Source organism: Neofelis nebulosa, chromosome 5 (genome assembly GCF_028018385.1).
Source record: "Neofelis nebulosa isolate mNeoNeb1 chromosome 5, mNeoNeb1.pri, whole genome shotgun sequence".
Lineage (NCBI taxonomy): Eukaryota > Metazoa > Chordata > Mammalia > Carnivora > Felidae > Neofelis > Neofelis nebulosa.
In genome coordinates, this window is record NC_080786.1 from 100,387,487 (window position 1) to 100,459,575 (window position 72,089).

Consider the following 72,089-nt stretch of genomic DNA (forward strand, 5'->3'; position numbering starts at 1 on the left):
AGAGAATCCCAAGCAGCCTCCACGCTGCCAGCACAAAGCCCGACTCAGGGCTCAAACTCATCAAACTGTGAGATCATGACCTGAGATGAAACCAAGAGGGGGACATTTAACCAAATGAGCCGCCCAGGCACCCCTAAGTTTGTTTTTTTTTAAATGTAAAAGTAATTACTAGTGATGAAATAGATTAGAAAGGTGAGTGGAATAAATTTCAAATATTACAAGAAACTTTTGAACTGGTTCAAAATATCAAACCAATACCAACTTTCTCAAAAAAGTTATTGCATACTAAAGGAGCAGCCAAAATATACTTAATAATACAATAAAAAATATACATTTAACAATGGAGAGAATACTATTCTCACTTTCTAACCAAGTATATGAAAACTAGAAAGTAACAAAAATACAAAAAAAATCCCTCAATCCCACAGCCCTTGGCTCAAAACAGATTAGTTAGAAAATAATCATAGTACCATATTTTAAAGTCTTTGGGGATTAGCCTAATATGTACTCATTCCAAGAAATGTTTCTACTAGTTATAAAAGTGTTCATTAATGAACAAGAAAGAATGAATGTATTTCAAATACATAAGATGGAAAAAGAACATAAAACAAATCTTAGAAAAGTGGAACATAAAATAAACTTCAATAAAATGGAAATTAGAAACTGCTGGTTGACTTATTTAAAAAGACTATAGAGAAACCATTCACACACACAATTAAGGAGGAAAACAACTACAGTAACAGAGGAAATTAAAAGAATTCTGAGAATAATTCATAGATTCCTATGCAAGTAAATTTAAAAACCTGGATGAATGACTTTTTAGCAAAACATAAGTGACAGAGAGTAGACCCAGAAGGAGGACAAGGAATAAATAGAGAATGTTGTAGGGGAAAAAAGTGCTCCTCAAAAAGTGCCAAGCCTGGGCAATTCTGTGGGTGAGTTCTTTCAAAACTTTAGGGAACACATAAAGCTGACGTTTTAAATATCTTTCCAGGGCACTGAGGCCAATGGGAGTTGGCAGCTTGACCCACACCACATCCGTATGGGATTGTCAGGGACGTGGGCTGATAAATCCCGGCAGGATTAAGTGCATTACTAGCAATGTCAGCAGGCTTCAGTTATCTTGGCAAAGACGGGATGGAGCTTGAAGCAAATAAAATAGCAAGGGAGGGCAAAAGTTCTGCAGGTCTGGTAGGGGGGGTTATTGTGATTTTATTTGAGCAGAGCAACACCTTCTCACTAAATTCATATTTGCATTGCAAGTCGGTTGGTTTTCTAGCTACATTTCTATTTTAATTTATAAATTTGTTTTGGTTTTCATATAAAAACCATAAGCAAGTAAGTTTATACTTCATATTATGTCTGTATGAATTTAAATAACAGCAAAGTAGAAAAAAGCCAATGCTGATCTCTGTGAGAATTTTTTTTCCTTTTAAAAGAGGATGTATTACCTAATTTCAGAAAGTCAGCTCTAGGTGTTAGAAGGAGGAAAGCCAGTGTCTTTCCTTTGAGTCTGGCTTTCTCTGCCTCTTCTCCACGCTGGAGCAGTAAGAGTTGGTGGGAAAAATCAGCACAAACACAAAAAAGAACTGAGGAGGACCTGGGCTGTGTTTGGTCGAGCCTGTTGGGCCCGTTCAGAAAAGTGAAGGGATTCCCTCTAGCTCCACATAGTCTAGTCCAGCTCATGCAACAGGGCTTCCACATGGGGATTTAGAGGCAAGCCTTGGAGTTATAAACAAAGTCGTTTAGTCCTGAGTCCCCTCTGCATGTGGACCATGAAAACCTACAGCAGCGGGACACAGCTGGCCACAGATCTGGGATCCTGGCTTTAGGCCATCTTTCCCTCTACTACCGGCATCCACATCCTGCTTCCCCTCAGGACTCGGGTCCTAGGGCCAGTGACAGAGCTGGAACTAGGTCACTGCAAGCCACACTTGTGGTCCAACCAAAGGCTATTCAGAAACTACGAAGAAAGCAGATTCAGCATATTAGCTGTAGGTCATAACTGCTTAGCAGAGAATCTAAAAATAAGAAGGGACTTCAGAAATCACTTAGGCCAACTTCTCTACCAATGACCGAACCTCTTCTAAAGCATCCTGATGGTACGATCTCTCCTGAAAACTTCAGAGATGGAGAATTTACTAGTACTCTCTACCACTCTTCAGGAGGGACTTTTGTACTGTTGTAAAGAGTCATTTGTTAGGAAAGTCTTCATATAAGGAAAGAATAGCTGTCAACCTATAATTTTCACTATAGTTTGGTTCTTTAGACTAGGAAAGACTACTTTTTCCACGTGACAACTGTTCTTCTCCCCAGGTCATACACTTGACTCCAATAGCACCTGAGATGAAAGGATGTGGTTTCTGGACCTCTCACCTTCCAGTTATTCTCCTTTTAAAGCAGTAGTGCCCACAAAGTAGTACAGTGCATCCACACCAGAACCTCACATTTTAGTTCCAGCTCTTTCTCTCTCATTAACTGGTCAGTTAACACAAGTAAACCTATAATTACAGATAAAGTACTTGTAAATAAGAAAATCAAGCTCTGTGGACCAGTGACATCTACTTAATGTATTTAATGTAGGCAATAACTCTGCGAATAATGTTCGCAAATCTCCTTCTTTGACACCATGGAGGGGTATACTTATGATTATTCTCAGAGGTCAAGATTGACTAAAAAAGAAAGTCTTAAAAGTTGTTTGAATTTCTTGCCTCAGTACATTTTTTGTAATGAAAAGTATTCCATGTCCCATGTCCCATGACAGAGTGATGACTCAAGATATAGGTTTAATAATTATTTTATTTATAAATCTCCACCAACTCTTGCCTGTCATATTATTCCAGGTATCACAGATGGATTATATAACAGTATTTTCACATGTTCATCTGCATGAAAATTAGGGGAAAGAAGAGATGTACAGACTGCATGAAAATGACACCTTAAAGTTCACATCTATAGTGTAGTGTTCTGTAAACATAGGCCTGTGAGCCAGCTCTGTCCAATTGCCATCCAGCTGCATGATCATGGGCAAGTCACTTCTGTTTTCTCACTTTTAAATGATCTATCATCTGGATTCTCTATCTCATACTCAATTGACTGCATGCAAAAATACCATGAAAATACCATGCACTTGAAGTATGAATATTACCGTAAAGTACTTTACGTATTACTAGGCTTCCTCATTTTAGAGTAATACTATTCATAATCAGTGAAAGTCATTTGTTTGCAAGGTGATCGTTTTAAAAGGAATTCTTAGGCATTAGTCTTACTGACAATCTGTTATGATTCCGAAGCCAATGGCTTGATTCTTAGGGATAGGATATGATAGTAAGATATATAACAAACATGAGTTCTAATTGACAACTGATACAATGAAATGGCTCATTAGTTCTCTGAAATCTAATAATCTATGAGAAATGAGGTCAAATTGAGGGGAAAAAGTCCACCATGGCTTAAGTGACTTAAAATCCAAGTGAGAATTGTGGTAATTGGGAACAAACATTCACCTAAATTGAAGCTTATTTGTATAGAAAAATATATCAAAAAATAATCACTGAAAATCAAATTCCCTGTGAATTTTTAAAAATTAAAATTCTAACCTTTCAGCTCTGAAAAACTGCTTCTTCAGCAAAACATTCAGCATAGACTATATTGCCCTCAAATCAATGTTGTAGCCAGATAGATGGTAAGGTCCTTCCACCAAATTTTTTTGGAAAGAGTCACATTACTTTTTAATAGCAAAATGAGCTTCTCTTGGGCTTCAAAATTCAAGGGACAACCTAGGAGATATTTATAATGATAAATAAGGGAAGACTTTGCCATGCAGAGTAGAACTACATCATTATGAATATCTGGCAAGCTGATCTCTATTTGTACATGTCTAGGGTACAGCTAACGTGATTATTACAGGTTTTTTTGGAACCCTGGAGGACAAGGAAAATAACCTGGGAGATAACTTGTAACTTATCAAGTACCATTAATGCAGTCTCCATACTATTTATTACTCTCGTGTCAGTTCCTTAGAACTTTTTAGCCTTTGGGTCCTCTAAGCCATGGATGGAACTGTTTAGGGAGTGGTTACACATATGCAAAGAATTTTCTACTTCAGAAATATTCGTGTTTATCAAAGTGAAAAGATAAATATGACACATGCTGAAAGTGTGCAAAAAAGTTTCTGTGAGCAGCCAATTATTTGGGTACTAATTAGAAAGTATCTTCATCTGAGTCAATATCACTTTTTGGTTTCGTAAGCCTTTCCAGTTCTTCTCCATCCTAAAAAGAAATATGAAATCAGTAATTAATTAAAACAAAACTAGAAATGTAGCATTTGTAATGATTACTAAGGAGAAACCTTACTGGCAAATGTATTTCATTAAACTACAAATATAATCTAGTCAAATGAAATTCAATAAATACTTATGTTCTTAGAAAGTTCATTTTTGACACATAAGGAGATTCACAAAACATGGACAAGCAAGCATCTCAGGACTTGAATTTCAAAGTTGACAACAGGAACACAGTAAGGAGCGCCCTCTGCTGGTCTTCAAGGGAAATAACTAGTGGTTAAAGAAATAGGTACAGTATAAATAAGCTAGGCTACTATCTAAATTGTTACTTTTTTTTACCTATAAAGTAGGGCAAGCAGTGTTATCAGACCACTGGAAAAGAATGCAGGACTTTTGAAACTATACTCTGGCTGAGGTAAGGGCATTTGGGACCCACGCTTCTAATTTATTTTTTAAAGCACATTTATTTATTTTGAGAGAGTCAGCATGAAATGGGGAGGGGCAGAGAAAGAGGGAGAGAGAATCTCAAGCAAGGCTCCATGCTGTCAGCACAGACCCTGAAGTGGGGCTCTAACCCATGAATCGTGAGATCATGACCTGAGCTGAAACCAGGAGTGGGACGCATAACCGACTGAGCCACCCACGCGCTGCTGATTTTTTCACCTTAGGGATCTGTTGTGCCACCACCTCAGTGACACTGCTGATGGAAGCTCTGCCATGAACTCTAATGGGCAAGAGATCGTTTTCCCAAAGAGTGAAATGTTCATTTTGTGAAGTGCTTGGTATTTTGGGTGTACAGGAAAATTGTAAATTTAAAGCTAGAGGAGTTGGTTTCATCTTTTAAATATATATCTAACTCCTTACTTCAGTCTCCAAAAGATCACTGTTCATCTGTCAACACCATGCTGACAGACCTTCCTAAAACAATTATAAGCAACTGGAAGAATAATGCTTATTCAGAATAACGACATAAGTAGGTTTCTAGAAAATATTTTTCTCTTACTTATGAAGATAGTTTTGAAAATCACCTTCATAGTGAGTTGAGGCCTACCCTTCTGGCACCGTGTGGTTTACAAGCAACTACAGATGGAAAATCAAGGAGCTTACATCTAACAAGACCTACTAATGTCGAAGATGATCAACTTTTCTTGCCAATGAGGCATATTTCTCTGACTATGGCAGAGTGGAAAGAGTAATGGACTAGGAGTGAGACCTCATGGGTTGATCATAGTTTTTTTACATACTATCTATAACCCAGTTAGCCTGTCCAAATCTGTTTATTCACTCCGCAAACCAGAAAGACTGGACAAGATAACCTGTGTGCTGTCTCCCAGCTCTGTGGCTCTATAATATTCTAAGATACAACTAATGGATAAGGTCCTCAAGGCTCTGATTCACACTCTTTCTCGACCACTGATGGCATTATCACGAGCCCTTGCACATGTAAGTCCAGTGAATGTTTGCTGAATAATTTTTAAAAGTCACAGAAATCCAATACACCCTTTGATAAATAAGCACTGATCGATTTCTTTTCTATGAGCATGCACTGAATCTGGGAAGAGCAGGAGAAAGGCAGCATCTCCATAGACTTACCCCACTGGAGCGCTCCCAAAGGCTGCCACTTAGATCTCGGATCCTTTCTTGCCTAGGTGCATATTCCAGACCTTGAGGCTTGCTGGCTTTGTAAATAAATATGGAGAGAAGAACCGACGGTGCTTCTAAGAAAAACTCCAGGGAGGGCCTGAAGTCAAAGACCAGGACAGACACTGCTGTGATGATGACAGTGGTGACCTGGGCCATCAAGACGTGGAACATGTTATCTAGGAACTTCAGAATAAAAGCCACTGAGAGGCCCTGGAATGCAGTCACAAAAATAAGGGTGACTGAAAACACATTGTGGCCATAGAAAACCCCACAGTTCTTAATCTGTTCACTGTTACTGCTCTGAAGGACCAGTGTCAGTCCATTAAAAAGAATGCCAAAGAAATAGAGTTTGCTATTCTGTATGAAGATGCTTTCAGTGAGCTGGTTCCCTTCCTTCAATATCTTTTCATTATAGACATTGGCCATTGAGGAAATAAAACACTGGACTATAATAAGCACATGGCCCAAGCCGAGACGGATGTGACTGAAAATCATAGCTGTGGTGTTCCACTTAGTTTCAGGAAAAGTCCATGCCTTTGCTGTGCAATTGACTTTTCCAGGGCATTCGCTTCGGAAGAGAAGGCAGGAATTGGATGGGCTGAAGAAGGCATCATGATGAAATCCATGTCCTGCCAGGTTATGCTGTGAAGTTTCAGTCCCAGCAGTGAGAGCCACAATAGACAAGAACAGAATCAGAAGGGAAGCCCACTGTATCCAGTTCAGGTGCCTCCTGTTCAGAGAGGAAAAACAGGATATTACTACTTTTTCCCCTCCCTTCCCATATTGACTGTTTCTACTGAAAACTCTGACACTTAACTACTTGGCTGAATAAACTGTACCCAATTTTTGCTAGCATTCCCAATTCAAGTTCAAAGGAGACCTTTTGGTGTCTCTGCTTCTTAAACTTGGTATTTTTATTCTTCTTTACAATAACTGTCCCTTAATACCATTGCAAGTTTCCTTTTAACCTACAGGTTTAACTAAGTCTCTTTTCTACCTCCAGAGCTGATCTTAGAGCTTTGTAAAATAACTTTTTATCTTGCTATAAAGTAAGTGATGGCAGGGATTCTCAACCTGGTTTCCCTGAACCTGAATGTGATGAGCTTCAGAAATCTGTGAGTCCTTGCAGTGGGTGCCACATCTATACAGTTGAGTTCCTGTCTCTGCCCCTACCAATCCCACGAGACCCTTCAAAGCTCTGTCATATTTCAAAGGTGTTCATGAACCAAAAAAGATTTAAGGAGGGAGCTAGCTCCTAGATCCGTGGCCTAATCATAAAGCATTTTATAGCAAACTCCTGTTTGGGAAGGCAAGGAAAAAATATTTTTAGTGTTTCAGTTTACAAAGTCTTAACAATGCTTTATTTCTTTATTTTGTCTAACCACAAGCTTGTGTAATATAAATGACACACATTATTGTCAATCTATTTTGTGGGTTTATTTAGTTCAACAGACATTTAGTAAGCAGCTGCTGTGTGCCTGGGGAGATAAAGAAGACTTGACCTCCATTCCCAAGGAATTTTAATAGAAGAGCCATGAAACTAAGTAATGACAACATAATGTGTGACAAGTGATACACAGAACAACTGGGGTACAACGGGGGAGGGAACACTTAAGTATGCAAATAGAGTCAGGTATTGTTTCCAAGACAAAAGGACACTTGAGTTGACACATGAAAAATAAACTGAAATTTGCCACATGAAAAGGGAGTTGGTGATATATTCAGGCAAAGGGAAGAGTCCATAAAAAGGCAACAAGAATGTACAATGTTAACTAAGAAAAGAGGAGTAGCTGACTCAGATTGGGGTAGTCAAGGAATAAAATCTTCAAGTTTAAAGATCTATCAGGTGAAGGAGAGGGCGCTCGTGCGCGCGTGCGCACGTGCACACGTGCACGCGAGCATACACACACACACACACACACACACACACAGAATACCAGAAGCAAAGGCAGAAGTGTAAAGCAACAGGTAAAAAATAGAAGTTACAAGATTTTGGAGCATTTACTGAGCGCCTACCATGGATCAGCAATTTCTGTTCCAAGGAAGGAAACAGTACTTTAAGACTGACTTCCCTAAGGTCATGTACTTACAAAAGAGCAAAGAAGGGATCTGAGCGACGGTCTGCATGTTTCCTCCTGGACCAATGACCCTCTTACGTATAATGAGTTTTCAAGGTTCATATACAGGCAGATGTGTCTGATTTCGCTAATGCTTCCATAGAGCTTCATGAGTGGAGACTGATAAATGCATAGACCAGCCTAGATAGCAGCACCATGTGCACAGGATCACGCCTTCTCATGTATACACTTTCAAAAAGCCAGATCTAGCATTTAGTGATGGGCTAGCATAGCCCGGAAGGTCCACAATTGTGAACTAGTCACATAAATTTCTAAAGGTGTAGCTGGTACACATTAAGTGGTAGAAACCAAATTGATTGAAGACAGGAAAGACAGATGAAAAGTATACGCCCAATTTATAAATATCATCATGAAACTAGTTATTGGACATCCAGAAAAATGAGGCAATAACAATCTATAATTCCTATAGAAGTTTTCAATTCTGATAGCTGTAGACTTTCCACTAACATGGACATTGAGAAAAAAATAATCTAATTAAACAGTCTTAAACAAGTTAATCAGTACCACTGCAAACATTCATTCAAGGTAATGTTCTAGAAGGTAAAAATTATTAAGGGTTAGGCTGAAAATGGTAGATTTTCAGCAAAGAAAATAAAGCTTAATAAATTATCCTATGAAGTCAGCTGAGGATAGGTGCTCTTACAAATGACAGTGCGTGACAGTTTGCTCCTCAGTTTAGTGGATGAGACAGTAAAAAACTCACCTGATCCCTCCACTGCCCCAGTAAACCACCTGTAAACCATTTGGATTGCTGCTCAGAGTGGAACATGTACAGCCAGAAGGCTCCTCTACCTGAGGGCCTCGACTCCCAAATGAACTGCTTGCCCACAGAGAGACCTGGTTCCTATGTTTTTGCCAGTGACCTCATTATTGTAATTAGATATTTTAATGATTACATAAATGACAAATTATGAGTGAAGGAAAAGGACTGCTGTTTTTATGAAAAGTTGAATGCTCTGGGAAAATTAATTAAAGGCACACTACTCACAAGATAATCTGCCTTCAAACTGGGTACAGGTGAGCTAATTTTAAGATTAGGAAATAAAAATCTACAACAATCTACTTTAAAAGTATTTTTAAGAGCTTGCTCAATTTTTTTTTTTTTTTTTAGTTTATTTATTCATTTTGAGAGAGACAGAGAGAGTGAGCAGGGGAGGGGCAGAGAGAGAGGGAGAGAGAGAATCCCAAGCAGGCTTCACACTGTCAGCATGGAGACCAATGTGGGGCTCAAACTCACAAGACATGAGATCATGGCCTGAGCTGAAGCCAAGAGTCGGACACTTAACCGACTGAGCCACCCAGGCGCCCCAAGAGCTTGCTCTATTTTAAAGAAACTAGAACCAGGAAGCATGTATGATGTAGATTGAATGTAGCTTCAAGAAAGAAGCCAGAGCACTTGGGTGGCTCAGTAAGTTAAGCATCCAACTCTTGATTTTGGCTCAGGTCACGATCTCAGGGTTGTGAGACAGAACCCCCTTCCCCCAGCCTGCTTGGGATTCTCCCTCTCTTCCTATTGCCCTTCCCATGCTTGCACGTGCACATGCTCGCTCTTTCTCTCTCTCTCTCAAAATAAATAAATAAACATTTAAAAAGAAAGAAGCTAAAACACTCCAACCAGCAAATCCCACACATTCTCAAAGGCCTGAGCTCTTCAGAAGAATGATGAATGGACATTTACATATCTTAAACTGTTTAAAGTATGTATTTTTTAAACATGATTCAGCATTTTGAGTACTCTTAGTAACTCAACAATTAAGTCCAAATTGTATCAGATAAGAGCATCCCTACCAAATTTGGTGATAGTAAAACAGGGCACAACATGAAAATAATTAAATGGAAAGACTCAGATGACTTTTTAAAACAAAATTGTACACATTTCTTAGTAGCACAGAGTGACCAGTAGCAGATTTATAATGAGAAATTATAAAAAAGAATTATCAAATGATTTTGGAGAAATGCTTGTACTACCGAGTGGCACTGTTATTTCTCTGCTGATTTTGAAGAGTAAATGTTACCATAACTTCTAAGACACCCATCATCTGTGCCAAAATGTTCTTCATTGATTTTTCCCCCCAACAGCTTTCCTTTGAAGATATCAGAGAAACGTATATACATTTTTTTAGACAAAAATGGTTACCTTTTGCCCCCAGTTCTCAATGTTCAGGTTGATACTACCATTTCCTAAAGACTAATTAAGCAATATTATACAACTTCACCAAGCCTTAAACAGCAAGCCAGCAAGGCTTTGAGGGATGACACCTGCAACCAGTCTCCACTGCGGACCAGTGGCTATTCCTCAAAGAGCAAATGCACACATTCACATGGGGTTTCTCTAGAACATATGGTAAGACATTTGGACGGTGATCTTTTGTGTACCGCTTCCAAATTCTTGCAGGTAGTTCTTGCATTAGTCACTGGGCTTCTTTTTCCCTACCTTGTAGCCTTATACTATTTGTCTGCATGGGAAAGGTATTTGGTGGCTCCGCTAGAGTCAAGTATAAGACAATGGCTTTCATATTCATATTCACCATGAAAAATGAGTTACTTATGGCAAACACATTAAGAATATGACAGAAGTCAAGTTTCTACTCCTGGGTCAAAATTTTATTGCTAAGGGCAAAAGAAGAGTAGACTGAATAACAAAAACCAAACAAACAATATATACCACCACCAATAAAAAGATCAAAATAGAACAAAGTGATTTTAAAATATAATAATAGGGGCGCTTGGGTGATTCAGTCGGTTGAGTGTCCGACTCGCGGGATCAAGCCCTGCATCAGGCTCCCTGCTGAGTGTGAAACCCCCTTAAGATTCTCTCTCTCTCTCACTCTCACTGCCCCTCTGCCCTGCTCGTACATTCACTCTCTCTCTCTCTAAAAATAAAAAAGAAATTTTAATTAAATAATAAAATAAAATAAACTGTAATAATAGATAATACAGTACTTGGAAGACATTCTCATAAAAGACAGTATTAGATTAATTATATTATTTTAGCACTATTAAGAGTAGCTTCGGTGCTAATTTGTGACTCAAATTAAGACTCCCTTTGGGAGCTAAGTTAGTGCTTGTAAAAATAATAAAAAAAATAAATGATTTTATTGTTTGTTTAATATAAATAACTTCAAAGGATTCAAAACATATTAACAACAAAGCAAACACATGTCTAAGAATATTACTGTTCTATTAAGAGGTAAAATATGTGAAAAAGCTTTTTGGAACTTTAGTTCATAACATTAATTATTATTAAAACTAGCAATAATATAATATTTATTATAACTAATAGTATTATAAAAGCAAACATTTAAAGTTTAAGTATAACTAGATTTAGATTACACTAGGAATTAACTTCCTTTTCCCCTTTCCTTCCTTCCTTCCATCCATCCATCCATCCATCCATCCATCCATCCATCCTTTAGAGAGAGACAGAGAGAAAGAGAGAATCCCAAGCAGGCTCCATGCTATCAGCACACGGTCCAAAGCAGGGCTCATCCCATGAACTGTGAGATCACAACATGAGCTGAAATCGAGTCAGACACTTAACTGATTGAGCCACAGGCACCCTTAACTTTCCTAATACAAATAGTTAAATGCTTAAAAATTTAATGGGCCATCTCTGCCCATATATTAGCTCTCTCAGCCTGACAGGGGCAGTTCTAGTTGGTCTCTGCCTCTAACCCTGCCACCTCACATACTCCCTTCTCCATGGTCAAAACCACCTATAAATGCTGCAAAATACCCAGTGGTTCTGCGCACAGACACCGCTTGGAACAAATCTACTTATGAATGGGGACAATAACTCCTACCTCCTGGGGTTGTTGTGGGGGTTAAGTCTAGATAGGCGAAAGGCCCTCGGATCAGCCCTTGGCTCTGAGGAGTCTTTCGTGTGATTATCTTGTCTCTGTCAGCTGAAAGCCTGCTCGCACTGTTGTCTACCAACCAGTAAGACCAGCCCTGGATAAGGCCTGAGAGGCCCTTCACCTCAACCTCAGAGCCACAGCTCAGGCTCTGGAGTAAACTTATAAATAACAAAAACAAATAAAAAAAAAAAAAAACAATAAAAAATATTATATACAACTACAGGCACAGCTAGAGCTATGGGTTAATTCCAAACCTAGCAATACATACTTTGTATTTTTGCTTTGGAAAATTTCAATTTTAAATTGATACAATTTTGATCTAATACTTACGTCTTGTGTAACATAAGTACACCACTACGTGTACCCATAAACTGTCATTTCAAAGGAAAAAAATTTAAAAACCCAACATGTTTTTGAGACCCCTTTATGAGATGCCCTTATTAAATAATGAGCCTTTCATTATATGTCAGAGCCCATTTTTTTTCTTCCATGGACATGCATCTTTATCACAGGAATAAATATAAAGATATTACTATATATATATATATATATATATATATATATATACACACACACACACACATATGTATATATATCTACTTATGAATGTATATATATATATATATACACCTACTTATATTACTACATATATATATATATATATATATATATATATATATATATACATTTTTTTCCCTCAGAAATCAACTCTTTGTCCTATAAAGTGGCTTTTATGTTGATTTTAAAGACTTCAAAACATTTTTGGAATAGCATTCTTTCACTTGCTAGTTGAATTATTTTCACAATTCATAAATTAAATAAAGAACCTGATGCAGAAACAAATTTCAGGGCCACCTCAGTTGGTTAAGCGTCCAACTTCAGTTCAGGGCATGATCTCATGGTCCGTGGGTGGGTTGGAGCCCTGTACTGGGCTCTCTGCTGTCAGCTTTCAGAGCCTACTCCGAATCCTCTGTACCCCCATTTTCTCTGCCCCTCCCCAACTTGTGCTTTTTCTCTCAAAAAAAAAAAAAAATTCAGTGCACTCTAATATTTAACCTGGATGAAATATAATGTTCATTTTTTTCCCATCTCTCACATCAAGCATTAAATTGAATACTTCCTCAGGGTAAAAGAAAGTCTTTCAAGAACTCCATATAGTTAATGTACTGAATGCATCACGTATTCAACAAATATTTATTGAGTGCCTACGTGCCAAGCCATTCACCCTTACATACACATAAATTATGAAAGCACATAGTATGACATGGCACATTGAGAATAAGAAATTAAAAGGGCAAAGTGAACGTAAAATTAAAAAAAAAAAACAAAAAACAATCACAACAAATATAACAAGAAGTTAATTTTATTTTTATCATCAAGTAACAACTTAAACTGGAGTTAAGTGCCCAGATCCCATTACACCTTAGAATAGTCTGGCCTTTACATGGTGGCAGAGACTATTTACTTAAAAATGTTTACTCTATTCAAAGGTCCTCCTGGTGACAGGAAATACTGGTGACAGCATTTTTAAAAGCAAAAATCTATCATTCTTATTTATTGTAATTCTGACTAGATTTCTCATGTAAATCTTCTGCCAATTAGAGCTTAGATCATGTACTCAAGTAGTTTGATAAAGAATTTGCCACTCTTTACATCTCCAAACTACAAGTAACAAATGTACTAACAATATTTAGGAATTTCTTGGTTCCCTACTAAAGTATAGAGATTCTGAAAAAGATAAAAAAGAAAAGAAAAAAAAAAACACCTCATGAATTTGTTGAAAAGTTGGCACTGAAAATTAAAGTAAGCTGGACAATTATTTATTTATTTATTTATTTTTGAGATACTAAGAAAAAACTTTTCATACATCTAGTTGCAATGATTTAGATAGGCCAGCACTGGAGCTGCTTTCCAGATGGGTTAAACAAGTTGCCCAAAGCCAATTAGGAATAAAATCCTGGCCTTGGGATTCAGAGGGTTCAGTGCTCCGGGTATATGATCTGAAACAAGGCTGTGCCGTTTTAAAGTATGATATATGCTTTCAGAGCAAGTTACTTACTTCAGCACTATCCTGAATAGAAGAGCTGTTGTTATAATGCTAAAATTTGAGAAGATAACAGCCATGGCCTAGAAAGAAGGAGAAGATAGAATTACAATCCAAACAAAGTAGTGACCTCAGAAATCTCCCAGCCTGCTGGTTCACCTGACAAAAAAAGCTTTTTGGTCAAAAACCTGAGGGGTTATTAGGGCAGCTACTTCACTAGAGGATGAAATTCCATTTTTATTGCTTGTTAAATTTATACAGATATGATCAAATTATTGGACAGACTTTGAAAACTTGTTTAAATTCAGCAAATGCCTGTGTAAATAATCTGTATGTGCAGATCAGGGAATACTTATCAACTCTAAATGTTTAGGTCTAAAAATAATAGTGACCTTACTTATGAAGCATACTTTTTCAGGCTCTTAAAGTGCTTTATAGACTTTTAACACCGTTTCCAGAGGTAGAGAGAAGGCAAGTACTATTAGGCCCATTTATACGTTAAGACAATAGAGGTAGAGGTTTTTAAGCATCTTTACTGTTACAGGAATTGGACCGGTTCTCCTGGTTGAACTGCAGTGATTCAATACCAGTGATTCAGTCCCAAACTCATACCTGACAGTCCTTGGACTTATTCACATTGCTCTACACACTTAGAAATGTGGTAGCCAGATTTCATAAAGATGGGTTTTTATGAAGTCAGTCATATTTCACATGAGAGTATTAATCTGAACATGTATATAATTTGGCTCAAAAAGTACGAAATTTCATCAGTGCTCCTCCATATTTGGATCTGACATTAAAAAAAATTAAAAACAAATCCTACTCATTTACTTCACTCTACCTTCTTCCTTGCTGTCAGTTTAAGTTCACTAAACTCCAAAGAGTATTTTTCACTAGTCTTATATAACCAGCAAGCATGGCTACCATGCAGGTAAATTAAAGAAATAAGAGTGAATCCAATAAAAACCAGCAAAAATTCCAAGAATACAACATTGTTGTTTTTCTACTGAATTTTTTATGAGAAGCACTGTTTTAGGAATTTCACTGTGTCCTCTGGAGACAAATGTTTGTGAACCCCTTGGTAAAAGCAGAGAAAAACCTAAGGAGGAAAGTAAGTGGCTGGTAAGAAGAGGGAGGACACAGTAGCTCTGATCAACCACAATAATGGAGCGGATGCACCTAACCAAGCAGTCTGGCTGACCTGATGATGAATTTAGAACCTACTTTCCATGCAAGTGCACAGAATAAACAAAACACCAGAGCTCTTTGCCCCAAAATTTCTGTGCATCTCTATTTAATTCTTTCCAACTAGACTGGGCACAGCTATACACAGAAAATGCCATGTGATTTCTTTTGTAATATCTGTGGTTGTGCACAATCGGGAAGGAAGAGCAAAGTAATAAGGTGGAAGAACAAGGAAGCTGCAATCTTGCTTTCATGATGGGGATATAGGAAAGGGATATAAATTTAGAGCTAATCTAAATAAAGTACAACAAATATGTACTCATTGATACAAATAATTATGTTGTTGGGTACAGGAATTCTCAGATCTGAAAAACAAAGTGGAAGTAAGAATTTAAGAGAGAACACATTCTAACATTCAAAACACTTACTAATAACATGGATCACATAGCTGAAAGGAACTTCAGGCGATCGATCACCTGGCCCCAGTCCCTGCCTTTGCGTTAGTATGGTAATGTTATTCTATTTTACAGATGGTCATCTTAGAGTAGTTGGGCTTGCCTAGTTACACAGCTTCTAAACTGTGTAAAATAATCAAATACCTGTTGTCTAGTTAGTGCTCTACTGATCCTTTTCTTCTCGTCCCACTCTCAAACTGACTTTGCTATATGTAAAAGGCTTCACATGGAGAACTAGGACCAATAAAAATCCTATTTATTATCAAAATGCCTGAATTTATTCTTGAAAGAAACTTAAAATACATTTTGGCAACAATGGCAACAGAAATCTTCATTTTATAAATTAAGGGAAATAAATACACAAATTCCCCCAAACTGAGTAACAGGTAAAAGCAAAAGCCCAAATTTTAATTCTGATTACTAATGGATTCCTAAATTGGCATGGAGAACACCAAGAGAGATGAGAAACATCCCTAGTATTATCAGTCATAGATAGCATTTATCGTTGGGAGAATGTATTTTCTACCCTTAAAGAACTCGTTGGTTAAATGATAGGACTGACAGAAAAAGAAAATCATACAAACAGAATACATTTACTACATTAAAGCAGGTGCAGGAAAAAGTAGGGCACTGAGTATACAATTTTCTGAGAATGTGGGGCACCTGGGTGGCTCAGTTGGTTAAATATCCAACTTTTGACTTCTGCTTAGGTCATGATCTCATGATTTGTGGGATTAAGCCCTGCATCGGGCTCTGTGCTGGAAGCACGGAGCCTGCTTGGGATTCTATCTGTCCCTTTCTCTTTGTCCCTCCCCCATCCCACTCACCTGTGCACTCTCTCTCAAAATAAATAAATAAACATTTTTGAAAAAACACAGTGAGCAGCAGATTGGTAACTCAGTATTCAGATGATTCTGGTGAAACCTCAGGGAGACCACTGAGAGTAATGAAAAACTAACACTGATAAGGAAATGATAAAAACATTAGTTCTGGGATTCATTTCTCTGTGTTTTTCTAATGCTATTTTCTATCATATTTACTTACAGGCTGAAGGTAGGAAATGACATAGAAGACAATTAAATTATCCAGGAAATAAAGAAAGGCAGGAATGGACCACTTCATGAAATTAGAGAATTCTTTCCAGGAAGCACATCTCAAGTTTCTACTTTGATGATCTTCTAAAGAAAGAAAGACAGCAATAAACAAAGAATATTGATGAGAATGCCCATATTTTTAGACAAAGCAAGTTGTATTTGATTACTGATACAATTCTTTGAAAGAGGTTTTATGAACTTACTTTTATCAGTGACTATTAGCCTTAAGAAATTAAACACAATATAAGATTTCATTTATGGTCTCTCTTTCTTCAACTCCCCACCAGACCTCATCACTGACAATCAGCAACACCCTGAGGAATACTGATTCTCCTAATTCCTGTTAACTTGAGATAGAAACACCACTTAGAACAACTCAGGATACTATGGTTTTATTTACTACTATGAGAGCCTAAAGCAAAGAAAGAAGTTAGAATCCAGAGAAAATAAATCAAGTATTTATGTTGGGATTTTTCCCCCCAGGGGGAATCAGGAAAAGGAGTACCAGGTGAAGATTTATACATACAGGAGCAAATTAAATTTTGCTAATCCTGGTATGAGTTATGATCCCATCTCCAGAGTTCCAAGAACTCAGGAAGGTACTGTAACCAGAGAATATAAAATAACATGCAAAAATAGAAAACAATTTAAGTCCTGCAAATTCATGAGATTAAGAAATATATTCCACCAACTAGAATCTTTGCACAAACTGACACTTTTAAGAATAAAACAGAAATCTTCTTGGAAAAGACTTTTAATACTTTGAATTCTGTTTACTTCATATGTGAAGGCAGATCACAGAACAGAGAAAGGTAAGGCTCAATAAATGGGGAACTAAGATGAAGAATTAATACACAGGAAGAGCCACAAAAGGCTAGATGCTTTAGATTTGAGGAAGGGATGAGTATCCCTGCTTGATAATTGATGAGACTGGAACTCAGAGAAGTTAAAATAATCCCACCCTAGAATATAGTCTCCAATCCACTCTGCTACCTCCCTTGCAGGAAATGGGGACTGTTTTTGCAATGTGCTACATATCAAATCAGACAGCAGTGATTTAGAAAATCCTGAATTTGAGTAAAAATGAACTTGCTGTGTGCTCCAACAAAGGAACAAGTAACAAGGTAGAGTGATGGCCAAGACATGAGGAAAACATGGGCTGGAGTCCTGGCTCTGCCCCCTCCTACCTACCACTGCATAACATCTGTTCTTTTGAGCCTGTCCTTGCTTTTGCAAAACATGGGTAACTGTACGTATGTTTGTATCTTAGTGTCCTCATATATAAAATTACTGGGCTAGACTAAATGACATAAAATCTTCCTTTTAGTTTTCCTAAAATGTTTTGATTCTGTGATTTTTAACAAGTATAGGGGCGCCTGGGTGGCTCAGTCGGTTAAGCGTCCGACTTCAGCTCAGGTCATGATCTCACAGTCCATGAGTTCGAGCCCCGCATCGGGCTCTGTACTGACAGCTCGGAGCCTGGTGTCTGCTTCAGATTCTGTGTCTCCCTCTCTCTGACCCTCCTCCGTTCATGTTCTCTGTCTCAAAAATAAAAAAAAATAAAAAAAATAAAAATTAACAAGTATAGAGTTCAAGACTTCAAGACTCACCTTTCTTTAAAATCCATAATGACACAAGCACACAGAAAACCAGTTTCACCAATTCTGAGCACACGTTCACAGTAGTTGGAAGATAATCATACTTGTTCTCTGAAATGTAACAGGCATTTTTTAACTATAAATTTTGTGCTATATAATGCTTGTATACAGGTAATAATTTATATCTGTTTTTAAACTTAAAAGCTGGATTTTAATACTGGTTATATTAAACTTCATCCAATTGGCTTTCTTCTCTTGGATTTTTTTAATCAATTCACCTAATGTATTAGCTATTTTAGTTTTAAAACACATTCAGTGTTTTATTATTCTTGAGTTTCTCATCTTTTCACCCAAGTTGCTGATAAATATGTTGAGGAGGATAAGGCTATGGGCACAGAAGGCTTTGTGGTATGGCATTAGACATGACCGTTATTTAGCACTGAGAGCCTGACTCATCAAAAAGCTATGAATTTAACTGGCGGAATTATGACCCAGCCTATGGTTCCTCTTGTGTCATTTGTTTGCCTTGCTACAATCAAAGTAAATGGTCTGTGATAGTCCCTTAACTTGGAATCTTCCTATCTGTTTTGCATCACAGCACATACAGAAAACAGTATTGGTCTGGCACTCTGGAATAAATGGTACGTTGGGGTAAAAGGAGCCAAGAGGCAACTGTCCAGAGCTCTGGCTACCTCTAGGGCTGAGAGGAAATACTCTGATATATCAAAACCCACTGATGAGTTGGAAAGATCACTTATAAGTCAATCTAATCAGAAAATGAGGTTAGGTTTGTATGCCTTGGTCTTAGCTGTTACGTCTGTTCCAAATGCTTACAAACAACTTGCTGTAAAATTTTGCCAAGGACAAACATAAACTTTAGTAGGTCCTATTTTAAGGAGTGCATTTTTCCTATCATTTGAAACATTTCCTTATTTTCCTTGGCCATGATATGAAAAACCAAAACTGGCCAAGTACAGGGGGACAATGCCAACTCAACACTCTTTCTATCCAGAACACCTTTTTTCTTTTTTTTCCTGTGGTTTCCCTTGACCTTCTCAACCTAAACACAGTCGATTCTTTATTCATCTCTAATCCTTTTGTGCTACCTATAAACCTTTATAACAGTACCTGTCACATTATATTATAGTTACTTCTTCTGTGTATGTCTTACCCTTGGAATGTAAGCTCCTTATGAGAAAGGGCCCATGTCAGTCATCTTGATAAAACTGGCAGTTAATGGTATTCTGCACTTGGTAGGCACTTGATAAATGTTCTCCTGAATTTAATATTTGCCTGTTAAACTTTCTCCATCATTCAAAGCCTAATTAAAACATCTCCTCCTCCCTTCTCTGAGCTTAAACCTAGACTGAAATCACACTCTACTATCTTCCACTAATACTTTGCATTGATCTCTATGATACACACATGAGGGAACATGCACACACAAGAATGGAGGCAGAGGTCTTCAGATTAGAAGTCTCAAACTCGTACCACTGCTCCAGAACTCACTTTGACTTTTATTTACTTTTAAATCATATTTCTCTCATAGTAGATCCCAAACTATGATTCAGCATCATGTGGTACCTCCTTCCACTTAACCTTCTGCTGACACTCATACACCGAATCGACACTGCATTCATCCTTACTGATCTCCCATTAGTCCAAAGAAACAGGCCATAGCCCCAGGATGACCCCTTCTCCCCTTTAAAACTTTCCTTTCTCTTCAGGAACTTTGCTTCAGTGAGTATTTCTTCTTCTGGCTTCAGTGTATCTCTTTTATCTTTCTATTAACTGGCTTGCTCCCCTTGGCCTTTAAGGATGCTCAAACTGTCCCATCCGAAAAACAAAATATACGATCCCACCCCTGCCCCAGCTACCATACTTTCTCCTTCTTTCCCTAAAACAGCATCAACATTCATTATCTCCATTGTACCCACTTTCCATTCAGGTCTTCTTCCCAAGCAATCAGGTTTCTGATCCCATCACTTTATTCAAACTACCTGGTCTCTGAGATTACCAAACATCTTTTAATTTCTAATTCCAAAGGGCATGCTTGAACCCCTATCTACTATGATGTTGCAATTTCCTCTGTCTTCAAACTTATTTCCTTCCCTTCTATGAATCATGTGCATTTAGTTCTCTTATTTCTTTGATGATTCTTTCCTAACATCTGAGTGTCAGCATGCCTCTTAAATGTTGGCTTCCTTGGAGTTGTATCCTTGGCTCTCATTTTCTCATTCTGTGTGCTTACCCTGAAAAAGCCCTCTGGCTCCTACGGTTTTAAATAGCAATTTAATATTCATGTCTCCAAATCTGTATTCTGGAACATTAACGCTCACTAAACATATCCACATGAAGTACTTCTTCCTATTTATAGATTTAATTCGTATTTCCTTCATATATGTGATGTGCTAGATAGTGCAGAATATGGCAACGAACAAGGACATAGCTCCTGACTTCACAGAAGGTACCTAACTAAAACTGTTCAATCTTTCTGAATTCTGTCCTATCTGCTTATTCCTACTAATAGCTTCCATCTTAGCTGAGAGCATCATCAATCCACTTAGCACCCAAACAGGAAACCTCTGAGCTGTCCAATATTTCACGTCCTTTAGTCTCTACATTCAATATTCTCTGAGTCCTGTCTTTTCTCATGTTTAGTATATTTCTTGAATCTATCCTCTCTTCTCTATTCCTACCTCCAAAGCCATGGTTAGTCTTCTTAATCTGTGGCTTGTATTTGCAGTAACCCCAACTGGCTACTCTGCATCCAGTCTCTTCCCAAGTCCGTCCTCTATTCAGCTAGTGTAACAGTCTCTCTCATTCTGTTTATAATCCTTCAAGCATTCCTTATTCCCCAGACTCTAGAGCCTAGAAAATAAAGTCCCAGTTCCCTAGCGTGGCATATGAAGTCCCTTAGTAATCTGAACATTACTTCCTCTCTGGTCATATGCATGCGTTCCTTCCTCCTCTCCTTCAAGTCCTTAAACTTTTTGCTCAGTCATTCTGAAGTACATGTTCTTACAATCCATCCTGCTTTTCTTTTTTTTTTAAACATATCTATTTGATTCTATGGATTGTTGCTTCTGTTTTGAATACCACTGCCCACCTGTCCTCTTGTGGATCAACTTCACCTTCTCAGGGAAGTATTCCCTAATCCCTTTGTACTCCACATCCTCCCGTCCCAGAGAGAACATAGCACTTTCTACATAAAACTATCTCCACACCTTTGGTATAGGGCTGCATTTATTATACTGTAATTTCATGACGTTTCAAATGTACAGCTCTCCTCTAATAAACTGAATTCTTGAGAACTACGACTATGTCTTACACGCTTTGAATTTTGTTACTAATATTTAGCCTACTGCCCAAGACAGAAATGTTAACCGAAGTAGAGACTTATATACACATCTGACTCCCCAAGCAGACCATTAAGGGTCATGATGTCATACTTCTATGTGTCCTGAATAACTAGTGAGAGGCTCTCAATACAGCTTTGTAGAATTAAACTGTTTGTCTAAATCCAAATTCCTACATTAAAAAAACAAAACAAAACACAGAAGACTTCTTAGCTAATAATTTCAAAGATTTCAAAGCAAATAATCTGTACTGCCTCAATGATATAGTAATTAAGTCTAACTCACAAATGCCAAGTGACCAAATATATCCTCCTATTTCAAAGTAAGTTATAATTACACATATTGCTATAGGTCCAGAAATACCTGTTGATTAAAATAATAGTCAGATGTTATGATCTGTTCTGTAAAGGGTGTGACACTGTATTTAACCCAAATTTCACTCAGCAGGAAAAATTTTTCTTGCTAAGGAATAAAAGGTTAAAGAATCAAACTTAAACACGCTTTGCCCTTCACATGAAGCAGAATACTTGCCAGGGTATTTTCTCTATTTTACATACAAGGAGACCAGCAACAGGAGACGTAACGTGTGATTAGATGCAAGTGTTCCATATATTCCAAGTCTTCACTTACCTTCATTGGCTGAGTATTTTACCAGTAGGATTCGACTTGAGCTCAAAGCAATGAATATGGTGCCTAGTAGGAATGTATACATCGCTGGCAAGGAGCACAATATGGGATGATCACAGCACTTGCTTTCCATTCCACTGGTTTTTAATGGTCTTAAAGAGAACATATTTGTGAGCAACACTGTTGGTAGATAAAGCATAGTACAAATACCACTGATTAGTGAGGAACAGAAAAGCAATTTTTTAGATGTTTGGCTACAGTTGTATCCAAACCAAGAAAATTGAGGAGAACCAGAGAAAAGGGAAAGAAAATGAAAGTGTCAAAAGTTGTTGTTGTTGGGGGGGGGGGGGGACTCCAAAGTCAGAAAGGCAGCGCCAGACTGGAAGTGCTGCTAAAAGTAGCAAGTGAGCAATTGACACCTGGGGACTGCAGAATTTTGCAGAAAGCCAATTTTAGCTTCCATTCCTATTAGCAACTTTGCCCTAGAGGAGAATTTCAGATTTCCCTTCACCTCAGTAGCAGCTCTTCCCTAGAAAGAGGGACAATTCATTACAATAATGACCGAAAGGGGAATATCTGAAACAGTGTTGTGAATCTGCACCTAACTAGTGTTAAAAGTACAAGAGAGCTTAGAAATCAATGACTCTAGAGTCCTCTTCTGACATGTTGAGGGCACTAAACTCTAGGCTGAGTAACTTGTCCAAAGCCTGCCTGCCTGTGTAAGGGATAGCGCATAGGGCCGGGAGGACCGGTGAGAGATGGGCTTGAAACGTCAACACCGACAGCCCACCAGCGCGCAAACGTAGAGGTAAAAAAGACGCCTCCCCTACCGAAGGAAGGCAGGTTTCCCTCCAGGCACGGCGTGGGGGGAGAGAGAGAGACAGAGAGAGAGAGAGAGAGAGAGAGAGAGAGAGAGAGAGAGAGAGAGCGAGCGAGCGAGCGAGCGAGAGAGAGAGCCTTCTTGTCACACATGCGCAGTAGGGATCTCGAGCGGCGCGCCCTCCCCTCATACGCACGCGCATTTCTTTGCCAGCCGGGCGAGGTTACCTCTGTCCGTCCAAAGGGTTTTTGGTGGAAGAGCGCACATCCTACAGATGAAACAGTAACTGTGTAGCTCTGCAGAGGCAGCAATAGCTTTTAGGGTCCATGGTCGGGGAAACTACGGGAGGGAAAGAAAGGCGAAAACCCCAGCCCCTGAACCTCCTATTCCGGAACAAAAAAGCACAACTACGTCCAGACTAGGAAAGAGCGGACCTGGCACCCATTGCGCAGGCGCGCTCAGTGTTACGCTTCCGGAGGGAGGGGAGAAGAGGACTGAGCCCGCCCCAGTGAGCCCTCTCTCGCGTCACGTGGCGGGAGAGTCCTGTGTCACGTGAGGCCCAGGTAGCGGCGGAGCTACGGCAAGAGAGAGAAGGGGAAGCCGGAAGGGGCGCGAGTGAAGCGAGGGGGAGAAGACAGCTCCCGAGGAGGCGAGGGGTGCGCGTGCGCCCGCCTCTCCCCCCAACTCTCCCCTCGTCCCCGCCGCCCTCCCTTGCGGCTGGGGAGACACCTAGGCCCGGTCCTCTGCGCGCTGCCTGGGTTGTGAGCAGCGTGCGCCCTGCCCTCGCGATTGGCGCAGCCGCCCCTCCCCCTCGTCCCGTCCGTCCCGTCGCGTCCCGTCCCCTCTGGTGCCGCCGGCTGGGTGCCGATGCGCGTCGGGGACAGCGGGGATTTTTTCTGACTCCCGGTCCCTGCCCCCGCTGCCTTTCCCACCCCATCGCGGGGCCGGCCGCTTCTCCGGCCCCAGGATGCAGAATGTGATTAACACGGTGAAGGGAAAGGCACTGGAAGTGGCTGAGTACCTGACCCCGGTCCTCAAGGTAAGCCAGGCCGGGCTTGCCCAGGGCTGTCAGGTACACGCTCAACTCCGCAGGGACTGAGGACCCGGCGCCGGGAGGGACACCGTGTTTTCCGGAGGGGGAAAGTGTAGGAAGGTGGTAAGGGTGGGATGGGACACAGGCAAAGGCGCAGCCCCACCGGAGGTGTTATCCAGCTGCTCTGTAGGGCTTTCGGGCTCTTCAGGTAAACTTGGAGCACTGCTGTCGCCACCCGTCAGAGCTCAGCGCGTCTGGGTACGTCAAGTTGGAAGGTGGTCCGCAGCTGAGTAGATTTGAGAATGTTAAATCTTAACATCGGAAGTCTTTTGAACTTTTTAAACGAGCGTATTGCTTATCTTTTTAAAAACGAAATCAGTATTTGGTATTAAAATGACATGTCACTATTCCTCAAATTTCATAGAAAGTCTCTTATGATTAGGAGTTTGAAATAGTAAATTGTGACTGAGGTCTCATCTTGTTAGATTTCAGAGAACACTGTGAAGTGCAACATTATCTCCAACAGTACCATTGAACCTACCAGGCAAAACCTCCCTTTCCTGAGTTTTTTAAATAGCCGAAAAACTATTTGTAAATCTTGGATTTAAGTGATAATAAGGAGCAGCTTGACGCTCCTAGATATACTTATTTTTTTGCATTGTCAGTACGGCGTTTTTAAAGTAAAATTTGTAGCATACTGGTTTTAAAGCAGTGACTTTATTTTCAAAGATAAATTTCTACAAGTGCGTTCAAGTTTTGATTAGTCTTAAAATTTAAGTTTGTTGTCATTGTTTTTCCTTTCTGAAAACTGAGCAATGAGAATAAATGAATAGGGAGTTCTTAAGTGCTTTTATTATTTTTTTAAGCTTTCAGTAAAAATTTTACAAATCTTACGGTAGGGATGAAATACCCATGGAAATGGTTGGTCCTCTTTATTCAAGAAGTTATTCTGGTATGCTAGGAATAGTGGGTAGCTTTATTTTGCTCCCTTTCCATGACAAAGGGAAATGTTAGCCCTGTACTTACTTTTTTAATATTTATTTCCAAGACGGATTTTAAAATGATACCTTGTTGGCCAAGTAAAAAAAAAGGGGGGGGGGGGATAAGTTTATAAATGAGAATTCCAACTCTTGCTATGCTTTTATATATGTTATATGATATATATATATATATTTTTTTACAGTGAAATCCCTTGTAATTAAAATAACTCATTCAACTCTGAAATTGAAAATAATTTTGACATTTAAATCAAATGAGTCTTTTGCATATTATGTCATTTTTCAGAAATATGTCTACCAAGGTATGTAGCATTGAAATAATACATATTCTTAAACTTTTTTTTTCCCAAGGAAAAGAAAAAGTTCCCAAATTAAATATAAAACTGTTTTATTGGCCAGTTGTATTTTATTGAACTTAGAATTATATTTTGAAGAATCATTTTACTTATTCTCCAAACTGAAAAGTGTTAACTTGTCAGAATGTACTTGTTAGTGTGTATTTTTAGTAATAAGGAAAGCAGAATTATTGATCCTTTCCTTGCCTGTCCCTGTTTACAGAGAGAATCCTGTAGTTTCCTACTAGACATAAGATGGCAAGGAAGAAAAACCAAATCCCTTGAAAGAAACAGTGACTTATCCTAGCAAGTAGAAATTAAGAAAAGTCATGGCACAGTAAAGGCCACAGTCCTTTCAATGATCTTCAAGCCTCTACTTGATTGGGAGAGACCCTTATCTCAACTGCTACTTTATTCCTTGCTCACTTTGGCTTAAGCCATCTAGTCTGTCCTGTTTGTTTCTCCGTTTAATGCTCTCTTGCCTTGTGTTTTTGTATTTGCCACTCCATCTGCCTAAAATGCTCTTTTACAGCTGTGTGGCTTGTTCATTTTTTTTAAGGTCTCTGCTCAGTAGTCACCTATCAGGGAAGTCTTTGTTTTCTCACCATCCTATTTTAAATAGCCATCTCTTTTCCTCCACCCCTGACCAGTTTCCTCTCTGCCTCATTTTTCTTCGTGGTTTTCATTACCATTTGGCTTTTCTCCTTCTACTAGAGTTTAAATTCCTTATGAGGACAAGGATCAGTTTGGTCTATTTTATTCACTCCTGTAGCCCCATTACTTCAAATAGTGCCTGGCACATATTGGTCATTCTAAATACGTGTTGAATGAATAATGTTCATAAATGAATTCTTTCATTTTTGTAGACTGTACTACAAAATCTTACATTTAACTTAAAATTTAGAAACATTTGGTAAATAGCATCTTTGCTTTGGAGGAGAAAATATTGTATCAATATCTTGGTGATACAATAATGGGAAAGGACTAAATAATTTATGACCTCTAGATTTGGGTTCTAATATTACTCCATTGAAATGAGATGTTGGAGATGTTGACTAAATAGTAAAAAGTCTAAACATTTTTAAGACATCTTTATCGTTCTGTAAAATAAAGATGTGTACAAAATCATTGTGAGACTTAATGTATAAACCTTTGGATGCTTTTCCAAAGAGCTTTGCTCTATTATAGCACTGATCAAATTGTAATTATTTCATGTCAGTTTCCTTCATTAGACTTGTATATTCCTCTAGGTACCAGTGATACATTCTTTTTTGTATGTGCTCCTTTGCCTAGAAGGGTACCAGGCAGATACTTGCCCACAAACATCTTTAATTTGAAAGCGAAAGTGTAATATGTTAATTCTTTTTGCTCTTTTTAGGAATCAAAATTTAAGGAAACAGGTGTAATCACACCAGAAGAGGTGAGTGTTAAAGATATTCTGAAACTGTTATGTCTTACAATTATATTAAACTGTGTGGCTTTTTTGTTTTATAAGAAAATATCTTAAAGTTTAATTTTGATTTGATTAAGATTAGATTCTTTTGACTATATTAGCAGTTTTATAGGGACTTCTACTTCCTATGTGAGAAGAAGATGTAACTTCCCTCTCAGTTTGCCACTTCTCATATTTCTCTGTAGTTCCTCTTGATTTAGAAATGGTGGGAGAGGGAATGGAAAATATTCCTGGTCACTTACCCCTCACTTATATTTGTGTTATATTGAAGCTGTGCAGGGAGCTCTTGTGGTGTTTGCTGTGTCTTGCCTTTGTCTGCATCAAACATGAGATTTCATGGCTCTTCATTTGGAAACTTTGGCTTACTGCTTGTATGTTTTCTTTCGGTATTTAGCTTAAATATTTTATTGCTACATACTTAAGGCTGACTTTTTTCTCACAATTCTTTAACTTTTTCTACTAACCAAGTAATGTTGAGTCTACCTAATGCTGAAACTGATGGCTATTTTATAGGCCAGTTGTGTTTTATTGAACTTTTAATATAGAATTAGGTTTTGAGGAATCATTTTACTTGTTCACCAAATCTATATAATAAAAATGTTCTCTTTTTTTAGGTAGTTTGTTTTGTTATCCTTTGAGAAATAAATACTGTCCTAAAAATCCTTTTACATTCCAGTTTCATGAATAGTTACAGTTGCATCAGACTTACTTTCTTGTCTTAATAAATGGCGAAAATTTTAAGCTTCACCTTTAACTTTCATTAAAAATACCACTGGTTGGCAATAGAACTTTACTTACTGTTTTGAAAAAAACATTTTGAATTGGGCCATGCTTTGTGATCTGGCTGTTGCTAGAAATTCTAAGACCCCGCCTAAGAATTTATTGATCTTTCAGTTTTCAATTGTGATGGAATCTCTTGGGTTCCAAATCCTTGTGAGTTCTGAGAATGGTGTGCTGAACTGATCTTTTTATCTGAAATTGTCTTTATTTTTAGTGAAGACAGATGGCGGTATAGAAAGAACCTGGGAGATCGACCTTCTAGACCCATTTCTCTTAATTTCTCCTTTTCTGACTTGGGCAAATCAGTTAAGCTACTAGACACAGGCCTCATGTTTTCTCGTTTATAAAATGAGGGGTTTTGGCTAGACACTCTCTAAAGGATCGATTCTACCTTAGGCACCAAGAGTTTAATATTTTGAATACCACATAAAATTAAGTTTTGATATTCTTAACTTTCTTGCCAGACAAATGTATAATTTAGACGTAGCTCTTAAAACTATCTGAAATCAAGAGCAGGAATGAAAGTATGCTATTCTTCTTCCACTCTTTGGCTTTATATATGGGAAGATGACTAATTGGTAAATAGACAGTTGGAGTGAGAGATGCAAGTCTGTGGTCATTGGATAGACTTAAGCTAACTGTTTTAAAACAGCTACTCACCATAGAATGAATAACTAACAGTTATACTCCAACAGAGTTGTATCATTAAGTGGTTTATAAATTTCCTCCTTTAAAAAAAAAAATGCAAGGCAAAACTAGCTCAGCTGGGTACCAACCACATAATGCTGGATTGAGATAGAACACAGTTACAGAGTTCAGTTTGATTAGAATGAGTCTCCAGGAGGAAAATAAGACATAATTTACTTTGGATAAATGATATACTGAGTTGATCTATGTATTTGTTTTCTCTTACTGTTTCTGGGCTTCTGGCTGTTAGTCTCCAGCTCTCTTTTGTTTTCATTGAGAGGTATTGGAAGTACTGTGTTTAAAAAGAGAGGTAGACATTAATACAGAATTGTCTGACTAAAATTAATATATATATGTGTGGGGGGGGGGGGGGCTGGATTATCAGTAATACAATAGCTTGAAGGATAAAGTTGCTGACTAAAATGTTAATATTGGTTCTGTCTTGTTGGAATTACTCAGTACAGTGCAATATTTAATCACTGAGACAAACTACAGCTTGAGAAACTTGAGTCTGCCTTGCATTTGTTTCATTTGAGCATATAAAGCATGCAATAAAGGCCATTGCTAATGAGGATAAATGTGTACATATATTAACTATCTGTACAATTCTTTGTTCCTTTATAATTTTTCTTACCTTCTAGTGTTTTTTAGTTTTTTTAATTTTTAAAAAATTTTTTAATCTCTACACCCAATGTGGGGCTCGAACTCACAAACCCAAGATCAAAAGTTGCATGCTCTACCAACTAAGCCAGCTAGGTGCCCCTGTTGTTTTTCAATAGATGCTGCTGGAGGTGCCATGGAATAAAATACTAGAGTCAAGGCAATATCATTAAAGAATTAAGTTTTTGACTGTTTTTGTATTGTATTTTGTTGAGTTAATACTTTTTCAGTAATAAATTAGTTCCTGATAACCACAGAGTTAATGGTAGCATTGGTTACAGTGAACTAAAATGCTTAAAACTTTGGGGAGAGAGTATTGTTTTCATTTGGGTTTTTTGTCTTTACCTAACTAGTTTAAATAATAAAAAGATTCTTTGAAATGAAAGAACAGAAACATTTGAAAAGGGAATATGCTGCTAAATCTTATCTTGTTAATGTATCTTCTCTAAAGAAATTACTCTTAGAATTCTTGTTTTATAAAATTTTACTTTCTTAAACGAAGATAGAGTATTAATGTAGACATTGTTTTCTCAGAAAAGCATTGGAAGATTAAAGGTAACTTTTTTTTTTTTTGGCGTGTAATAACCCATGAACAATGATTTTAAGTTAGAGCTGTTGTGAAACAGAAGTAATTGGGAAAATATGTGCATGTGTATTGCTTGAGTTGGGACACTGCGGTTACGCTTAACAGACTTTCATTTTCTGCTCTCAAGAATAAGCCTGATTCCTGTCTTATAGTAAGATCAGTTCGTGCTCATGTATAATGGAAATTCTCAAAAGCTTAAACTCTTTTCTTTCTCAGTTTTTTATTTCTGAAGAAAAACAAAAACTTGTGCAGTGTTCAACCTGCCCAGAAAGTCCAAGGTGTTAGAGGATTTAATTTCTTAACTGTGTTGGTGTTTTCTGAGTCAATCCAAAAGCTTCTAACCTCTTCTCCATTGTTTGGCACTGCGTTTCTCACTCTTGTTAATATGAAAAAGCTTTCAAAATGGGCTGTTATCTGAATTTAAAAAAAGAACCAAAAAAGAGAAGTGTACACTGTGATGTAGTAAACTATTCTTACATTGTAGGCCTGTGTCTATTTAGTAATTTTTCACAAAGATCTTCTTTGAGTTTTCAACCACTAGCAAGAATCTCTCTTCATCTTACTTATCCATAAAATGGTTTTGACATTTTAAATCCTGCAGTGTTACCTTTGTTCATTTCATGATACAGTATCCTTTTGGCATTATTTAATCCGAAGATAAAAATTGAATTTAAAATAAATAAAGAATAAAAAATAACACTCAATACTTTTTTTCTTCCAAAATTTAAACTTTATGGATGTAAAAAATTTTGCAGTTTTAGTAATAATAAAAAATAAATCACCAGACTGGTAGAGCAGGTTTGGTGTTGTTTGCATTTATGTGATTATTGTGTAACAAGATTACACAGATGGTCACTTTGGTATTTTACCATCTAACATTCAGTGATGTTCAATTTTTCTTTTTCCTTTTTCTTTATATTCCTTCTAAATCCTAAATAGTTTGTGGCAGCTGGAGATCACTTAGTCCACCACTGTCCAACATGGCAATGGTAAGTAATCTTGAGTGAGAAATCGAAAATTAGTAAAAGGTATGACTTCATAATCACGGCAATTTGCAAAATAAATTAGGGCATGAACTTTAGAATGACCAGTTTAACCCTCTTCTAGTAGATTTCTTTGTTAAGCAGTGTGCCCATGATACTTAAAGTAAAATAAAGGCTGACAAATTGGGTGTTATACCTATTTTGTTTTGCTCCATTAGAATAAAAGATATTTTTGAGATAAATGTCTTCCTTTATTAGTATTCACTTTCTTTGTAGTGTCTAGGTCTGATCTTACGGTGGATCTTTAAAAATTAATGTTCAAGAGTTCAATAAATTTGACCAGCTCACTTTTTTTTTTTAACTAAAATGTTTATTGAATATTTTTATAACATTAATAAACACAGACATTTTACAGTCTTATGTTTTTTAATCATAAAACTTTGTATTCACGTTCAAAAGTATGTTCCCATTTTAGGAATTAGCCGAAAAGAAGGTTCATGATACTCATTAAGGTCTTAACTGGAAATTTGCTGGTAATAGGCTTTTTACATTTTAATTTTTTTATTAACACTTTTAATTATAAAATTAATTTAAGCAACTTAGCAGATCTCATAACATATTTTAAATATTCTGAATAATAACAATGTTTTAAAACAAATGCTGTTTCAGTACTTTCAAGTACTTACAGTAAAACTACCTGTGGCTGAAAAAGTGATCCCAATACTGACAGAGCTGTTTTAATTTAAAGGCTAGAATTGTTTTGGAATTACCATCTTGTTTGGATATAAGTGGCTCAACTCCTTCTCCCCCCGCCCCTTTTTTTTTTTAAATTCCCCCAATGACACTTTTACAATTGTTGTTGAAAGGCGTAGTTTTGATTTGGGAGCAGGGGTTCTAAAATTAATAAAGTTAGAACTGATACTGTTTTCCTTCATATCTAAAGAGCTTTAACAGTTAAAACTGTTTTAAGCCAAAGTTGAAACTCTCTTTTATCTGTGGCCTATTCTCTTCTTAATTTTTATATTTGACACATACCCAAAATAGTTGTTACTGCTCTTTGTCAATTGCTCTTTTAGAACGCTGTTTCTTAATGTACAAAAAAAGGCCAAAATGTCAGGTTTATTTTTATGTCCTTGTCTTCCTTACGTGTATTTCTGTTTTGTATTTAGAATTGAGTTAATATGATAGCAGTTGTCTGATGTAGTAAGGGTGATTGATTTTTTTAGATTACAAATTGTTAAAACTATATTTAGCTTGGTTCTAGCCTACAATTTTTTATATTTCAAGTCAAATAGGTATATAAAATTTAAAATAATATACATTTTATAAAAGGAAGTAATTTAGGATTTTCTTTAATAGGTATACATTTTCTTTAGGTTTCTTAGTCATAGTCTTTATTTGTCTAATTAGTTCAAACATATGATTAATAGTAGTATTATGGAGGTTTGGTATATGGTCAGGCTCTTCCTTTAGCAGGTAGTTTATAGTTTCACTTTATGAAATGTGATAGTTGAAATAGTTTTATTGTAACTTAGAAGTTAGTTACTCCAGTGTCCATACTGGCCGAACAGCTGGAGCCAAAGGAGCAATTCATTTTAAACCTGTGCTAGAAAAAGGTAATTTGTATGTTACAGTTTTGTGTCTGCAGGCACCATCATGACCTTGTTGTATATTCTTCACTCAGAACTTAAGGCATTGCCATTTCATTGTTGAATTTGACAGTTGAGAATGGTCTAAAGAAGCCTAGGAGGCTACTAAAAGGTAGTAGGTCATTTCCTGGCTTTATTTTGTGCTCAAATGTATTAAACTTTAGACTGAAGCTCTGATAAGGCAGCAGACTCTCAGTTTTTGCAATAAACCACATGCCGCTCCAGCTCTGGCCAATTCCATTATGAGACCCACAGAAGAATCTTTGAACCAATTCTTGATAGTCCAAAGTAGCTATGAAAAATCAGAAATGGTTATAGCTGGCTCTGACCCACAGAGGGAATAGTGTTGAAGAGCAGGAGCCCTGCTGTTCTGTGTTTTGGTTTTATGACTGTGAGCCATCTGACTTCTTTAAGCTAAAATGGAGATGTTAATATTACCTCTTTGAGTTCTGAGGAGTAAATAAAAGTTAGAGTTTTAAGTCTTACACTTAATAAATACTTGATAAAAGGATTTTTTCTGTTTTCACTCATTATTTTTAACATTATCATCTTGTGACTCAAAGCATCTCTTTTCTCTTAGTTCCAATTTTAATAGAGTGGAAGAAACAAGGATCTTGCCAACCACCTACTTTGTTATGTAATGTCGTGCAACTATTTTTCTGGCCTCCTCTTGGTCTGAAGATGTCTGAAGTAACAATACTTTAGAACTCAAAGTCTGAGATTATACTCACTAAGGAACAACATTTTCTTTTTGTTTGAGGCAAACATAATAGTTGTTTAGTAATTCTGTATTGTTGTCTTTTTTGTCTCATGTGTAATATAAATTCTGTTAGGTCTGTCTGTGTCTCTTAGTACATTTTACTTAGAATGCTGTGTCTTTCCATGCCCTAACATACATCACTTAACAGCATCCTGCCCAAACCAGTCTTGAGACCGTTTTCTCAAGAGTGTGGATTGTGTAGTTTTGGTATTTAGATGTGATAGCTTCTGTTCTGTCTTTGCCTGTTAAAATAGTTCTCATATTTGGTCCTTTTTACTCTTTAAAGGGCTACAGGGGAAGAATTGAAAGTGAAGGCATATCTACCAACAGGCAAACAATTTTTGGTCACCAAAAATGGTAAGAATTACATTGTGTATATCAGTAAATCTTGCACAAAGAGTTATATTTAAAAAAATAAAACTTAATTTATGCTTGAAGCCATACTTACAGCTTCTCTCAGACAGAAACTTAAAAATTTGATGAAGTGCTGTGTTTTCTGTTGCTAGAGTATTTTTTCCTTATTTGGTTTTTACCCTCTTCCTTTTTGTTACTTCTTTTTGCCAAAAAGATCCACTTGTAAGGTGTGGAGGAAAAGGACCCGAGCAGAGTTGGAATTTAATGGCCTTTTTTAAAAGTTGACTTCATAGTCATAATTTTTTTAGCTGTTTGATTCTGATCTCCTTTAGACTTAAACATTTGTCATGAAAAATGAAATTGATACTACCTTTGACATCTAAAAGCTCCAAGCTAAAGATTTTATTATCCATTGTGTCTTTTAAAGATTGCCTTTAGGAACAAAATTGTTTTTTGAAACAAGTGGTTTCTTATTTATGAAAACAGCCTCAGAAGGTTGTTATAGTCCCTATCTAATCACAAAACAGCACATTGATTTTTGTTCTGGTTTATCTATTACAGCAAAGGAAAACATGTATAACATACCAGGTTTTTTTTTCTTTCCTACAGCATATGTTTTATTAGAGTTGATCATTTATATCCTGCTTGTTTTTTAAAGAAATCAGGAGATGAATAGCAATTTCTCAACTCTACATCATGTTTTTACCTTATAATTGTTCAGTTCTAGGTTTATGTGAATAAAAATAACTGTTCACACATATGCTATGTGAAAAACTTGGCTCCAATATTATAGAAGATAGTAAAATTTAGCAGTTACTGACTTTTACATTAGCTTATCCTTTATGAATAGCTGGAACTTAGGTATGAATTATGAAATACATATTGAAAGTTACTGCAGCATTACAAACTGAAGGTCACCTCTACCACCTCTGAGAATGCCAGGTGGTGCCTTCATGTTTTGAGAGTAAAGCCATTAAAATAAGGTATTATTATGCATTAGCCTGAAATTGTACAGTGTCATCTCTGGCTTTAGCCTGCTGTTCTTCACAGACCATCAGGGTAAAGAATACACAGAAACTTTCAAGTAGAGAGGCACTTGGATGGCTCAGTGAGTTAAGCATTGGACTCTTGATATTGGCTTAGGTCATGATCTCATAGTTTGTGGGATTGAGCCCCATGTCAGGTTCTGTGCTGACCATGTGGATCCTGCCTGGGATTCTCTCTCTCCCTCTCTCTCTGCCCCTCCACCTCTTGTGCTCTCGCTCTCTCTCTCTCTCCCCCTCTCCCCCTCTCCCCCTCTCCCTCTCCCCCTCTCCCTCTTCCCCTCTCCCCCTCCCCCTCTCCCTCTCCCCCTCTCCCTCTTCCCCTCTCCCCCTCCCCCTCTCCCTCTCCCCCTCTCCCTCTTCCCCTCTCCCCCTCCCCCTCTCCCCCTCTCCCCCTCTCCCCCTCTCCTTCTCTCCCCCTCCCTCTCCCCCTCTCCCCCTCTCCTTCTCTTCCCCTCCCTCTCTCCCTCTCCCCCTCTCCCTCTCCCCCTCCCCCTCTTCCCCTCTCCCCCTCCCCCTCTCCCCCTCTCCCCCTCTCCTTCTCTTCCCCCCCTCCCCCTCTCCCCCTCTCCCTCTCCCTCTCCCTCTCCCTCTCCCTCTCCCCCTCCCCCTCTCTCCCTCTCCACCTCCCCCTCTCCCTCTGTCAAAATAAGTAAATAAACAAAAAAATTTTTCAGTAGAACTTTTCTACCTGTGTTCTGACAGAGGTATTTAGGGAAAGATAAGTGTGATCATTATGTATTTGTGAGCTGAATATAACTCTTTAAACACTTACTTAAGCACTTACTAGAAATGAAATACAGTATTTCCTTAAAATGGAATAAATTTTCTCTTTTTTTCTAATGGATTCATAGGAAGCAGATTATGTGCTAGTAACTGTATTTGCCACTTGTTTAATAGTGCCATGCTACAAGCGGTGCAAACAGATGGAATATTCAGATGAATTGGAAGCTATCATTGAAGAAGATGATGGTGATGGGGGATGGGTAGATACTTACCATAACACAGGTAAGAGGAGAATAAAACACTGTATTTTAGTCTAAATTGTTTTAAACTCTTTTACAATCTTTTATAACAGCATTGATTTTAAAAAACAACAACAACAAAGGATACATAAGGCACAGTTGTCCCAATACACTTTTACCTGAAAAATAGCAGGAAGACAAATTGGAAAAAAAAAGAAAAAGTGCCTTTGGAGAATACCAAATTTCTATAGTACTGCTACTTCAGTAGCAATTTGAAAATATCCATATCATTTTCTTTATTTCTAAAGAAAGAAAGACAATTAGTATTGCTGAGTATGCATACTGCTTTGCTTTAGAGTTCCTTATTTACATGTCATTCCATTGCTGTGTGATGAACTTTAGGACAGGAACTACGCTTGTATTTATTGTACTCAGAGACCCACATTTAAAATTATTTAATAATTATTTGTTCAGTGACAAACACTGTATACTCTGTGGAGGTAGAGATTCATTGCTGAATCCTCAGTATCTAACATAGTATCTGATACACAAGTTGATCAATAGATTTTTGTTAAAGAAATTGACTAAATTTAAGCCTTTCATAAGTGTGTTTGCAGAAGTTGTAAATCTGAATATGATTTTTTATTCCAAGTCCTAAACACCGATTTTGCTACTGTATTTAACTGTGTAAACATAGATTAGTATATGCTGCTATAGCTAACTACCATTTATGACAGGGACAGCAGCATATACTAATGTGCGTTTATGTAGTTGTATGTAGTTACATAATATATAGTTACATGAATTAATTAATGTTAGTTAATAGTTAACAATAGTTAATTTACACAGTTATATAAGTGCCATTTTTGGCTTAGTTTTAATGGAGAAAATGTGTTCTGAGTTTAAATCTAGGTACTAAAAATAAATTTTCTAAGTCCTAGAGAGTAGCAGCTGTATCAAAAGTAGTACTAGCACAGAGTTTCTCAGTCTTAGCAGTACTAACATTTTGGGCTGCGTGATTCTTTGTTGTAGCATTTCCTGTACATTGCAGAATGTTTAGCAGTATCTCTGGTACTAGATGCCCACTAGATGCCAGTAGTACTTACCCAATTGTGGTAATTAAGAATGCCTCCAGACAGTACCAAGTGTTCTGTGAAGGACATATTGCTGCCATCTGTTGAGACCCATACAGTAGTCAGAGGGCTAAGTAATCTGCACAGGAAAAAGTACCTTGTTAGGTCAGTTTTTCTCTACCCTTAAAAAGGGACACTGCCATGCGTTTCTCCATGGTGATAGAAGCATAGATTCAGTGCTTGGGCTTCTTCATTTGAAACCTGTTTCTTTTTCTCTCTTCCAGGATTTTATTTAAATTCAAGTTAGTCAACATATGGTGCAGTATTGGTTTCAGGAGTAGAATTTAATGATTCATCACTTAAAAAAAAAAAAAAAGAGGTTAGAGTGGGAGAGAGCCAAAGCATAAGAGACTCTTAAAAACTGAGAACAAACTGAGGGTTGATGGGGGTGGGAGGGAGGGGAGGGTGGGTGATGGGTATTGAGGAGGGCACCTTTTGGGATGAGCACTGGGTGTTGTATGGAAACCAATTTGGCGATAAATTTCATATATTGAAAAAAAAAATATATATATATATATAAAACAAAAATAATGATTCATCACTTAATATATAACACACAGTGCTCATCCCAAGTGCTCTCCTTAGTGCCCATCACCCATCTAGTCCATCCCCTAACCCACCTCCCCTCCAGCAGCCCTCAGTTCTCTATAGTTAAGAGTCTCTTATGGTTTGCCTCCCTCTCTGTTTTTATCTTATTTTGCCTTGCCTTCCCCTGTGTTCATCTGTTTTATTTCTTAAATTCTACATAGGAGTGAAATCATATATTTGTCTTTCTCTGACTGACTTATTTCACTTAGCATAATACACTCTAGTTCCATCCATGTTGTTGTAAATGGCAAGATTTCATTCTTTTTGATGGCTGAATAATATTCTGAAACTTGTTTGTTTCTTAACGTGTTGAGTGTTAATTAGTCAAGGCCTTAAGAAAATGTGGTTTGAAAACCTTTATTTTTTGACCTTTCCAAAATTGTTCAGCTGCTCTGCTTTAGTTTTCCTGTGTCTGGAAGACATGAGCAGGACCTCTATAGGCAATTGTTGACTAACCAAAGCCATTAGTTGTATCAGTATGTTTCTGATGTGAAGTAAATGAGCTATTCTGTTGTCTGGTTGTATTCTATTCCATAATCACTAGCTCAAAATTTGGTGCATATTTACAAAGGCATTCATTACAGAGGTAAGTAGGTATTAGTATGATTGGATTGATGAAAGTCTATTAAAGAAATTCAAAACTGAAAAAATGTTTGCCCTGCTGGAGAGATATCCTTAGAATTTTAGTTTAAACTCTACCCTGATCTGATTAAAACACTACTTCCGTTGGACTCAAAAGGCCATGTGCCTGGTTCCTTAGTTACCTCAGTTCTCTTTGCTTCATCCTTGCTTCTCATAGGTTTCTTTTATTTCTCTTGGCCCTTGTATTAGTCACGGTTCTCAGAGAAACAGAAACAATAGAATGTATATATAGATATAGATTAGATTATAGAGGTAGATACAGGTATAGATACATAGGTATACGTAGATTTATTTTGAGGAATTGGCTTACATGATTGTGGTAGCTAGCAAGATTGCAGTTTATAGGATGGACTGGCCAGCAGGCCGAAGACCCAGGTAAGGGTTGATTGCTTCCACCTGAGTGTGAAGATAGTCTGAAAGCAGAATTCTTTCCTTCTGAGCACTTCAGTCTTTTCTTATAAGGCCTTCAACTGATTGGATGAGGCCCACCTACATTATGGGGAGTGATCTACTTTACTCAAAGTCTACTGATTTAAATGTTAGAGTCTACAAAAATCTAAAAACCACCTTCAGAGCTACATCTAGACTGGTGTTTGACCAGGCATCTGGACACAGTAACGTAGCCAAGGTGACATAAAATTAACCATCACAGTCTTTGAGAATGTTACCCTCATTAGAGTCATTTCAGCTTTTTTTTTTCTTTGTCAGTCCTACATTTAGAAGAGTCTAGTGGCATACTACTGCATTATTATATATAAATGAATTGAAGAGGTTTTTTTCTTTGTATCTATGTATTGGATTCAGGGAATCATTTTGTAATACCAATTCAGTATGTTAAGATTTGGATCTTAATGTTATGAAATAATCGTATCTATTATGTAATAATTTCTAAAAAAGGATGAAGTAAAAGCATTGTGCTAGAGCTGTGGATTGTGATATTTTCTATTAGTAAAAAGTGAGTTATTCTTTGGACATGTTGAACAGATGTATCAAAGTTTTAGAAGATTAAAAAGGGAGCAAAGCATATTTTGTATGTAGAGTTTTTTCTCTAGTGTATCTCATCCTTCTTAAACTATCAAATTAGGGGGGCACCTGGGTGGCTCAGTTGGCTAAGTGTCCGACTTCAGCTCAGGTCATGATCTTGCGTATCATGAGTTCAAGCCCCGCATCGGGCTCTGTGCTGACAGCTCAGAGCCTGGAGCCTGCTTCGGATTGTGTCTCCCCCTCTCTCTGCCCCTCCCCTGCTTGTGCTCTCTCTCTGTCTCTCAAAAAATGAATAAATGTTTAAAAAAAATTTTTTTTAAATAAACTATCAAATTAGAAACATTGACATGTTCTCTCTCTCCCTGTCTTTCTGCCCCTCCCCCACTCATGTTCCCTCCCTGTCTCTGTCTCTCTTTCTCAAAATAAATAAAGAAGCTTTTAAAAAAGTGGTGGTGGGGACGCCTGGGTGGCTCAGTTGGTTAAGCAGCTGACTCTTGATTTCAGTTCAGGTCATGGTCTCATGATTTGTGAGTTTGAGCCCTGCATCAGGTATCACACTGACAAAATGAGGCCTGCTTGGGATTCTCTGTCTCTCCCTGTGTCTCTGCCCCTCCCATGCTTGTTCTCTAAATGAATAAATAAATAAACTTAAATAAACTGACATGTATTTTAAATGAGAATGTACTTAGCTGACTTGTGGTGCTGCCATCTTCTTAGTGCCACCTTCATTGAGACAAGTATGCGAGGTAGTTGCTTAATGGAGTGCAGTAGACAGAGCATTGAACTAAAAGGTAGCACATATGGATTCGAATCCCAGTTTCTTCACTGTGAGACTCAGCAAGTCTCATTCGTTTCTTTATAAGGAGAAATGATTACCTAATTACCTCAAAGGATAGTGTTTATAAGGATAAAATAACCTATGGAAACAGTAAAATAGAAAGGCGCATGTAAGTGTGGTATGGTATTACTACTTCTGGCTCTCCTAGATTTCTGAAACAAATAACATTAGTATCTTCTTGAGAAAATTTTAATGCAGGTTTAAATGAAATATGAATATGAATCCTATAGTCTTCTAATGTGTTCACTCTGAGAATGAATATATATTTGATAAAGACTCACACAGGGAAAGTAAATGAGGAATGGTAAATGAGTGATAGAATAATTCATGGTAAAGTATAAAAATGGTATATTTTTTAATTTGAGAAGTGCTTTTGGCATTATTTATTCCTATTAGAGTTTATTTGTAAAAATACTGCTAACATTGCCTCCTTATTTCAGAGGAGTTGTGAGAATTTAGGTAATTTTAAGTGTTAATTTACATGTTGCTTGAATCTGGGAAATGGTAGATGTTTACACTTTAATCCAGGTATTTTTTTGAACTTTAAACAGGTATTGCAGGAATAACTGAAGCAGTTAAGGAGATTACATTGGAGAGCAAGGTACTGGTTAATTAGTTACATTTCTAAATTCAGTGTTGTAATTATTTGCATAAATATATTCTTATTCAAGCTTTTTAAAATTCGAGTTATTTTTTTCTCCTCTCACTTTTTTATACGACCATATCAAAACTACTCCTTCTCAGTGCTTATCTTCCTAAATCTGTGTATGATAAAATTTTTTTTTTCAGATTGTAACTGGTAAAAACAACTAATTTTCACTAATTGGGAAGGCTACTATGCTAGTTTAAAAGAAATGTTTTTATTTTTAAGTATAAAATTTTCTGTGAATAGAAGTTTTTGAAGAGGTTTATGTACTTAGTGATTAGTAGCTACTAATTTCAAATTTTGTAGTTTAAACATTGTCTTAAGTAATTTACTCATTCCCTCTGTAATCTCTTAATTTATTGTTGTTTTCAGTGGAAGTTTTTGTTTTTGAAAATTTAAAGGTAAATTTTAACATCATCCAGAATGGATTTTGACTGAGTGGGAGCTAAATCAGTTGAGTTTTATTGTATGGTTTATTGTGGGGAGAGGGGATAAAAATCTGTAACGGGGTGGAATTTTTCTGCTTGAAAATTTTCAGTTAATTCAAGCTAACTTTATTATAGAAGCTTTTCATTTCTAAAGAGAGGATGATTGCAGCTGTCTTCATATTTTTATATTTGAAATAATATGAAAAATACAAAATGCCTTTATTCTTTTCTTTATTATTTTGTTAATAGTCAGATCTCTTAGAGAGCAGAATGTTTGGACAGAATAATTGCATTTCTTTTGTCCTTAGGAAACACTTGGTACAACATTTGCTACAAGTTTAAGATACTCTTTTTTGTGTGTTCTTATCATTTAGATCTTTTGGGATTCATAACTGAGTCTTAACAGGAAGGGTTAGAAACTAAAACAAGTTTTCTTTTTGTTTTGTTTTGTTTTTTTAATGTACAGTTTTATGCTTGCTAGGGATTAAGGTTCAGTTCATTGGCCTGAAAATTCAGCCTTTTGAAATTCTGGTTTTTGGAGAGTTTGAATGACTGAAAAACCCCAAAATGGCTTTGGCTACTTTAGAAAATCTTGTTTACTCTGGCTGTTAATTATGTATCCTTCAGCCTTTGGGGATGATAAATGGCAGTGTAGTATGGGGTAGCATTTTATGATAGGTTGATGATAATTCTTGAAAGAATTGTTTATAAATGCAGTAGTGGTCAATATGGTACTTGATATCCCATCTAACATCCTTATGTCCTACTAAAGTGTAAATACTTAGAATAATGGACAACTGGAATATATCTTTCCTGTCATTTCCTATATAATATAGAATTTATGTTATTTTTCATAATTTAATGCTTAGAATATTTGTTGTCCAGACCCAAATATTAATCTTTCTTGTTGATTTCTACTGTATTCTGTTTCAAGTATGATCACCATGACATCAACATGATTAAAATTTCTCTTAACAATCACTTTGTCAGATATTGGCTCTTCTAATAATTACCCAGATATTATTTTTCTTCTCTGGTTTCACATTTTGAGTGTAGTAATGATACATACAATTTAAGCTTCTAGTGGTAAATAAAATCTTCCCTAAGTAAAATTACGAATTAGGTGAAACTAGATATCCAGGATTTTTTTTTTTTTTTTTTACTTTACTACATTGACTTCACTTTTTTAGAATATTGATTTTGTGAAATAATTCTATATTAGGCTTGTCTTTGGTTAGCATTATTCTTTTATTCTAGTGCAAATATAGGTTAAAAATTGAACTGAAATCTTACATATTATAGTAACTGTAGAGTCTGATAATTTTACTTAATTCAACTGAAGATATTGTTAACAAATTAGAACATAATGTTTGATTTCTAATAAGTCTAACTTATAAATGTATTGTGATTTATAAAATATGCCTTTTTTTTCTTTTAAATTATGTGTGTAAGTTATAACTATGAACCAGTTTCCTAATACTAATGAATTGGTTAAATAAAAATACAGTTTTTTGGAAGTGCAACTGACAACTATTTTTAAATGGAGAGCTTAGGTGATTCTTGGTACTTCTATAATACTTTTATATTTTTCAGTCACAGCACTTAGCATATCATTTTTAATATTTGGCTTATGGGTTTGTCATCTCCAGTGGAGTAGGAGTTTCTTGAGGATAAGAACTGTCTTTACCACTCTCATTTTCATGGTGGTTTGCACTGTGCTGATGCATGAGTGCTCAGTGTGTGAACTAATGGACATAAGTGACTTTAAATATACTTATTTTCAAAGGACAGTATAAAACTTCAAGATTGCTCAGCAATATGTGAGGAGGAAGAAGAGGAAGATGAAGGAGAAGCTGCAGATATGGAAGGTATTTGTGTTCTAGATTTGCTTTAATCACACTAGAATATGGATTTTGGAGTATTTGTAGTTGAGGCGGACAAGAATTCTACTCCATTGTGTTCTAGATTTTAACATTTAGCAGCCTACAGAGGCTTTTATTTAAACTTAAGTAGTGCAGAACTTACCTTATCTTGGACTCTTCTACTTTACCTAAGGCATAGCCTTGATAGCATTATTTCTAGTGGGATACATCTTAGTCATAAATCTTTAACACTGGGGACAGCTCTAATTCTTTTTTTTTTTCTTTAATGTTTATTTCTGAGAGAGAGAGAAAGCCTACACATGTGGGCACATGCTTGAACAGGGGAGGGGCAGAGAGAGAGGGAGACAGAGAATCCCAAGCAGGCTCCATGCTGTCAGCGCAGAGCTGGATGCAGGGGTCAAACTCACAGACCAAGAGATCATGACCTGAGCCAAAATCAAGAGCTGGACACTTAACCCACTAAGCCACCCAGGTGCCTGCTTAAAAGCTAATTCTTGAAAACTATTTCAGAGCAGAGCAAAGTGTGCTCTTGTATTATGCATTTACTTTTCTTCTTTTGACCAAATACATAGAATTTATGGTGAGATAGAAATGTTCTGTAGCACGCAGAAGTGGAAGATGGTGCCAAGGAGAGTCGAGGCGCTGTTAATAGCAAGTGGCGTTTGCTCATGAGGAGATGACGCGTAGCTGAATTGCCAGCATAGTCTTGACTCAAAGTACTTTTCTGTTTTGTTTCCTAAATTACTTTTGAGTCGTCATGAAACCTAGCTGTATATCTGTTACTGAATTCTAGTGAGAGTTTTGTCCTTATTTTTGTGGCAAACACCCATTCTTGGAAGAAATCTGTATGAGTTACTTGTAACCAGAATTGCTCACAGCAGCCTCACATACCACCCATCCCAGTGATTGACTTCTGTATCTAAACCTCCAGTCCAGATCTCCTGAACTTCAGAGGTACTTGTGTAGTTTCCTTTGTACCTGGATGTCTCATAATTGTCAGAACCACCTTCTTGCACAAATACTTTTGTGCATTCCATCTGTCTGAATGGTGTACAGTTATCCAGGCTGGGGTAGAGGGTAGGAAGAATACAGTGAAGAAAGCACTGTTTTTAGAGTACAAGTTGTGGGACTGCCTTAAATATCTGACCGACAGCCTTTTAGTGTGTTTGTGACATTTCCCTTGGATAGAGCTGAAGAAAAAATTGCTGTGTGTGGAATTTTGTTTAAAAAACTGTGTTGATGGTATAGGAGGTAATATAATAATTAATATAACAGGCAGTTTTCATTAGTCAGCAAATATTTATTGGGCAATATAGTATCTATGTAGCAGGCACTGTTCTTGGTGCTAGAGATAAAGCAGTAGACATCTTACGGAGCTTATATTCTAGTTATGGGAGACAAAAAAAAAACAATAGATAAGCAATATACTTTATTAGGTGGTTATAAGTATTAGCAAAATAAAGGAGGGGGAGGGGACAGAGAGTCTTGGGGAGGGATGAGTACTATTTAAAATAGGTTGATCAAGAAATTCATTGAGAACATGAATTTTAAGTAAAAGCCTGGCAGGAGGTGAGTGAGCAAGCTATTTGGATATCTGAGGCCCTGAGGAAGGAGCTTGTGTGGCTTATATAAAATACTGTGAGCAGGGGCACCTAGCTGGCTCGGTCGGTAGGGCATGTGACTCTTGATCTCGAGGTCATAAGTTCAAGCCCCACATTGGGTATAGAACTTACTTTAAAAAAAAAAAAAAAAAATCCTGTGTCCAGAGATGAGCGAGGGCAGAGAAGTAAGGCATGGAGTCAATGAGGTAACCTTGGGACCAGATCATGTAGGGCCCTGGCTTTAACTCAGTGAGATGAGAAGCCATTGGAAGGTTTTTGTAACTAGAAGAGCAACTTAGAATAAGATTTACTATTTTAACAGAATCACTGTAATTGTTGTATTGAGAACAGGCTGAAGGGGATTAGGGACAACAGGATACTGTTTGGATAATCTAGGCAAGAAATGATAAGAGCTTGGGCTCGAGTGGCAACACTGACAGTGATGAGAAATAGACTTCTGGACATATTTTGAGGGTAGGGTCAAAGGGATTTGCTGCTGAGTGGGAAGTGGCACGGGAGAGACAGAGTAGCCAAAGATTTTTGGTGTGAGTGTCTGGCAAGGTGTCTTGAACTGAGATGAGGAAAATTGTAGGACCAAATAGCTTTGGAGGGGGAGTTTAGGAGTTCAGATTTAGATGTGTGCTGTTTGCCACGTACATTAGTCATTCCATTGGAGCCATAAGTAAAGAGTTAGATATTGTGAGCAGGAGTAAATTTGGGGATCAGTAGCATTTAAAGCCATTCAGACTGGATGAAATCATCAAGGGAGTAAGGGTAGATAGAGAATAGACAAAGTCCAAAAACTGAGCCCTTGGTTACTATAGAGTTTTTTTAAAAGAAAAGAAAGAAAAAAAGGAAATAAAGTTGAGATGAAGAAGAACCAAGCATAGAAGTTAGTAAAGGAGAAGCCACTGAGATGAGAGGCAAAGCCAAGGAAAGTGTTCAGGAAGGTGGGAATGAATCATCCAGATGGTCTTGGAAGGTCAGTTAAGATGAAACCTGGGAATTTACCCCTGGATTCAGCAAAGAGGAAGTCACTGATGATTTTAATAAGCACACTTTATGCAATTATATAAACAGCCTTATGTTATACAGTGGAGTCACTGAGGGTTCTACAGTATCATGCCATTTGGTATTGCTAATAGACAGTAGCGTGGACCAAGCCTTGCCATGCTGATGTTCTCTGGCTTTGTCAGGTATAGTGCTGCTTTGGAAGTGTGGAATTAGCCCACTCATACCTATTCAGTATCTTCAGTTAAAAACAAAAGCAGGCGTGCCTGGGTGGCTCAGTCGGTTAAGCGTTCGACTCTTGGTTTCGGCTCAGGTCTTGATCTCATGGTTTCGTGAGTTTAAGCCCTGTGTCAGGCTCTGTGCTGACAGTGCAGAGCCTGCTTGGGACTCTCTCTCCCCCTCTCTTCCCCTTTCCTGCTCATGCTGTCTCTGTCTCTCTCAAAATAAAAAAGTCAATAAATAAGTAAATAAAGTAAAAACAAAAGCAAAAACCCAGGTTTTGAATGATACTCTGAAGTAGTATATGTTATTTGGTTTAAGAAATCTTGTACTTGATTAATCTTTTGTTGCTTTTTATAACAGAATATGAAGAGAGTGGATTGTTGGAAACAGATGAGGTTTGTAAATTGAGTTTTTAGTTAACTTTTACTGAATAAACTTGCTGATTAATATTTCTAATAGTATCTTGATCTTTCCAGTAAACTTTTATTTATATGTTTACATTGGTTATAGCGTATAACATTTTAGCTTTGACTTTTAAGTTCTATTTGTTTTTGGAAAAAAATACAAGGTGGGAAAATTACCTTTTCTAAATTGTTACATTCATACAATTTTAACGGCTATAAATTTTTCTCCATTATTGCTAGGCTACCCTAGACACAAGGAAAATGGTAGAAGCTTGTAAAGCTAAAACTGATGCTGGAGGTGAAGATGCTATTTTGCAAACGCGAACTTACGACCTTTATATCACTTATGATAAATATTACCAGACACCACGGCTATGGTTGTTCGGCTATGATGAGGTACAAACAGAAAATATATTTATAATTTTTGGATTTACTTCCTTTGTCATTAGGTCCATGTGTATATACTGTGACCTTTTAAATTTTAGAAATCATTTGTTTTATAATTTCATGATTAATACTGAACTTGATTCTTATTTTAAAGAAACTATGAATTATTCAGTGTGACAATAACACTACTAAGAATTAAACAGAAATAATCTGCTACATATTTATTGCTTTGTTATTGAGGTTATTCATTCATAATGTAAGAGAAATTGAACTTAGTTTCTTATATTAAATTTTGGGGGCATTACATTTGTTGCGTACATAAGACATTTACAAAATGATCATGTTGCGTGTGTTTTTTTTCCTTAAGACGGAAAACCTTTTTTTTTTTTTTTTAACTTGTTTACGTAATTGAATTAAGGGATAACTGAAATAAAATCAACTTGTTTTAACATGTATGTCATTCTTATGACTATAAATGGGAAAATAAAAAAGTAAAACAAAATAGGCCCCAAAGATGAATTAAAAAGTTATAAAATTGTTTCGACAGCTATGAACTTACTTTTTTGTGGAATCTTTACTGCAGCTGAAGTTATATAACCTTGGTGTACAGACTCCTTCCTCCTTTCCCTAGTATAAATAAATTGTAATTTCTTCCCCAAAGAGTCTGGTGATTCTAAATAGTCTGTAATAGTGTATTGCAGGTGATATGGGAGGAGGGATATATCTATTTTAAACATTGAAGTTTAGGCCTGAAATTTTTTAAGTGTTTTTTGTTTGTTTGTTTTTGTTTTTGTTTTTTGAGAGAGAGCGCAAGCAGGGGGTGGAAAGAGGATCTGAAACAGGCTCTGTGCTGACAGCCGCCAGCCCAATGTGGGGCTTGAACTTCTGAACCACGCAAGATCATGACCTGAGCCAAAGTTGGATGCTCAATTGACTGAGCCACCCAGGTGCCCCAGGCTTGAAAGATTTTAAACAGTGATTTCAAAACATTTTTTATCATTTCAGCAAAGGCAGCCTTTAACAGTTGAACACATGTATGAAGACATCAGTCAAGATCATGTGAAGAAAACAGTGACCATTGAAAATCACCCTCATCTCCCACCTCCTCCTATGTGTTCAGTTCACCCGTGCAGGTGTGTGTGTGTGTGTGTGTGTGTGTGTGTGTGTGTATTGTGTTGTGTGTCCATAAGGATTTATTACTTGAGAGTCTGTAAACAAAGTGTCCTAACAGAAAAGTTTAATAAGCAAGTAAAATTCTCTTTTGTCTTTTTTAGAAAGGTTCTTGTGCTTAAATATGTAAGAACAAAGGAAAAAGACCAATTTATTTTAAGTTTAATTAATAAGACTATTTTTTGTTCTCTTTGTGTGTTTAGCTATAGTGTAGTATAGATCTTTGTGGTTTTACTGTTTTCAGCTCCAAGAATAGTTTAGAAGATGCTTTTTAGATTAAAAAGTACTCATCATTTAGACATGGTTTGCCCTATTGTGATAAATCTTGCTATGAATGTGGAGTATAAAGTTATCCTTGTGTTTTTTATTTATCTCCTTTTATTGGTTAGTGAAGGAAGATGTATTCAGAGTTTCTATTTTCCTTTAGTCTCCAGTTAAGAGATATTCAGCCCTACTGTTTGGGATTTTCTTTGCATCATTGTGTTTTCTTAGGGCCAAGTAAGTGAAGCGGGCTCTATATGCACAATTTACTCTGTTATTTCTAATGGGTAACTCTTACAAATCACTGAGAAATTCTGGTAACAATATTTTTTGGATGAAAACTTTGGTATTCCATTGACTAATTAGATACAACATTCTAGTTTTTAAAAATTCTTAGTATTTTCTTCTTATTTTTTGCAACCTCTTTGTCCTCATACTTTATCCAATAGAAAGCCTAGTTCATTTTTCCAGTTTATTTATGTCAAGAGTTGTTAATATTGCTAACTGAAAAGTAATTCAAGAGTCATTAGTTTTAGTTTTGAATTATCTGAAAGGTTTTCATTTTATTTTGTTGCCTTCTCTGATGGTTTGAGGTTTTAGGATGGTGCTTATCAAACTGAGGCATGTCTCTTTCTTAGCTGTGTTAGGGAAAAGAGATAAGTAATTTAACTGGTAATTAATGTTAAACGTTTTAATAAATGGCTGTATTATACAATGTAAGTAGCAAAAAGTTGGGGGCCTATAAGGTAAGATTTCAAGTACATTTTAGGCCTGGCCATGGGCCACCTCAGATTATGTTTTTGGATTCTCAGGACTCTGAGAATCTTTTTTTTTTTTTTTTTTTTTTTTTTTAAACTGTATTTTATTTTTATTTTGAGAGAGAGTGAGCAGGGGCTTATTCTCAGCTAAATATTTGAGCAGCTGAAATCCCAGCATTGTAAATATGTCTTTGTTTTTTTGTTTGTTTGTTTGTTTTTTTTTTTTGATTAGCTGTTACCATGTAGGTTTTTTGAATTTGCCTGGTATAATTCTTGTTTCTTAGAGCACATAGCCCTTGCTCTGCAATTATACCCTGGCATGGTTTCCCTTTTCTCTAGTTTTCTGCTGCACTATCCCCCAAACTCCTTCAGCCCGCATTGTAGGATAGCTAACTAGTGCCATTGTGTTTATGACTACCATAGCTTTTAAAATTTAGCCTGAGCTCCAGTAAAATATTCTACATGACTCAACAATCTGATTTGTTTGGGAATAGGAAGGAGAATATTTTATAATATAACTATTACGTTAAAATTAATTTACTGACACTAATAAGGTAGATTCCTTGCTTTTCCTATTTTGATCTAATCTATGCTGATAAGATTTATTTATTCTTTTGCTTTTAGGCATGCTGAGGTGATGAAGAAAATCATTGAGACTGTTGCAGAAGGAGGGGGAGAACTTGGTGTTCATATGTATCCTTACCTGTGTATGTCATTAGTGGCACATTGGCTCCTAGGATTGTTTTCCTCTTTGGGACATGTAGTATAATGTTAATGACACAGTACCTATAACTTGTTTTAGCCCCTCATATCTGGAAGTCTTAATGGGAGTCTTTATTTAGAAAATGCCATATTGTGATAGTTATGCTTTGTCCAGATGATGAGCACATGTTCCTTGGTGCTCCCATCAGCCCTGCCTTATGACAGAACCTCGGTCAGTGTGTTTGTCTAGGTAGCAGCTTGCTAGTTGCTTTTGTTTGTGGAAGAGGCAATGGCTAAGAGTATGTCAATATAGAACCATTGCTCTTAATGGAAAAAAACGGGCAAAAAGAAGAGTAACCTACTAATTTAGAGGATAACACATGAGTATCTTTTCCCTAAGTATATTTCCAGTTTAACTATTATTAAAAAATGTGCTTCCCATCAGGTAAAAGTAAAGTTAGGTTGTGTCATTCTGAGGTCTCTGAAACAGAATTCAGCTTAATAGGTTAATAAAAAGTAAAGCACACGAAGTATATTTCATATATTCTTAAAATATAGTATCTTTTTTATTTTAAGAGCACCCTTCTTATATCTTACTATGGTTTTCCTACTTCTGGGGTTGACAAGAATAAACTAAGTAAACTGCTGGATCCTGAAATACATGTACCCATAGCATGGATTTGGCAAAAGCAGCCAAAGTCAATAATGTAGATGCCAAATAGTTTACATAAGTTTGGTGCTAGATTGATATAACACTTGGTTCTTGCCACTCAGTGTTAGATGTAGACTGTGAGGGGTCACCCCTGTCTTAGAACTGTAAAGGACCTAAAAATTGCTAATAAAGTGTGTCCCTCAGAAGAACACTGGGCTTATTTGACACTGAAACAAACCTGGAACCCTCGGACCAAGCCAGTCTGATTCCTGAAACCCTATTGCGCATAACTTGAGCATTCATCTCTGTGTTGGAGACTGGGTAGCGACTTGTAACACTCTGTGTTTAATAATTGAGTCATCAGTTCCCCCAATAAAAATTAAGGTCTTAATATTTTCAGGTGCAGTGGAACATAGAAAAAAATTCAGGATTTTATTAAACACAGTCTAGTGTAGCAGATTGTATGGCAAGTACATACACTAACTACAATCAGTCCTTATGGAGGGTTTCCACTTAATTATTTTTTTCTCTTTTGCTTCAGTGCTTTTATATTTTTTACCCTATGTTATTTTCTAACAAACTAATAGGCAGTAAAGGAACCATTTCCCACTCATTTAAACATGAACAACCTTGTTCTCACTTTTATATAAAAAAAAAAAAAAAATGGGCTCATGCAAACTCATACTTATTAGGAAGTTTCACATTTTAATACTAAATGGGAGTAGGTCAAGCAGTCTTCAAGTTACAGAGAACCTCATGTTGAATAGACAAAAACTTCCATGAATTATTTTTTAATATACTTAAGATTTTGTCTTATGTATTTTTTTCTGAGAAATTGTTTAATAAGGATAATTACAATGTTAGCTTAAATCCTAGTACTGTTTACCAAACAATTTTCCTTAGCTAAAGACCTTTAGGTATCTTCTAATTTTCTTGAAGTTCGTACAAGCTGTCATTCCAACAATAGAATATGACTACACAAGACACTTCACAATGTAACGAAGAGAGCATAGAATTTATCCTAATTACTGGTTCTGATTTTTAAAGAATTAACCCATAGATGTGACATTGACCATATACACCAATATGTACAATTTCTCTAATAAAGGGACTTATATGTTTATGCATTAAATAAAAAAAGTTCCACTACCAGCCTTATTTGTTTAATAAAAATGAGTGTAAAGAGACTGTTTTTCTTGCTTCTTATCAAAAGATGATAGTAGTATTTTAGAACTCTGGAAATGGGGGCTACCTGGGTGGCTCAATTGGTTAAGCATCTGACTCTTGATGTCGGCTCAGGTCATGATCTCACGGTTCCTGAGATCGAGCCCAACGAGCTGTCAGTGCACAGCCTGCTTGGGATCCTCTCTCCTTGCCTCTCCCCTAATTGTGCTCATCCTCTCTCTCTCTCTCTCTCTCTCTCTCTCTCTCTCTCTCTCTCTCTGTCTGTCTCATCTCCCTCTCTCAAAATAAACATTAAAAAAAAAATCTCTGGAAATTGCATGGTAGAATATTAGAATTTAAAGGGATCTCTTGGTTGTATCACATCAGTGTATAGATCTGGATGTAGAAGTTCAGAAAGGTCAAATGCATTCTACTGTGGGACAACTAGGGAGAAGGACCAGAATGCCCATTAGGATATTCTCTTTGTACTTTGCCTCTTGGCTCTGTTCTTTCCATTCTGCATATAATGGAATGGCTAACCCTGCCTCTAAGGAACTTTCCTTGTTTTGTTGTTGCTGTTTTCTCATCATTCAAGAATACTCTCCTTTTTTCAGCGCCCCTTTACTTTTCTCCTCTTCCCATTTGTAGTTCAGTTCTTTTATTGCAAGGAAACCTCCATTATAAAGATAATGTTTTGGTAGAGTTAAGATGCTGTCTGATAGGGTGTCATGGAGATACAAAAATGAGCATCATCGAATACACTTCAGATATCCTGCTTGCTCATAAAGCCAGCCAGCTCTTTTCCTTTGTTAATCTTCCAAACTGATTTTACTGAAGTGTTCTATTTTTGAATACCTTTAATCTAAATTATGTCCATTATTAGATATTATCACAGTCAGCACTTTTTCCCAGTTAGTCTTAATATAGATAACCTCAAATCTTTTCAAGTAAAGGTCATATTTATTTCAGTCACCACTAGGTGGCATAAGCCATTTTGTTGGTCAAACCTTTTTAGTTTCAGTAATTTTTCCAATTGAAATCTTTGTATAGATCCGTAATACATACAAAATGGATGTGTTAATGGTATGAATGTGTTTTTAAACTCATGAAATTTTTATGAGAACAATAATTGTATTGATGAAATTTGGATCATGGATGACCATCTTAAAGCCTTTGCACCTAATTTACTTTTTATATTAGCTTCGTGGTGGTATTTTTAAACTCTGATTTGTATAAATAGTAGCAAATGGCAATAGTTTTCTTTATTTTTTAACTTTATTTTGAAATAATTTTATATTTACAGAAACATTACAAGTCCTGTATACCCTTTACCCAGCATCCTCTGTTGTAACATCTTATGTAACCATGATGTTTATCAAAACTAAGAAATTAACATTGATACACTATTAACTGCAGGTTTTATTCACACTCCCCCGAGTTTTTTTTTACTTAATGTCTTTTTTCTGTTCCAGAATCCAATCTAGGATGCACTGTATTTAGTTGTCTTAAGTCTCTTCCAATCTGTGACTATTTCTGTCTTTATCTTTCATGATCCTGATAGTTTTACAGAGTAATAGTCAGAAATTTTGTACAATACCCCTCAATCTGGATTTATCTGATGTTTTCTCATGATGAGACTGAGGTTAAAAAATTTGGGAAAGAATACCACAGAGCTGGTGTGCCCTTTTAACATTATGTTAGGAAGCAGTTGATTAAGGTGGTGTCTGCTAGATTTCTTTCTTTCTTTCTTTCTTTTTAATGTTTGCTATTTATTTTTGAAAGCAAGACAGAGCACGAGCAGGGGAGGGGCAAAGAGAGAGGGAGACACCATCCAGAGCAGGCTCCAGGCTCCGAACTACCAGCACAGAGCCCGACGTCGGGGCTCAAACCCATGAGCTTAGATAATGACCTGAGCTGAAGTCAGACTAGGTTTCTTAATTTCAAATTCCAATTGTTTATTGCTTGCAATACAACAGACTTTCATATACTGATGTGTTCTGTATCCTTGCTAATTCATTTTTAATTCCTGTTTATTGCAGGTCCTAAAGATTTTCTATATAGACAATCATATCATCTGCGTATATAGATAATTTTACTTTTTTGTTTCCAATCTATGTGTCTTGTATTTTTCTTACCTAATTGAACAGTATAGTGTTGATTAGGAGTAATGTGAGTGGACATCCTTTCCTGTTCCTGATCTTTGGGAGAAAGCACTCAGTTTCTCACCATTAAGTAGGATGTTAGTTGTAGCTTTTTGTGTTATGCCTTTATTAGGTTAAGGAATCTCCCTTCTGTCCCTAGTTTGCTGAATTTTTGTTATAAGTGTTAAATTTGGTCAAATTTGTCTTCTGTATCTATTGAAACAGTCATATAGTGTTTTGTATTATGCCTGTAAAAAAGGATTACATTGTTTATTGAGATAGCCTTGCATTCCTCAGATGAACCACATATTTTTATTATGACCGGATTCAAATTTGCTGAAATTTTATTTATGAATTTTACATTTATGTTCATGAGGGTTATTGCCAATGGTTTTCTTCTAATGTCTTTAATTTTGATTTTGGTTTTCCAGTAATGTTAGCCCAATAGTATGAGTTGGGAAGTGTTGCCTCTCTATTTTCTTGAAGACATTGTGTACAAATAGAATTTTCCTGTGAAATCATCTATCTGGGCCTGGAGATTTTTGGGGAAGTTTTTTTTTTTGTTTTTTGTTTTTTAATTTTTTTTTTTTTAACGTTTATTTATTCTTGAGACAAAGAGAGATAGCATGAATGGGGGAGAGTCAGAGAGAGAGGGAGACACAGAATCTGAAGCAGGCTCCAGGCTCTGAGCTGTCAGCACAGAGCCCGACGTGGGGCTCAAACTCACAGACCATGAGATCATGACCTGAGCCAAAGTCGGATGCCCAACCAATTGAGCCACCCAGGCACCGCTGGGGAAGTTTTAAATACAAATTCAGTTACTTTGTTTATGATATAACTACTCTTGAGTTTGGTAATCTGTATTTTTTGGAGGGATTTTGTTCTATAGTAGAGATAGAGGGGAACAATCTCGGTGGAGTTTCTGCCCCCCCCGTGCATAGCTGCTGTTCCCCCACCCTGGGTCAGCACCACAGCAGATACTTCTTAAGGCTCCTTCTGATCTCTTCTGTGAGTGCCACATGGAGTCCATGGAAGAAGAGGGTGTGGACTCCCCCCAGAATGTTTGGCCCCAAAGGTTTCACAGTATTCTGCATTCTGGAGTCTGCCTTCACTGCTTCCCAGCCATACCAGTTTACTCCCTCTGGTGGGCTTGTGCCACCCTTCTTTCTTGCTGGAGGGAAGCTTTTGGACCAGGTGTTTTCTCTGCAACCTCAGGTCTCTTGTGGGTTTACATAAATTCTTAAATTTGAAGCTAGTTTTCTTTTTTTGCTGCAAGGACAGAAGAAATACTTTTTTCAGCTCTCTACATCTTGAGGCAGAGGTCTTTATGTTTTTTACAACATCAATTTCTGGGGTGCCTGGGTGGTTCTTTTGGTTAAGCATCTGACTCTTTGATTTCAGTTCAGGTCATGATCTAACAGCTCTATGAGATTGAACCCCACATGGGGCTCTGTGCTGAGCATGGCGCCTGCTTGGGATTCCCTCTCTCCCTCTCTCTGTGCCCTTCTTCACTCATGTGTGTGCTCTATCTCTCTCTCTCAAATAAACTTTAAAACACTAGCTTCAAAATATACTCCTCAGCTAAGCCAAATGGAAGAACGTTTATTCTGACCTCTGCACATGAATGATTTATTCTGGAAATACATGATGATGTGATAATGACTTGAGAGCTCCTAAAGCACTCTGCGAAGCTCACTTACCTAAATAATGCTTGATTTATTTTTTAGGATATAGACTTCTATTTGAAGTAAGGACAGACAACCAAGCAACTCAAGCCTAGATTTTCCTAAAATACTAGGTAAGAATAACAGCTTGTTAGAAGGAACTCTTAAAAGCACGTGAGCTTTATAGGTAAAGCTTATTACTTGTTAAGCTACAGAATGGAAAATGCTTTGAATTTATAACTTATACTACTTCTACTTGCAAAGATTTGAAGGGGCATATTCTTGCAGAAAAAATTACATATGCCTGAATTGAGGTAAACCTTCCCTGAAGAGAGGATGAAGTAGGCCAGAACAGCCATCACAGGTAAAATTAAAAACTTTCTAGAAGAAAGTCACCTTGTGACCTAGTGACCTTGTGACCTAGTATGTAGAAGTCTCCTTGAAAACCAGTCCTTCCCCCTACCCAGCATGAACTATAATTCAGCAAATAGATGAATTTTACTATATCAAAATTATGAATTTGTTTTAAAAAGACAATACAGACAAATTTTCTATTAAACAGTAGTCTGGAAAAGGATATTTATAAAGTCTAAAACTGACAGGAGACTCATCTTTTTAGACTATCCAAGGAAATCCTACAAATCAACAACAGAAAAATCAGGGTGTCAGTCCATTGCATAACAAATTGCCCGAAAATGTTAGTGCCTTAAAACAGTAATAATCACTTATTGTCTCACAGTCTCTGTAGATCAGGAATTTGGGAGTGGCTTAGCTGTGTTTCTGGGTAAGGTCTTAGTGATGTTGCCAGTCAGCATGTTGGCCGTGGTTGCAGGTGCTTGAAGGTTTGATTGGACCTGGAGGATCCACTTCTAAGATGACTGTCTTGGCAGATGACCAGCAGGTTGGTGCTGACTAGTGATTATTTCTCACCATGTGGACTTCTCCATCAGGTTTCTTGAGTGTCCTCGCGACATGACGGGGCTTTTCCAAGAGCAAGTCATCGAGAGAGTACGGCAGAAACCACAGTATATTTTATGGCCTAGTCTGAGAATTCACACAGCGTGGTTTCCTTAGTATCCAACCCTATCTAGTGTGGTTTCACAGGTTAACCCTATCCGGTGTGGTTACACAGGTCAGCCCTATCCGGTGTGGTTGCACAGGTCAGCCCTATCCAGTGTGGAAGGCAACTATACAAAGATGTGAATGCTGTGAGGCAAGGATTGTTGTGGGCCACTTTATAGACTCAAAGTCCACAGCCAGGAATTCTAAATTTTTTTAAAAAGATGAAATATGAATAGGCAGTTTATAGAAGAAAAACTCAAAAAGCTAAGATGTGTAGATACTCAAACTTGGAGTATCTGGGCGATTCCATTGGTTAAGTGTTTAACTCTTGATTGCTGCTCAGGTCTTGATCTCACAGCTTGTGAGTTCGAGCCGCATGTCAGGCTCTGCACTGATGGAGCGGAGCCTGCTTGAGATTCTCCCCACCCCCACCTTTTTCAAAAATAAACAAACAATAAAAAAAAGAAAAAAAGATAGTCAAACTTACCAGAAAGACATTAAAACAAGATGCTTCTTTGTACCTATTCAGTTGGCAAACATTTTGTTGGATAATGGCAGGCATTCAAAGACATGTGAAGATATTGGAACCAACCCTGTACACTGCTGGAGTGTAGACTGACACAGCCATTTTAGGGATGAATCTGGTAATACCTGGTCAAATTAAGAATGTCTCACTCTTGAGTGTATAATCCAAAGGAATAGATGCAGAAGATCTTATAGGGATATATTTTGCACCTGTGTTTCTCCTTTACTACTTGTGTAGAACATTTTACTTCTAGTCACCAAATGTGTGGGGGGTTTTCCCCACGTCAAGCAATTTTCTGTGACACCAGTTAGGCGTCCTGTAATTCAACTCAGTTCTCACTACCTGGAGATGGTATCAGTCCCAAAGGTTAAAAGCTCAGTCCCGTAAGACTTATCCACCCTACTTCAGATCCCAGTTCCAAGTAATAGGTCCCCAGGTTACTCACAACTTAGTCCAATTTGGCTACAAATTATAGGTTCCCACAATGCCCTCCTCGGTCTCAATTTTCTAGAGTGGCTCACAGAACTCAGAGAAACACTTAATGTTTTACCGGTTTATTAAAAGATATGATAAAGGATACAGATGAACAGCCAGATGAAGAGATCTATATAGCATGAGGTCCGGGAGGGTCCTGAGTGCGGGAGCTTTTGTCCCTGTGGAATTGGGATGCTTCACCCTCCCGGTGTGGCTGTGTTTGGCCAACTGAAAGTAACCCTGTACTATTGAGATTTTATGAAGACTTGCTCACATAGGCATAATCAATCATTAACTATTTCTAGCCCCTCTCTCTCTGGAGGATGAGGGGTGGGATTGAAAATTCCAAGCTTCTAATCATGGCTTGGTCTTCCTGGTTACCAGCAGCCAACCAAGAACCTACCCAGAATCACCTCAGTAGAACAAAAGATGCTCTTAGTGTTCTTATCACTTAGGAATTTCTAAGAGGTTTAGGAGCCTTGTGTTAAGAGCTGAGGGCAAGGATCAATATATATTTATTATTATTTTACAGGGAACAGATAGGAGGATGCCATTGCTGTATTGTTTGTGGTAACAGAAGTTGGAAGCAATCTGGCTATTTTCATTGGTAGGGTTACGAGGTACTACATGGCTATTAGAAACAGAATAGATAAACATAACACAACATGGATCGATCTTACACAGTTTTGAATTTAAAAAAGTAAGTCTCAGTTATTTCCTTTGTAGTTTCCTCTGTTTTCCATTTTTATTTGGCTGTCAGTTAGACATTACAGACTTAACATGTCAAAATCAAAGCTCCCAGTTTTGTATCCACTGCCAAACACCCACCTATCACAAGTGAACTGCTAAAAACCCATTCTCTTCTTCCAGTTTTCCCCATCTCAATTAATGTCATTACTACCAATCCTGTTGCTGAGCCAAAAATCCTAGGAATCATCTTTGATTTTTCTTTCTGTCCATCCCTACACTAGTAACACATGATGCCATAGTAACGTTCTGTCCTCTCTACCTCCAATAGTACATCTGGATGCCTGGGATTCTGTGTACTGAACAAGTAATTCACATGATTCTGATGCAGGAGATTCATGGATCACACGTGAGAACCCCTAAGAAACACTCTCCTCCTCTTGATTGAGGAGTAAACTTTTCCTTTTTGAATAATTTGGGGGCTTCCTAAGAGGGAAAACTTAGAAGATATACATTTGGGCTTTTAGAATAAAGGTCATATTCTCGATTCCATTGTTAGTGAATAAACAGGTCTCAAATGAAAATACCTTTCCAGGTTTATTTCTAATACAGTTGATAGTATGAAAGTTTTGTATTTAGTGAACAAGAGGTAGCTGAGAGCTGGGTTCTAGAGCCAGGATTTAATTCCCAGTTCCCTTTCTTTAGTTGTGTAAACTTAGTTTGCTTGCCTTTGAACCTCCAGGTTCCTCACCTACAAAATGAGAATAGCATTTTCTAGCCATAGAGTTATTAAGAAGATTGAATTCAATAGTGCATGTAAAGCACTTAGCACAGTGCTTGACCTTTAATGCTGCTGCTAATATGATAATGAGCACTATTGCCACCACTCTAGACCTAGTTTTGAGTGTCACATATGTCCAGCAGAGGGCAGTAGAATAGCACAAGAATTAAGTATTTAAGCATACTGGAGATGTCAGTTACCAAAAATCACTACCTCTCTCTCCTGGTATTTCTTGTGGTGATGGAGGAAGGAAATGGATGATGTTGGTGAACATCCTTTGCGTTTGAGATTCTCATCCATCCATTTATTGAATAACAGTGATGCATCCAGTTTATTTTGGTTATTAACCCTTTATCAAATACGTGGTTTGCAAATATTTGTGGTTCTGTTTTTGTAATTATTTGCAGTTTCAATACACCTTTGCTACCCTTCATATTTATCCTTCTAAAATTAGGGAAATGGACTCAAATTATTTTTGTCTTATCAAAGTATAATTGTGTTTACTGTGTACAAAGTGATTATTTGATATATAAATCAACTGTAAAAGGATTCTTAGACTTAACACATCCATCACACCCATCACCACATATTTCCCTTTTTTTGGGTGAGGGTAGGTGGGTGAGAACACTTAAAATCCATTCAAGTATTGGCAACTGTAGTCACCATACAATTCATTAGATCTTGATACCTTATTCATCTTATAACTAAAAGTTAATGTACCTTTTTACCAACCCCTCCCTATTTCCTCCAGCCCCTGATAACCACCATTCTACTCTCTAGTTCTAGGAGTTTGGCTTTTTTTTTTTTTTTTTTTTTAAGACTCTACATATAAGTGATAATGTGTGGTATTTGTCTTCTATCTGGCTGATTTCACTTGGTGAAATGCCCTCCAGAGTCATCCACGTTATTGCAAATGACAAGATTTTCTCGTTTTTAAAGGCTGAATAATATTCTATTGTGTATATGATGTGTGTGTGTCACATTTTCTTTATCCATTATCTTTCGAAGGACAATTAGGTTGTTCAAGATCTTGTCTATCATATATAATGCTGCAATGACCATGGGAGTGTAGATATCTCCTTGAGATAATGATTTCATTTCCTTTAGATACACATCCAGAAGCGAGGTATCGGGATCATATGGTAGTTCCGGTTTTAATTTCTTGAGGAAACATCCATGTTGTTTTTCATACCATCTATACCAGTCTCATACCAGTTTCATACCAGTTTACATTCCCACTGACAGTGTATCAAGTCCTTTTTCTTCACATCCCCACCAGCACTTGTTATCTCTTTTTGACAATAGCCATCCCAACAGATGTGAGGTGATATTTTATTACTGTATTGATTTGCATCTCCCTCATGATTAGTGAGTGATGTTGAACATCTTTTCATGTATCTGTTAGCCATTTGTATGTCTTATTTGGAAAAAATGTCTATTCAAGTCCTTTGCCCATTTTTTAATTGGGTCATGTGGGGTTTTTTGCTATTGAAGTGTAGGAGCTCCTGTATAATTTGGATATTAACCCTTTTTTGAATATGTGGTTGTAAATATTTTCTCCTACTCCATAGGTTGCCCTTTATTTTGTTGATCGTTTCCTTTGCTGTACAGAAGTTTTTTAGTTTGATTTAGTCCCATTTGTTTATTTTTGCTTTTGTTGCCTTAGATTTTGTTGGCAAATCCAAAAAAAAATCATTGCCTAACCAATGCCAGTGGTCTGCTATGTTCTTCTCTAGGAGCTTAATGGTTTTAGGTCTTATCTGCAAGTCTTTAATACACTTTAGTTGATTTTTGTGTGTGGTATAAGGTAGGGGTCCCAAATTTCATTCCTCTGCATGTGTATATCCAGTTTCCCCAACATTATTTATTGAAGCAACTCTCCTTTCCGTACTGTTTATTCTTGACACCTTTGTTGAAAATTAATTGACCATGTATGTGTGGGTTTCTTTCTGGGCTCTTGATTCTGTTCCATTTGTCTGTATGTTTGATTTTATGTCAATACCATACTGTTTGTATTACTACGGTTTTATAATACAGTTTGAAAGCAGGTAGTGTGATGTCTCTAGTTTGTTCTTCCCCAAGATTGCTTTGGCTGTTCAAGGTGTTTTGTGCTTCCATGTGAATTTTAGGATTGATTTTTCTATTTCTGTGAAAAATACCATTGGAATTCTGATAGGGATTGCATTAAATCTATGGATTGCTTTGAGTAGTATGGACATTTTCACAATATTTTTTCAATCCATAAACACGGAATATCTTTCCATTTATTTGTATCATCTTCAGTTTCTCTCATCAATATTTTATAGTTTTTGTGGGAACAACAGATCTTTCACCCCCTTGGTTAAATTTATTACTGAATATTTTAGTGGTTTTGAATCTATTGTAAACAGGGTTGTTTTATTAATTTCTTTTTTGAATAGTGCACTATTAGTATATAGAAGAACAACTAGTTTTTGTGTATTGATTTTGTATCCTGAAATTTTACTAAATTTATTAGCCTAATAGTTTTTTGACAGACACTAGGCTGTTCTATATATAATATTATCTACAGACAAAGAAGATTTAACTTCTTCCTTTACTATTTCCATGCCCCCCCCCTTTTTTTTTGTCTGATTTCTTGGGATAGGACTTCCACTACAATGTTGAATAGAAGTGATGAGAGTGGGGATTCTTGACTTGTTTCTGCTCTTAGAGGAAAACTTTTCAGCTTTTCACCATTGAGTATGATGTTAGCTGTGGGCTTATCATAGATAGCCTTTATTATGTTAAGATGCAGTCCATCTGTACCTAACGTTGAGAGTTTTTATCATGAAAGAATGTTGAATTTTGTCCAAAATTTTTTCTTCATACATTGGGATGCTCATATTCTTTTTATCCTTAATTTTATTAATGTGCTGTAACATATTTGTTGACTTGCATATTTTGAAACATTCAGGAATAAATCTCTCTTGATCATGTGTATGATTCCTTTTTAAAAATGTTTTTAATTTTTTTTTTAATTTTTTAATGTTTATTTTTGAGAGAGAGAGAGAGAGAGACAGAGCATGAGTGGGGGAGGGGCAGAGAGAGAGGAGACAGAGAATCCGAAGCAGGCTCCAGGCTCCGAGCTGTCAGCACAGAGCCCAACGTGGGGCTTGAACTCACGAATTGCAAGGTCATGACCTGAGCTGAAGTCAGATGCTTAACTGACTGAACCACCCAGGCACCCCTTAACATTCATTTTTTGAGAGAGTGCATTTGCAGGGGAGGGGCAGAGAGAGAGGGAGACACAGAATCTGAAGTAGGCTCTAGGCTCCAAGCTGTCAGCACAGAGCCCGACAAGGGGCTCGAACTCACAAACTGTGAGATCATGACCTGAGCCAAAGTTGGATACCCAATCGACTGAGACACCCAGGTGCCCCAGATTCCTTTAATGTACTACTAAATTTGGTTTGTTGAGGATTTTTTGCATTTATGTTCATCAGAGATATTGACCTGTAATTTTCTTGTAGTGCCCTTGTCTGTCTTTAATACCAGGATATTGTTGGTCTTGTAAAATGAATTTAGAAGTGTTTCCTCCATTTTTTTTTTTTTTATTTTTTGGAAGAATTTGAAAAGGATTGGTATTAATTCTTCTTTAAATGTTTGGTAGAATTCACCAGTGAAGCCAGATAGTCCTCGAGTTTTCTTTGTTGAGAGAGATGTTTTGGTTACTGATGCAATTTCGTTATTTGTTATCAGTCTGTTCACATTTTCTATTTCTTCCTGCTTCAATCTTGATAAATTATATGCCTCCAGTAATTTATCCATTTCTTCTAGTTTATCTAATTTGTTGGCACATAATTGTTCATAGTAGTTTCCTATGATCCTTAGTATTTCTGTGTTATCAGCTATAATGTCTCCTTTTATTTGTGATTTTGAGTCTTCCCTGTTTTTTTTCTTAGTGTAGATAAAGATTTTTCTATTTTGTTTATCCTCTTAGTTTCATTGATCTTTATAATTGTCTTTCTAGTCTCTTTCATTTTTTTTTTTTTTTTTTTTCTGCTCTGATACTTGTTTTGCCTTTCTTCTGCCAATGTTGAGCCTAGTTTATTCTTTTTCCGGTTCTTTGAGGTGTAAAGTTACTATTTGTGATCTTTCTTCTTTTTTAATATAGCTATTTATCATCATAAACATCCATATTGCTACTTTTCCTGCATCCCATAGGTTTGGGTATGTTTTGTTTTCATTTGTGTTTGTCTTGAGATGTTTTTTAATTTTCTTCTGATTTCCTTTTTGACTCAATAGTTGTTCAAGAGTTAATTTTCATGTATTTGTGAATAGTCCTGTTTTCTTGCTTTTATGGAACTAGTTTCATTCGATCATCTGATGCATGCATGAGAGAAATCAGGAAAGGGTATTGTATTAGTCTGCTTGGCCCGCCATAACAAAATACCACAGACTAGGTGGCTTAAGCAATGTCTCACAGTTCATGATCAAGATACTGGCAAATTCTGTTTCTGGCGGGGACTTTTTTCTTGGTTTACAGATGGCTGTCTTCTCACTCTCTCTTCATATGGCTTTTCCTCTGCGATGTGCAGGGAGAGTGAGAGAGATTTCTTCTTCATATAAGGATGCCAGCCCTAACATATCAAGGCCTCATTGTTATTATTTCTCCTAACCTTTATTACCCTCTTACAGATCCTATCTCCAAATACAGTCACATTGAGAGGTAGGGCTTTAACATATGAATTTGAAGAAAGGGGAGGGACACAGTTCAGTCCAGACAGGCATTTTTCAGAGATGTGAATCACAATTCCTACAGCAAATGACAGGAAACAGGTAATTTCTTCAAGGAATAAGTGCTAGGGAAAACTGAATAAAGAGAAACTTAATGTCACCCTGGGGTGTGGAAGGCTTTTGTAGGACATGAGGCATTCACCTTCATTCATTTATTTACTTGGGAAAGAGTTGTTGGGCATTTACTGTATGCCCGTTAGCAAGAAGATAAACAGGATATGATAAATGCCACTGACCATCTCAAATCGACTGGGGCATGTGGAAATGTGCACACCCTCAGCCCGGTGCAGGGTGCTGGTAGCCTGGAATCCTGAGTAGGTGAATCATGGATCCTGTTATGTAAACTGGCTCTGTGATTCAGGTTAAGGTTTTTGTTTTAGATTTCCTGTGGTTTTGATGTACCATGATTAGAGACAACTAGAGATTAGTTCAGAATAGTTTTGCAGAAAATCTGGCTCCCTGAGGCTCCTAGCCTCAAAATACAACAATACACTTTAAAATATTAGGAGGGGGGAAATACTCCAGGAGATGAAAACAGTTCTTTCCCACTTAGGCACGGAAGTGAGAATGGGCAGAATGATAATTTAATCAGGCCATTGTGGTTTCAACTAACATTTAAACACCATACAATCTAGACTTCATAGGACAGATTTAATCCTCTTACTTTACAAACAAGGGACTGTAAGCTCAAAGAAGTTAAAAGGGTTGTCAGTAGTCACAGTGGTAATAACAGAACTAGAAACAGCATCCTGTCTTGGTGTCAGTTCCTCTTACACTACTTGGATATGTTGGTGTTTATATTTACCACGGTGTAAGTACAGAAATTGAAAGTAAGCTTTCAAAAACTTTCACAGCAGTTTATATTGCCAAAACATCGAAGCACTTGATCATTTTTTTTTTTTTAGTGATTAACTTATATTGATTTTATACAAGTATTGATTCTAACAAATCGAAAAGGAAAAATGGGTCTTTCGTCACAGGTTGTGAAGTACTACTCTACAGTGTGCCTTCTGTTGGGTAGTGAGTGTCTAGTGGAATGGGTAGGTTGCTGTAATCAGCCCAGGGTAGGCAGTGCAAGCCCTGGGAGACTATGCCGGAGAATTTGCACTGGGTCTACCCTACTCTCCATTGATTCCTTCTGCCCTCACCAAATACCAGTCTCTTCCAAGAGCCTGTCACTGATTCCCTTCTTTTCTTCCTCTGCACTTCCTTGAGTGCTCATTTACTCTCCCAGAGTTGCATTTTGGGCCTGTCTCATAAAACTGTTTCCTGCCCCAGCTCTTCTCTGATTCCAGTTTCTCATTTCAATTGTCCTGCTTCTCCCACTCAACATACTGCAAGTTGAGAAGACACAAAATTCTCTCCTCTCCAATTGTAGCTCTTTCTGATCATGTAGTTTCAGTTAACTTCATCTGCTTCAAGTTTCTCAACTCCGTATCTCGTCATTCATCAAAAATCTATTTTGAGATTTCTTTCAAAATATTTCTGGCACCCCTTTCTTCCTTTCCATCCCCACTGCCACCATGGCAGCCCGGTTCTTTAATGACTGCCATGGCCTCCTCACTGGTCCCTCTGTTTCTGCATGCTCTTTCTTTGAGCCTATCCTTCATGTACTCTAAAATGCTTTTTAGTTGGTAGGACTATTATTTCATTTGAAAACTTTCAGTGACTCTCTATTATGGGATAAATTCCAAGCTTTTACACTGATGATGCAGGCCTGTGCAGCTGCCTGTTCCCAAATCATCTTTCCAGCCTTGTCTCTCACTTCTTCATCACATACCTTCTCTCCAGACAGTTGGAATTTCCTATTGCAATTCAAGACAGTCCCTGTACTTTCCTATCCTGCATTTCTGTTCAGTCTATTTCCTTAGACTAGCATGATTTCCCTGTCATCTGTGCCTACTAGATGCCACTCATCCTTGAAAGACCAGCTCTGATCCTACTTTTCTCTCTCACCATTGTCAGAAGTGATATTTCTGCCTATTGAACTAGAGAATTTTGATTGTGCCTCTATTGTGGCACAAATTTCATACTATTTTGCATTATTGTTATTTGTATGCATGTAAAATCTTTCTAGCTTGTCTGCTCCATGGGGACGGAGTTATATTTTATGCATGTAACTGATATGTTGAATAAACAAGTCACATGGATTATAATCAAAACATCACTTTATTTTTTTTTTTTTTTATCCTTCACCATTCTTTGAAACTTTATTCAGTAGGAATAATCCTTCCCTGACTCTGGGTAAAGTCTCCAGCAGGTCCATGGCTGTTCTGATTTTTCTTGAGTAATAGATTGTCCTAGAATCATGTCTGCAAACACAGTCATGATTCAGTATCACTGTGCTCAATCCACCTAGAAGACAAACCCCTCAAACTGACATGAGGTTTTCTGTCTTGGTCTTGCTGCGATAAGCACCCTGCTTTCTGTTTTCTTCCTGCTCACTTATTTCCTCACACTTGATAGATTTTAATAAATTGCAATTATCTATTTAAATGCTCTATTGTTCCACCTTTGGCCATTAGGATCCTCTTCAAGTTTTCTTCAAACCCTTTTGATATAACCTAGTAATCTTTCATAACTTCCTTGCTATCTTTCTGACAAGATGTTCTAGGTTTATTTTGTACGTTTCCTGCCCTACGCACTGAATTAACTTTCTCCAACAGGCCCTGGTGTTTGGTTGTTGTCTTTGTTTGCTTTGTTTTGTTTTCAAGTGGAAAATGTTAAGACCACACAGTTCAGTACTAGAGATGCTTATTGCTACTGGGTTGGTCAGTTTTTAGGCCTCTTGGGTGGATAGATCTTAAAAGATCTCCCTCCCTCCTTCTCCTTCTGTCTTCTCTCCCTCCTTCCTTCCCTCCTTTCTTTCCTTTTTTTTTTTTTTTTTCCTATCCAACTATCTTCTAGTTCCGTGTTTAAAAATATATTTATACATACTTTAGGGTAAAATATTTAATACCACCAACCAAAATTTGAGGATGCTACAGTCTTTGACCTCTATGTTACATCTTTATCTCCTTTCTTTCATTGGGACTCATGGTTCCTAGAGACACAGGAATTGGTAGAATTATACTATTCTATAAATACATACTTACTTTATCCCACATTACACACATAATAGTCTGGATGCCAATATTTTGTTTGTTTTCAGGAAAACTGTTTAATTATATTTTTAAGTATTTTTGTTCTCTTGCTTTTTTTCTTCACCAAGGATTTATATTAATCCCATATTGCATCTTCTGTTTTGGTTTGTTTTTTGTTTTTTAATTTTAATTTAATTTAGTTTAATTTAATTCCACTTTAGTTAACATACAGTGATATATTAGTTTCAGATGTAGTGATTCAGCAATTCTATACATTACTCAGTGCTCATCAAGATAAGTATACTCTTACTCTTAATCCCCCTCACCTATTTCACCCATCCCTCTACCCACCTCCCCTCTGGTAACCATCTGTTTATTCTCTGTAGTTAAGAATTTGTTTTTTGGTTTGCCTCCTTTTTCCTTTTGCTTATTTGTTTTGTTTCTTAAATTCCACATATGAGTGAAACCATATGGTATTTGTCTTTCTCTGACTGAATTATTTCACTCAACATTATACTCTCTAAATGCATCCAGGTTGTTGCAAATGGCAAGATTTCATTCATAGCTGAAATAATATTCCATTGTATATATATTCCACATCTTCTTTAACCATTCACCTATTGATGGACATTTGGACTGCTTCCATAACTTGGCTATTGTAAATAATACCACAATAAACCTAGAGGTGCATATAGTCTTTCTTTTTTAAAAAAATTTTTTTTAATGTTTATTCTTTTTTGAGAGACAGATAGAGACAGAGTATGAGTGGGGGAGGGGCAGAGAGAGAGGGAGACACAGAATCTGAAGCAGGCTCCAGGCTCCAAGCTGTCAGCACAGAGTCCGACACGGAGCTCAAACTCACAAACCGTGAGATCATGACCTGAGCTGAAGTCAGACGCTTAAAACTGAGCCCCCCAGGCACCCCATAGAGGTGTATATATTCTTCCAAATTACTATTCTCATATTCTTTGAGTAAATACCTAGTAGTGCAATTACTAGATCAAATGGTAGTTCTAATTTTATTTTTTAAATTAAATTAAATTTTTAATACTGTCTTCCACAGTGGCCACACCAGTTTGCATTCCCACCAACAGTGCATGAGGGTTCCTTTTTCTCCACATCCTTACCAACACTTACTGTTTTTTATGGTTTTGACTTAGCCATTCTGACAGGTGTGAGGTGATATCTCATTGTGGCTTTGATTTTAATTTCCCTGATAATAAGTGATGTTGAGCATCTTTTCATGTGTCTGTTTGCCATCTGTATGTCATCTTTGCAGAAATGTCTGTTCCTGTCTTCTGCCCATTTTTTAATTGGATTATTTGGGGGCTTTTGGTGTTGAGTTGTATAAGTTCTTTATATGTTTTATGTGCTAATCCTTTATCAAATATGTTATTCTTCCTTTCAGTAGGTTGCCTTTTAGTTTTGCTGATTGTTTCCTTTGCTGTGCAGATTTTTATTTTGATATAGTCTCTATAGTTTATTTTTGTTTTTGTTTGCATTACTTCTGGAGACCTATCTAGAAAAAAGTTGTTATATGGCTGGCTGATGTAAGAGAAATTACTGCCTGTGCTTTCTTCTAGGATTTTTATCAGTTCAGGTCTCATATTTAGGTTCTTTTCTTAAAATTTTTTTTAATGTTTATTTTTGAGAGAGAGAGAGAGAGAGAGAGAGATGGAGTGTGAGCAGGGGAGGGGCAGAGAGAGAGGGAGACACAGAACTCAAAACAGGCTCTAGGCTCTGAGCCGTCAGCACAGAGCCCAGTGAGGGGCTCGGACTCACGAACTGCGAAATCATGACCAGAGCCGAAGTTGGATGCTTAACCGACTGAGCCACCCAGGCGCCCCACATATTTAGGTTCTAAATCCATTTTGATTTTATTTCTGTGTCTTATATAAGAACGTGGTCCAGTTTCATTCTTTCACATATTTCTGACCAGTTTTCCCAAAGCCATTTGTTGAGGACACTGTCTTTTTCCCATTGCATATTCTTGTCTCATTTGTCAAAGATTAATTGACCATAGGGGCGCCTGGGTGGCTCAATCGGTTGAGCCTCCGACTTCAGCTCAGGTCATGATCTCACGGTTCGTGAGTTCTAGCCCCGCATCAGGCTCTGTGCTGACGGCTCCCTGGAGCCTGCTTTGGATTCTGTGTCTCCCTCTCTCTCTGCCCCTCCCCCACTCATATTCTGTCTCTCTCTCTCTCTCTCTCTCTCTCTCAAAAATAAATAAACATTTAAAAAAGTTTAAAAAAAAAGATTAATTGACCATATAATTACAGGTTTATTTCTGGGCTTTCTGGTCTGTTCTGTTGATCTGTGTGTCTATTTTTGTGCTATTACCATACTGTTTTGATGACTACAGCTTTATAATATAATGTGAAATCTGGAATCATGATACCTACAGCTTTGTTTTTCTTTTTCAAAATTGCTTTTTCTATTCAGGGTCTTTTGTAGTTCCATGAAAAATTTAGGATTGTTTCTTCTAATTCTGTGAAAAATGCTATTTGTATTTTGATAGGGATTACATTAAATCTGTAGATTGCTTTGGATACTATGGACATTTAAAAATATTTGTTCATCCAATCCATGAGCATGGAACATCTTCAGTTTCTTTCCTAAATGTTTTATAGTTTTCAGAATCCAGGTCTTTCACCTCCTTGGTTAAGTTTATTCTTAGGTATGTTATTATTTTTGGTGCAATTAGAAATGAGATTGCTTTCTTAATTTCTTTCTGCTGCTTCATTATTAGTGTATAGAAATGCAAGGATTTCTGTACATTGATTTTGTATCCTGTGACCTTACTAAATTTGTTTATCAGTTCTAGTAGTTTTTTGGTGGAGTCTTTGGTTTTCTATTTACAGTGTCATGTCAAAGAGTGAAAGTTTTATTTTTTCCTTACCGATATGGATGAGTTTTATTTCTTTTTGTCATCTGATTGCTGTGGGTAGGACTTCCAGTACTATGTTGAATAAAACTGATGAGAATGGACATCCTTGTCTTATTCCTGACTTGAGGGGAAAACTCTCAGTTTTTCACTACTGAGTATGATGTTAGCTGTGAGTTTTTCATATATGGCCTTTATTTAGTTGAGGTATATTCCCTCTAAACCTACTTTGTTGAGGGTTTTTATCATGAATGGATGTTGTACTTTGTGAAATGCTTTTTTCTGTATCTATTGAAATGATCATATAGTTCTTATTGTTTCTCTTTTTGATGTAAATTGTCACACTGATTGATTTGCAAATATTGAACTACCCTTACTTCCTGGGAATAAATCCCATTTGATCCTGGTGAGTGATTTTTTTAGATGTATTGTTGGATTCAGTTTGCTAATATTTTGTTGAGGATTTTTGCATCTTTGTTCGTCAGAAATATTGGCCTCTAGTTCTCTTTTTTGTAGTGTCTTTTCTGGTTTTGGTATCAGAGTAATGCTGGTCTCATAGAATAAATTTGGAAGCTTTCTGTCCTCTTTGAGTTTTTGGAATAATTTGAGAAGAATAGGTATTAACTCTTCTTTAAATGGTTGGTTGAATTCACCTGTGAAGCTGTCTGGTCCTGGAGTTTTGTTTGTTAGTATTACTGATTCAATTCAATTACTGCTGGTAATTGGTCTGTTTAAATTTCCTATTTATTTCTGATTGAGTTTTTGGAAGTTATATGTTTCTAGGAATTTATCCATTTCTTCTAGTTGTCCAATCTTTGTGGCATATAATTTTTCACAATATTCTGTTACATCCTTTGTATTTCTGTGGTGTCAGTTGTTATTTCTCCTTTTTCATTCCTGATTTGGTTTATTTGAGTCTTCTCAATGTTTTTGTTTTTGATTTTTTTTCACAAGTCTGGCCTAAGGTTTATCAATTCTGTTGATCTTTTCAAAGAATCAGCTCCTAGTTTCATTAATCTATTCTATTCTTTTTTTAGTATCTATTTTGTTTATTTCTGCTCTAATCTTTATTATTTTCTTCCTTCTACTGGTTTGGGGTTTTGTTTGTTCTTTTTTTTCGCTCCTTAAATGTAAGGTTAAGTCGTTTGAGATTTTTCTTGCTTCTTGAGATAGGATGCATTGCTATAAACTTTCCTCTTAGAAACACTTTTGCTGTATCCCAAAGATTTTGGACCATTGTGTTTTCATTTTCATTTGTCTCCATATATTTTTTTTTCCTCTGATTTATTGGTTAACCCATTCATTGTTTGGCAGTGTATTATTTAACCTCCATATGTTTCTGTTCTTTCTAGATTTTTTTCTTGTGGTTGATTTCTAGGTTCATAATATGTGGTCAGAAAAGATGCATATTTCAATCTTTTTGAGTTTGTTGAGACTTGTTTTGTGGCCAAATATGTGATCTATTCTGGAGAAAGTTCCATGTACACTTAAAAGAATATGCATTCTATTTTAGGATGAAATATTCTGAATATATCTGTTAAGGCCCATCTGGTCCAATGTGTCATTCAAAGCAACCATTTCCTTGTTGATTTTCTGCCTGGATTATCTGTCCATTGATGTAAGTGGTGTATTATAGCCACCTATTATTATTGTATTACTGTTGATTACTTCCTTTATGTTTGTTATTAACTGTCTTTGTATTTGGGTTCTTCCATGTTGGGTGCATAAATATTTATTCTTATGTCTTCTTGTTGGATTGTTCCCTTTATGATTATATAATGTCCTTATTTGTCTCTTGTTACAGTCTTTGTTTTAAAGTCTATCTTGTCTGATGTAAGTATTGCCACTTCTGGCTTTCTTTTTACATTTATTTGCATGCTAAATGTTTCTTTATCCCTTCACTTTCAGTCTGCATGTGTCTTTAGGTCTGAATTGAGTCTCTTGTAGGCAACATATAGATGAGTCTTGTGTTTTTATCCATTGCATCATCCTATGTCCTTTGATTGAAAAATTTACTCCATTACATTCAAAGTAATTATTTATAGGTATGTACTTATTGCCATTTTGTTACTTGTTTTGTGGTTGTATTTGTAGTTCTTCTGTGTTGCATATTGGATTTTCTTTGCCTACTTTCAATTCTTGTTTACAAATCCTTTTTACTTACTCATTTCTTTAGAATTTAAAAATTTGTTTCATGTTCACTTTGTATTTCATTAAGGCATTCTGTTGTGCTAATTCACTCCTGTGTTCCTTCTAATTTAGTCTTTGTTTTGAAATAAGTTTTGTTATTTTATTTCTAATTCTTTTTTGAATTATTTCATTTTGAATTTATCTGATCTAAATTATATTGTTCTTTCATTTTGTGTTAATTAATTTCTTTTAGATCTTTTTTGAATCTCTTCTGCAAACATGTCTTTCTTTTATGCAATGCTTTCATTGTTTGTAGGGAAGCTATTCTGCTTTTATTCTCTTTCCTTTAATAATTTCGTATGGGACTTGACATCAATACTTTCCTGTTTTTTAGTTTTTCCAGATTTTTAAAAGGAAGAATGATTCACTCTAGCTTTTATAACTTCAGAAAGCTCTATTTTCTTTCTTTTTTTTATATACAGTTCAAAAATATTGTGGCTCACTTTTTAAACTCTGTTTCCCTTCCCCACCTTTATATGAACCTTTTTTTTCTTCATCTTTATCATCTCTATTCTATTTTGCTCTGATGTCACTCCTAATAGTTACTACTCAGAATAGGGCCCTGTTCTGGGAGGGACCATGAGGCTCCATTTTGAAGGTTCATGGGGACTAGGCTTCTCCAGCCCTCTGACAGTGGGCTTTTGTGATTACCTTCTGATTGAGTGGGCACTGTCATCCCAGTTTCGGCTGCTGTTTTCCATTTGGCCTTCTATATGCTGCAGTGATTTAGTCCTCTTAGCTATTTGGTGGTTGTCTTATTCTCATATCTGAGAGATACCTGTTGCATGCCTCTTATTCCTCTAGCACAGAGTTGACATCATGCAGATTTTAAAAAATTTTTTTATTATTATTATTTTTTTAAATGTTTATTTATTTTTGAGAGAGAGAGAGAGAGAGAGGCAGAGCATGAGCAGGGGAGGGACAGAGAGAGAGAGGGAGACACAGAATCCGGAGCAGGCTCCAGGCTCTGAG

The 72,089-nt window shown here is 36.8% G+C and overlaps 2 protein-coding genes across 6 annotated transcripts; one reads left to right on the forward strand and one right to left on the reverse strand.

The window, feature by feature from the left end:
- Nucleotides 1-2,781: 2,781 nt before the first annotated feature.
- SLC35A5 (solute carrier family 35 member A5) lies at nucleotides 2,782-27,711 on the reverse strand. Of its 5 annotated transcripts, XM_058731417.1 has the most exons (9): nucleotides 27,636-27,711; nucleotides 24,304-24,426; nucleotides 23,304-23,446; nucleotides 22,291-22,439; nucleotides 18,314-18,412; nucleotides 16,654-16,787; nucleotides 13,985-14,052; nucleotides 5,880-6,660; nucleotides 2,782-4,272 (listed from the first exon to the last, which is right to left on the reverse strand). In XM_058731417.1, the coding sequence occupies exons 3-9, from the start codon at nucleotides 23,372-23,374 to the stop codon at nucleotides 4,204-4,206; spliced, it is 1,371 nt and encodes a 456-aa protein (XP_058587400.1). In that variant the 5' UTR covers nucleotides 23,375-23,446; nucleotides 24,304-24,426; nucleotides 27,636-27,711; the 3' UTR covers nucleotides 2,782-4,203. The 5 variants fall into 5 exon arrangements, with proteins under 5 accessions (XP_058587400.1, XP_058587404.1, XP_058587401.1 ...); XM_058731421.1 differs by lacking the exons at nucleotides 24,304-24,426; nucleotides 27,636-27,711 and having other exon boundaries at nucleotides 23,335-23,445; XM_058731418.1 differs by lacking the exons at nucleotides 24,304-24,426; nucleotides 27,636-27,711 and having other exon boundaries at nucleotides 22,291-22,467; nucleotides 23,335-23,437.
- On the forward strand, nucleotides 24,015-50,890 carry ATG3 (autophagy related 3). The gene is made up of 12 exons (XM_058731422.1): nucleotides 24,015-24,146; nucleotides 26,852-26,893; nucleotides 30,579-30,628; nucleotides 33,318-33,388; nucleotides 35,329-35,436; nucleotides 40,130-40,179; nucleotides 42,439-42,520; nucleotides 45,730-45,764; nucleotides 46,014-46,169; nucleotides 47,166-47,293; nucleotides 48,974-49,042; nucleotides 50,621-50,890. Exons 1-12 carry the CDS (start codon nucleotides 24,075-24,077, stop codon nucleotides 50,700-50,702), a joined length of 945 nt encoding a protein of 314 aa, XP_058587405.1. The 5' UTR covers nucleotides 24,015-24,074; the 3' UTR covers nucleotides 50,703-50,890.
- Nucleotides 50,891-72,089: the final 21,199 nt, after the last annotated feature.

Excerpts from the sequence above, each read along its gene's own strand:
- SLC35A5 (XM_058731417.1), bottom strand. The coding sequence starts at position 23,374 with ATGTGCGCTCTTCCACCAAAAACCCTTTGGACGGACAGAGGTAACCTC. Across the intron at positions 16,788-18,313 it reads ATTATGGATTTTAAAGAAAG|AAGATCATCAAAGTAGAAAC; the intron begins GTGAGTCTTGAA and ends TTCTTTCTTTAG. Across the intron at positions 4,273-5,879 it reads TTTGGGAGCGCTCCAGTGGG|GATGGAGAAGAACTGGAAAG; the intron begins GTAAGTCTATGG and ends ATTTCTTTTTAG.
- ATG3 (XM_058731422.1), top strand. The coding sequence starts at position 24,075 with ATGCAGAATGTGATTAACACGGTGAAGGGAAAGGCACTGGAAGTGGCT. Across the intron at positions 30,629-33,317 it reads CACTGTCCAACATGGCAATG|GGCTACAGGGGAAGAATTGA; the intron begins GTAAGTAATCTT and ends TACTCTTTAAAG. Across the intron at positions 45,765-46,013 it reads GATTGTTGGAAACAGATGAG|GCTACCCTAGACACAAGGAA; the intron begins GTTTGTAAATTG and ends CATTATTGCTAG.